The sequence below is a fragment of the Cupressus sempervirens genome, chromosome 6 (assembly GCF_028749045.1).
Source record: "Cupressus sempervirens isolate cs-2001-9-10 chromosome 6, ASM2874904v1, whole genome shotgun sequence".
Taxonomy (NCBI): Eukaryota; Viridiplantae; Streptophyta; class Pinopsida; order Cupressales; family Cupressaceae; genus Cupressus; species Cupressus sempervirens.
In genome coordinates, this window is record NC_143123.1 from 10,773,599 (window position 1) to 10,845,687 (window position 72,089).

The 72,089-nt window shown below is 35.3% G+C and overlaps 1 protein-coding gene across 5 annotated transcripts; it reads left to right on the forward strand.

Moving 5' to 3' along the window:
• The first annotated feature begins 9,832 nt into the window (after window positions 1-9,832).
• LOC149550759 (uncharacterized) lies at window positions 9,833-54,813 on the forward strand. 5 transcript variants are annotated; one of them, XM_089786314.1, is made up of 9 exons: window positions 9,904-10,003; window positions 14,061-14,098; window positions 50,967-51,115; window positions 51,272-51,405; window positions 52,549-52,756; window positions 52,864-52,914; window positions 53,028-53,570; window positions 54,027-54,206; window positions 54,305-54,813. In XM_089786314.1, exons 3-9 carry the CDS (start codon window positions 50,993-50,995, stop codon window positions 54,488-54,490), a joined length of 1,425 nt encoding a protein of 474 aa, XP_089642440.1. In that variant the 5' UTR covers window positions 9,904-10,003; window positions 14,061-14,098; window positions 50,967-50,992; the 3' UTR covers window positions 54,491-54,813. The 5 variants fall into 5 exon arrangements, with proteins under 5 accessions (XP_089642439.1, XP_089642443.1, XP_089642438.1 ...); XM_089786313.1 differs by lacking the exon at window positions 14,061-14,098 and having other exon boundaries at window positions 9,833-10,003; window positions 53,037-53,570; XM_089786317.1 differs by lacking the exon at window positions 14,061-14,098 and having other exon boundaries at window positions 9,833-10,003; window positions 52,675-52,756.
• Window positions 54,814-72,089: the final 17,276 nt, after the last annotated feature.

Here is a 72,089-nt window from a genome sequence, read left to right on the forward strand (position 1 = left end):
CCTATTTAGTAACTAATGCAATAAAACTAACTAATAAGGGGATGATGAGATTGACCCTATTCCTAGTACATCCCTTGTCAATTGATTTCAAATTCGAAGGCCTTCAATGTTCATAGGAAAGTGATAAACTAATAAGCTAAGAATATGATTATCCTAACCCCTAAGATGCCACCAATAAACGAAAAAACTTACTTAGTCCTAAAATCATGTGATGATTACCCCCTCTTTATCATACACCAAATCTATAATTATGAGTAAAAATAGATTTATTATAAGACATGTCATTTTATGGGGTTCTCAATTTGAACAAACAACCTTACATGTGTGAGGAGACCACTCTTAATCAGTAATTGGTACCATTATAATGATTGAAATTGTGTTTGACTACCAACACTCCACTCACACATCAAGAGGAGTACAAAATTCAAGTAGTCATTCGTTCACAATGATGTGAGGGAGATTTAAAAAATCTATGACGTTGGTAACAAAGTACTCCCTTAATCTTTAATGATTATGCTCATGCTATTTAAAGAGCCTTATATAGAAGATCAAAGCATCATTTTGTGTTCATTTGTTAAACTTAGAGTGTCATATTGAGTCTAGTTGGTAGGACCTTTTCAGAGTAAGCTAGAGCATTGATTGTTCTTTGAGCTTCTAATTATTGATACTTCCATTAGAATGAGGTCTAGCAATAGAGAAATATCCTTTTGGGGAGAGATTACGGATCTCAAAACTAGAAAGATGGTAAAAAACCAATAATAGCTTGGTTTATGGGGCAATCGGGGTCATTGTGGGGCAAGAATTCTCAGACCTAGGAAAATAGATAATTTGAATATAGTTTCCATGTTTGACACCACCATAATGCATGTGGATAGGGATAAGCTAGCTATCAGGAACCTTTCTAGGGCTATTTTTAAGAAACCCATAATCAAGGAATCAAAATCTATCTTGGAAAACATAGATGAGGACTTATGTATCCCAAAGAGGAGTGAGTATAATGTTCAAGACAACCCGGTCCAAGTCTTTCTGATCCTAATAATCAAGAACTAGAGGGATTTCATGTAGAGGGTGGAGTAGATTATGTGTAAATAGATGTATTTATTGGCCGCAACAAACACTTGCATCTACGTTGACTAGAGCATTATGGAGTGGTATCTTCGTAAGGAAGGTATACATTGAAAGATCAACTCTAGGAGGATAAACTTTATTGGACTTTAGGGCCTATTTTTTTGGTCTTTGTTGTTGATATCACTATGATTCAGTAAATACATTATATAACAAAAGTTAATACAATGTTAAAAGAGTAATGAACAATCTTTGAATCCAGAAATGGGTATTTTCTACAAGAAGCCACTTTTAGGGCTTCCTCCTATTTTGTTCAGGTTTGCGTCTATATAAATGGGGAAAATATTCCTATGCTTAGTATTTTAGTATGTTTATATATGATGCTTGTGTTAGGTTTCTTTAGGTCCAGTATTATTTCTCCCATTCATACCAGATCAGACAACCAAATTGTACATTTTGGATATGATAAATACAAATATAGATAAAGGTTTAATCTTAGCACCTTTGGTATCATGATTAAGTAATATGGATTCAATCATTATTTACACTCAATTTTTTTTTTTTTCCTGTAACATGTTCTTGTTCCTCATCCTGCATGGTCAACCTCATATGTAAATGATTGGACTCATAAATTGGTATCAACTTTATAAATACCCATTAGATAAGATATTGAACTCATATCCGAGGAAGTAATGAAGGGATATGAAAGGAATTAAGAAAAAGGACAATCTATCAAAATAATTGAAAGCAAGAACAATGGGTGAATTATATAGACCAGTAAGGGATTTTACCCTCTACATGGTATATCATGTTTTTAGTTTATTAAATAACAGAATATTGAAGTAGTTTAAAGTATAAATAGTATTATCCTTTTATTCTAAAGAAAAATTTGTAACTTCTTATATAGGGTTTTAAATCTTACTCAAAATCTAATAATCCTAGCTAAAGGTAAAGAAACTGGGAAGTCACCTACATCTCTAACTGAAATACTAAAATATCTATACTACAACAAGGCTAATCACTCCTAATTATGTCTCTCACAAATCTAGTCTATTTGGGATCCTCTACGATAAATCAAGAAAGTTAAAGAATCAAATACAAACACTAATTAGATTTATGTTTAATTAATATCACATTAAACTAACACATGTTCTTTTGTTTGGACGTATATGATGAAAAAAATTAGCCACCTAGATTCCAATTATACTAAGATTAGTTTGAAAGACCTGCATATCTCATCATTATTGAAAGTGTAATCATAAATTATAGAATGAACTTTAAAAAAAAATCAATAGAAGGAAAATATTTTTAACATATCAATTTCTTATTATTGATCTAACAAAATATTAGAATTCTCTAGAGTGGATTAAACTCTCAAATTGAGAATGACCTACTAGTTTTTAAGACTAACACTTTCACATAAGAATGAAATTTTATTGAAGCTACAAAATATGAAAAAGAAGCATAGAAGTTCATCTAAAATAGGAAAAATATGACATCTTAGATTGGAAAGATACAATATTTAAATTTTGGGCTAAATACATAGTTCTAAGGATTCTTAGACAAGTACATAATTGTCAACTATTTAAACATAAATGTAAAGGAAGGAATGCCTTCCTAAGACCCCAACTGAATGTGGGACACCTGTTAAATAACTTCCTCAAAAGAAAATTTGGAAAATGTAATTATTTTCAGAGGGTATGCCCTTCTCGCAAGCTTTAAAACTGAGGTATGCCCCTTTTAATTTATAATTTGAATAGGACCTCAGTCTCGGGCAAGACTGCAGGTTTTCTTTCCTACTAGTGTCTGTTTGAACGAAGACTTTGTAAGTTTTTCATTTTTTAATAATATAATCTACAGGGCTTCAACATTTTATCGATAAAAATAAAATAAATCCTTACTAGATAAAGAAGTCAAGTTACTTATGTTATATGGATCCTAGTTAGCAATCCTTACTGGACATATATGTCATATTTATTCCTTGTTATTGTACATTCCATGCTCGTGAAACCTACAATGATCATGTTTCTCCTTTTATATTGATATTTTAGACAAATAAGATTCTATATTTCTGTTTGTGAAGCTCTATTTAAATAACCCTTAATTCTCCATTAGAAAAAATCGTGAAAGGGACCAACCTTGACATAATATTTCTCTATTTGTATTATCAATCTTATAAATGTTGTATACATATTATATTGTAAATGTGTTCTTTTTGTGAATGCATTTTGTGTTATTTGCATGAGAATGATACAAAGTGTCAATATCCTTTTAGTCTCTTCTATGTTGGCCCAAAAAGTCTTTGTTGTTAATCTTATGTGTACTTGTTTCATTTTTATTATAGTTCCACTTGAGGGATAAGGTAAAGTAGATATAATCATACTTAATATACATGATTTATTTTATTTTCATATGAACCCTAAATAGTAAATCCCTCAATTGACCTTTTATGTCTTATGACCACCACTTCTAAGTTGTATATGTTTTGGGATGCACATGTATTTTTGATGTATGTATGCTACCTCAACATAATTTATCTTATGAAGGAATAAAAAATTTCTTTAACATAGGGGCATACACTATGCTATGTGTTATAGTTTGTGTAAGCACAAAATTTGGTTTTGTACATTTTGACCATACATAAAAATGTGCTTGATGCCACTACAACACCAATTTTGAAGTTTCATAACAAATTTATGTTTGGTGCATATTACAACACCAATTTTATAGTTGTATTTTTAGAATAATTAGAAATTAGATTTTTTGTTTTATAATATTTGTATTTGGTACACACATTGTCACCCCCATTTGGTAGTCACATTTTTAACATTGTCTAGAAAATTGAGGTTTCATTCTATAATCTTTTGCAAGAGCCAACATACATAATGCACCATTATATACTTGCTTGACACATTTTTTTCTCTCTTGAATATGACTCCTATTAATAAACACTTACTAGATAAAGAGGTCACATTACTTATGTTATATGGATACCTGTAAGCAATCCTTACTAGAAATATATGCCATGCTTCTTCTTTGTTCTTGTACATTCCATGCTTGCAAAACCTACAACGATCATGCTTCTCCTTTTATATTGATAGTTTAGACAAATAAGATACTATGTACCATGTTGTAGATGTGATCTTATCTCTTAGTAAGAGTATTTTTATACTATCATATGCTTTATGAAGAGTATGAATGTATTGTCATATTCGCACTATAATAGGTGCTATATATAGTGTTATAAATTATATCCTTATACAACTTCACACTTATTTGGGGATTAATTTGGTGATATTCTATAAAGTCCCACTAAATGACTAATTATGGTTTTTTTAATAGCTAAATATGGAAGGCCAACACACTGACGAGTAGACAAACCAAATGCATACTAAAATAGTAGGACTATGGTGCTAGGCACTAGTGTCCTTACGGATAATGATCCTATATGACCATGTCCTTGTGGAATATAGAGCTAAGTGTTGGTTTGTAGTAACTAATCAAACAAATAATGTACACTCACCATGTATTGTGTGGTTTGGGCCATCAGCCTTTTTTTTTGTTAACTTGAGAAACCTTCTTGTTGAACTATTGAGCATTTCTTAGGTTCACCTGCTGAGCATATTTTAGGGCTAATTTGTTAATCAACATTGGTAAACTACCTAAAAGGCCTACAATTAAGTTGACAATGTAAAGTGAAAAGAAGACAAACTATAATTTTCTCTTTATTGGATTTGAAAATAAGTGGACGATTATTTCTTTGGTGGATGTAGCCCATATTGGGTAGCCACTTTATATATTTGTGTTATTTGTTTTCTATCTTCTCTATTTTCTACATTAACTTAATATTGTTTATTAATTTTATTTATCTAAATCCTAACACTAGGCACCAATGCTCAACCATTCTCATCTCAAATTCAAAATAATGATGGTCATAGTTTTGTTGAGTAGAAAAGGATTTGTGATGTTGACCTTCTTTAAAATTTCCATGTTTCATGGGGTAGGGTATAAATGCAAACCTCATTGCCTCATATGTACATTAAGTATGTCTCTCATTAAGCGTTCAAGAAATCAATAAAACATATTCAACACAATGAGCCAAAGGTTAAATATTAAAGCTTTTAAACATTCAAGTTTGATATGTGCTTTGGAGTTCTACCTTGTAAAGTCAACCTTTCGCAAAGCATCGAGGCAAGAAGATCATATCAGTTCTATAAGTCGTCAATTTAATGTTTATATATATTTGTTAGACTTTACCTAATCAAAGGATATTATCTAGGGATCGACATAGGAAAGCAATGTCTTCTCTCTATCTCTCTTTATCTCTCTAGTGTAGATTTTAGATATGTCAAAAAAAGATTGAAAATTCACAAAGAGAAGATTGTGAAAAATAATTATGTACTTTAAAGAGAAAAAAATACCACTCCCTATTAATATGGTCCAATGATTGACACGTTTTTAGCAATTTTTTTAGAAGGAAGAATTGTAGGGCATCTTGGTTTAGAATTTTTCTCATTAAAAACGTGTCAAACATCTCTAGGCTGGTGGTAATATTGACATAGAAAGTCAACATTGACTTTGTGAATCCTATTTCCATACTTGTACTATCTTAAAATGGATGCACTTTCCTTGTAAGACCTTTTAGTAGCCTTTCCATAATGCCCTCTTCGAACCATGGATATACTTATGCTCAACACCCTTTTCTCCTATCTTCTTCCACTTTCCACCCTATTTCTTTTGGTATCTACCTCTTCTTTATGTGACATCCAAGATCTGATCTCTAGGACTAGGTCAACTTAGGTCGACCTCAAGTCAACCTAATCCAGGACTAGGTTGACCCAGGTCAACCTAGTTCCCAATGATTTCAAGGTTTAGGGCTTGAAAGGCCTTGAGGGTTTAATTAGTTTTATTACACTTCTTGGTCAACTTGTATTATTTTCCCACCTAAAAACTTGTATATAAGGAGACTTGGAGGTTTAATTTCCATAACATAAGACCATACTCTCAAGTTCATTCTTTCAAGTAAACATTTCTACTTTTTGTATTCAAGGACTTCAAGCATTTTAAGGCAATCAAGCATTTTCAAGTATTCTAGAAAGGAGAATTCCATCTAGCACTGAAGGATCTAGCTTATTGTTGGTCATCAAGAGAGGAGATCTACATTGAAACATTCATTATCTTCTTCACTGATGCACACTTGTGTCCATGGCATCATGATGGGATTATGATGTAGTTTTTGCAAATAGTGGAGATACCTTACATTCTTAATTAAAGGTTTACAACACATTTACATACAAAATCCTTATTGACAAGGGTTTCAATCAAGGTGAATCTTAGCATTTATCTTGTTGTTTAGTCATTGACATTTATATTTCTCAGTTACGATCAATTCCTTAGCCCGGGGATTGACCAAGGCAAGCCCTCATCCAACCCAACCACAAAAAGCTCTTCTTTTATGTGCATGGAAACTTACTATTAGTTTGGAGCTTATAGATTTGGAACCTACTCCTAAGGAGATTTCTAGAGAATTTTTTTGTAGCATCACTGGAGTATGTCAACTATTTCATAAGACATCCTTCCAACATGTTGACCTAGTCCTTTTTGCCTTCTTATTGAATGGTTTATGGATTTTGTTCCTTTCATCATTTTATTTTGGGACTCGTAATCAGATATTTAGGAAAAGGTTCAAATCTATGACTTTTAGAGCTACAATACATCTTGCTCTACATATTTCAAGGTCAGTCTTTCATATTTTATTTCCTTTCATATCTTTAGGTACCTTAGATATACATCTTAATTGGGCTAATTGTATACACATATCATCTAAATTTATATTATTTAGGTAATTGGTTCAATTTTACATACACATTATCCTATAAGGGCCAAAAAGTACATTTCCTTGTATTGCATTCCCTTTATAGTTCAAATTTGGTATTAACACCCTTCTTCCATTGGGTTCTAGCTAATCTAATTTGGATTATCAGTGGAATCATATTTAAAAATTCCCCTCTTTCCCTCACATACACATTTGAATGGCTCAGTAACCCATATGAGTAGAGACCTACAACCCTATCAAAGTGTCTCCCTTTCCCCACTAAACAATACCTATATTCAAAATTTATATATTTGGTTAGTAGCATATTGTTTATGTTAATTTGGTTGAATTTATAACATTCTCCAAGTTCTCGCATCATTTATGCTCATAATCATAATCTATTATATCAAAACCTCAAAAAGAGGACAATCTCCCACCCATGCTCAACTTGCTTAAGGGATTGAATTTGGACTTGAGTGGTTGTCCCCTAATGAAATTGAACGGAAAATAAATGGTTCATGGAGTAGTTTTCATGTTTATGTTAATAATAAATCCATCTATTTACATTTTAGGTTGTATGGTCTTTTTTGAGTTTTGAAGAGGGTGCCTATAAGCTTGAGTTATGAGTAAGTAGTAGAGTGCATAATGTATTCCATGTGTGAAGGCTAGATAAGGCTGTGAAGCATAAATCTAGTTCCCTCATTAGTGTTGCAACTATAAGATGAGGTAGGGGAGTTAAGTATATTTCCAAAAGTCATTACATACTATAAAGAACACATTTTATGGAAGATATTTATTGAGGAATATTTGGTCAAATGGAAGAATTGCAACTAGTGGATACAACATGGAAGAATGAATGTATTTTGTAGCATCTTAAGTTTAGGTTGCTTGAGGGCAAGCAACTTTGGGAAGAGAAATTTGTAAAATCCACCTCCTAGTTAATTTTGTGTGGTGGATCACTAACCTATTCAATAGGTTCTTATAGGCTAATGAGCTAGAGTTAGGAAACTATTGGTGACAATTTATCCAACAATCTTGCAATGATAAGTATTTGTACGAGCTCTTGTGATTATGTTGTGCATAACAACCTTTACTTGAGGTATTTTGGTGGAGTTTCAAATGCTTACTATTTTCTAGTAAGTTAGCCTTGGGTATAAATTGAGTTAGTTTTTAGTGTTACTATTCTGGATATGTTGGTGGAAGAAGTTAATATTGATATCTCAATATTTGATGTAGTTAGAGACTTTTCTTCTAAGTGATGAAATTACAAAGTTAAATTCGATATTTATCTATATTGTAATCTTAGTTTATTTAATTATGGACTATATAGGCACCCAAGTTTTAAAGTGGAGTATAAATGTTTAATGAAAAGAGCCATTGAGAATTACCACCCAGTTTTTTTAATCTCTTGACAGGTAACCGACCGAAGCCAAGATTATTTATTATTCAGTTATTAATATTGTTAAGATCAATTATTATTGTCAAGATTAATTATTAGTACGTGTTAATCTCAAGTAGATTCAAACCCAAGACCTCCTTGATGAGAGACTCACAAGTTACCAATACAGTGTGGGCTTTTGCCTAAATTGCCCCCCACTTTTTACATGGGACACAATAATACACACAGACACACACACATTGATGCATATATATAGACACACAAACACACATGTGTATGTGTATATATACATGTATGTATGTATTGATACACACATATATGTGTATATACACATGTGTGTGCATATATATATGTATATACATATACACATATACATATAGATATAAACACACATACATACATACATACATACATACATACATACATACATACATACATACATACATACATATATATATATATATATATATATATATATATATATATATATACACACACACACACACACACAGAGTTTGTTGTGGGAATTGGAGAGCTATTTAAGTATTTAGGAGGTTATTTTTCATATGCATCTTGAGTTGATATTTTAGTATTCTTTCTTGTTAAGTGAACTTGTTCTCTTGGAGGGTCTGGAAGGACAAATTCTTTTATAGAAAACATCATTGACATTGATGGGAGATCCAATCCAAATAATTCATTAGTGGTTTTATACGAGAATCACAATTTAGTTTATTTGTGGTTTTTCATATTCAATTTTGACAAAGGTTATAACATACAAAACTTGTAAAGGATGATTGAAGGGGTTTTTGAGAGATTGTTTCATCTTTTGAATCTTTCTAGGCTAGGTATACCATCCTTACAACTAATTGTACCATTCAAAATGTGGTGTCGATTTTCTTTAGCTTTCAATTGGGGTTTTGCATTAATTATTTGACTTGAGAGTGACAACCATTTAGTCTTATTAGCAAAATAAACTACTTCTTGTTGCAATGTTTTCAATGAATTTGTAGGAGTTGGTTAGTAGTACAAAAAAATGTCAAAGTCATACAAGGAATTTTTAATGCTTCTGCACTACAATTTTCAAGAGACACTATATCTATGATTTTATAATTAATATAAGTTATTGTAAAATGTTGGAACACTATAATTTTGTGTGTTATTTTGTTACTATATCAATATTGTCAAACATATATTTGCACATCTTTTCATTGAATTTTGTTTCAAAAAAAGAGAGGTATATATTAAATCATAAGAGAGCCTAATTATTAGGCAAGAGCCTACAACACAACGGTAAATTGTAAGCCTCTTATGAGAGAGGTCTTGGGTTCAACTCTATAAAAGCTTAATAAATAATAATAAATCACATAATAATAATGAATCTTGGCTTCGGCCTCTTACCGATCAAAAAAAAAGAAAAAGAGCCTAATTATTCTTTTGATTTAAAGATTTATGTTCAATCATGTTTGGATTCCACAAATAGATACATAATTGATTTAAAACTATCAGCTATCTAATAAAACATACATTACACAAATATCATACATTACACATTTCCTAAACCATGACCTCGTCTAGCAACGAATAAGATATTTAAGCGCCTTTTTGAATTCAAATTCAAAAGACAGGAAGGACGGCTATTCCAAATCGTAAGGCAGGTTTCGCCATCGTTTGCAGCATGAAGAACAGAGATTTGCACCTTCTTAATCAAGATGACTTTGGCTCAGGTATGGATCCCGTCAAATGCGACTTTAACCCTAGTTGTTTGCATTGAACTTTTATTTCATAAATTTAGTTGAATTCGTTATACGAGCTCAAACCCACGTGAATCTAGTTTTGAAATTTGTTGATATGCTTCAACAATCGTAATATATTTTTTACGAAAACCTTATCACTGTGCTGTAGAATAGTCGATTGATAAACTTACTCTCTAATTGTGCAAAATTTGCATCGCTCTTTCGAAACAACATAAATTAAGTTTAAATAAAATCCCTAGGATTCGACGTCCAGCTTAGATTGTGTAAAGTTTTTATGTTGCTTTAATCAGGAGGGAAGAAGATTATGAACGGCTTAGTAAGTTGAGACAGTCTTTTTTTCTTAATAATTTTATTGTGGATAGGGACATTCGTAGTGACAAGCTTAAACAGAAATGCCAGAAATACTCCAAAATACAGTTAGGCACAGACATTAATACACATGGCGGATCTGATAGCCAGTCAAAGCACATTCTGTAGACCTCTCATCAGTTTTTTTTCCGTGGCATTCCAAATGCCCATTTGATTAACTTTCAAGCAAAGGACAGCAAGAGAAGGCACAGGAGCCTGCAACGGTGAAAGGAATAGATTCAGATGCAATGCAATGTTGGACAGAAAGCAATGTGCTTAGTTCAACGGGAAGCAGCAAAGGCAGCAGCAAGAGCACGGGAAGCAACAAGGTTGCCTTACAACATAGTTTCGATTACAGACAACAGAGATTCGAATAGTGGTAGAAACAGGTCGGATCTGCAAACCCCATCTTTCTGGTTTTCCTTTCTTTATACTGTATTTTGTCTATCCGCTGTTTGGAACCCAAAAACAGAATTTTTCTTTACTTTCACAACAAAGCAAGAACTCAACATAAACACACAGCGAATACAAACACACGACGGGGGATACCATATCTAAGGTTATCAGACAGAGATAGAGCAGTGGTCTAGAGTAGCAGAGGGAAGCTGGCCAGAGCTCGAACTCTCTGCCGTTAGGGCCTGGGGTTCGTAGGAGGGGCTGGGAAACCAGGAAGCTGGGACCTTGGGGTCTGTTCGACCTCTCGTTCCTCTAGAAGCAATGCAGAATATAGTGAGGTTAAGAATAGGGGGTCCTTCATCGAAAACCCAGGAGCATGACAGGCAACAACAATATGGGAACTGTTAGATGGTGTTTTGAAACCCCAATTTTGAACTCGGAATTTTGGTCTTCCTAATGATTCTTCTCTGATTTATGTTGAAGATGCTGTGTAAAGTCATTTTGTGAAAGGCAGGTTTCAGATGAAATTTCATGACAGTGCAAAATATTCAAGCCCAAGGTCCAAGGCTTTCCTTTGTAATTTTGGAACCATGTTGAGCCAAGTTCAAAGTGGTTCTGAAATGTCTCGTACTCATTGAACAAGGTTCAGCGGTTCAGAGGTTCAGTGTTTCAAAGGTTCACAAGTTCAGATTGATTCCATAAGATTCATAGTTCAGAGACGAAGCTTCAAATGCAAATATGGGTTCAGAACAGATGCAGATTCGCTGGTTCAAAACAAGTTCAGACTCAAACACTGGGTTCAAAGGACTCAATCATAAATACAATTGCATGATTTGTGTTTTACCTGATTTCAAGGTTCTAATGTTTTAAATACAAAACCAGTGGTTCAAGTTGAAGGGAATAATTCATCGCTTCAAAGATGCAAAGGTTCGGATTTCAAGGTGCAAATATAGGATGTTTCAAAGTTTATCTCTATGGTTTAAATTTACATGTTTGAAGATGCAAACTCAAGGCACATACTCCCCAACCCCAAGAAATGTTGTCACAGTTGATATCACTATGAGCATAGTTCAAAGGGTCTAAATCCAAAGGAGATTCCATGCCAATCCGGTGGTCTTAGTCTAATTGCATTGGTCCAAATGGATATCAGGATGAGCTCGTTAGAATTGAAACAAAGTGAGCCATTTATCAAATCAATACAAGTGCCTGCATAGGGCTGCCACAGGACTAAAATTTCTCATCATCAAGTGGGATTGGGTGATTGCGTATCCTTACAATGAAATAGTGTCCCTTCTTGCAAAGTCAATAAGTCTATGTATGCGAAGCTTTTGGTTGAGTTGCTTTGAATGTTGGATGTAGAAAGAGGCACACTCACTTAAAAAGATCAAGGCTAAGAAAGGGATGCCTCGAGTTCATATAATGTCCGATAAGGAGGTGTCTCATAATGAGTGACCGGTTGTTATGAAGCACACAAGACCCAATCATAGGTAGCCATTAGAGAGTTCATGATACCAAATAAAAGCAATGATGTCAAAGAAAAGGCAAAATGTGCATCATGGATGCTTGATCAAACCTAATGATCAAGATGAAGATTCATAGGGCACGAACTGATGTAAATAATCAAATACCGTGGAGGCATCAAGAAAGTATGCAAACTATTTGATTAAAAGTCAATATGGTCACAACTTGTGCAAATAGGCGCCAAGATTGGGCTTCTTGTAAACATGAATTCTTCCACCGTCAAGTGCAGAGGTAATAGACAAAATGTCTTTATTATCAAATGAAGCTGACTGCCGCCAATGCATGGACATAATCTATGGTTAGAAAGGATCAAATGAGTAAAAATGAGATTGGGATCTCATAATTCCCCTCACTCTTTGATACCACTCTCAAATTCTGCTAAGGCACTCTCATTGTGATGTATGATGTTCACATAGAATGAAGAATGTAGCATGCAGATCATGGATATGGAGAAAATATATGCAAACTATTTGTCAAAATGTTGTTAACATGCAATGCCATCATCATCCCTCATTCCAAGTCCGAGTTGATAGGCAACTTAAGAATTGAAGCCCACATCACAATAGAAGCTATAGTGTCATCATTCAAGGTTTTTATGTTCATCATCGGGCACATGTGAACCCACACAGATAACTCAAAATACTGATGCCATCAATGAAATTGAGCAAAGGTTTTGAACGCAGTTCACTTTGTCAGATAAGGGACAAATGCCGGTAGCTATGAGGTATCGAAAATTTGATGCAGAGGACTTCCAAAGGGATACCTGCGGGGTCCATATCCAAAATTGACGCCTTGACTGTTGAGACCATGACTCTAGCAAGCAACATATAAATACTCGGGTGCTAGACTACAAAATCACCATTGAAACATTGGGTTTCCAATGAATCCAATCAAGTGACTTTGGATCGGCGCCGATGCAATGCAAGGGTGAACTTGACTCTTGAGAGAAGTTGTGTTGTGAGATTTTCACACCATCGCCCCAAAACTTTGGGGACCCCCTTTCTTTTGATCGCCTTGGCAATAAATAGTTTTGAGGTTGTCCAAAATATTTTGAGTTTTGAAAATTTTTACATCTTGGACACCTCCGGGCCCAGAGGGAGAAATGATGGATTTATTTTCACCTGGTTTCAACTTGATTTTCTAGAATGACCAATTTCATCCTTGGGCCAAACAAATTTCAAAGAGCAACACTTGGCAGGATAAAATTGTAAATTTTGTACTAAGACGTTTTTTTTGAAAATTTGGATATAATCGTATAAATTTGAATATTTTTCAAAAAAATAAATTTTTGTTAGATTTAAGTTTTTTGGAAAATCTTGAATTTTTTCGGTGAAAAATTTAATTTTGTGATAGTGAAATCAAATAGCAAAATCGATTTTAGACTCTAGAAGCATGATTTATTTTTTGTCAATAAAAAATTAAAATGACTTAGCAAAATCGATTTGGATTATATTGCAAAAACTAGCTTTAAATGGATTAAATTTGCTTTGAAATTTTTAAGTCTTTAATGAAATTAGTAATTTAATATTGAAAAAATGGCTTTTGGCTTGCCAAATCCGATTTTTAATGATATATTAATTGCTAAATCATCATTAAATGGAAACATTTAACAACTCCAAAGCATTATTTATTTTAATTTTTGCAATCTTGGTCTAATTGGCAATTTAAAAAGTAAATTTCATCTTGGCAAAATTAATTTTGGGCAAAGCATTTAATTGGGGGCCAGCTTTGTGTTCTAATTAATGTTTGTTTTTGCTCCCAGGGTCCCAGTCAGCCAGCTAGGAAGGATCAGCAAGTGAGGTATAAGAGGAAGCTCTTTCCCCTTATTTCTTCATTCCTCATTCCTCCTCTTCATGGTGTTGGCGATTTTTGACTTGGAGCAGCCCTATATGCTTTGGCGAATTCTCTTGGAAGAGTAGATTATCATTGCCAGGCGATTTTGCTTGCAATTGTGGACATTTTCAGGCCTTGGCGATTTTCCATGATTAAGGGCAAATTTGCACTATTGGCGATTTTTTAGGATTAAAGGCAAATTTCCCATGATTGGAAATTTTCTCTAAAGCAGATCAGACTTCTCACTTTTGGCAATTTGTTTTGGCAAAGGAGAACATTTTTAGAATTGCAAAGTTGGAGGGCAGATTTGTTACTGTTCAAGTCTGATTTTATATTTGCTAGAGGGCTGTGATTTTTGAGGTCTGATCTTACATCTTCTAGAGGCTGCGATTTCTCCCAATGCTGGACGATTTGTGGTTGGAGAAGAAAACAAGGAGTAAAGTCTGATTTTTGTGGCATATGCTCGGGCAATTTTAAGAGCACCAAATTCTGATTTTTCCAGCTAAGACATCAAGATTTGCAAGGGATTTGAAAATCTTAAGTCTAATCCTAAATTCCAAAAGAAGACCCGACCATTGGTAAAGGTAATTTCAAATCATTTAGAGTTGAAAGGGGTCCTTAAGTGGATTTCTCTCTTTCGTTCTTGTCTAGATTTGTTTCCCTTGGTTCTTCTTGCATTCATCATCCACCACTTCATCATCCCATCATAGGTTGAAGTTTGGAGATTGATAAGTGTAAAATCCATGATAGGACATTTGAAGAGGCAGAAATAAGCTAGACCACCGTAGGAATGAAGTTGGAAAATATAAGTGTAGTCCATCCTAAGGTAACGGAGAGACAGAGATAAGTGGTAGTCCCACTCCTAGGTTGAAGTTTGGAGATTGATAAGTGTAGTGATAGGACTTGGCGAGACAGAAATAAGTGTCGAATCCATTGATAGAAAGAAGATTGGAGATCGATAAGGGTAGTCCATATTACTTAGAATGAAGGAGTAGAAAGAAGTGTTTAAGATGGTAGATGTTGGTGCAAGCAAGAACCCTAAGGGAACAAATACTAAGAAAGACAAAGAGAATATGATGCCCAAAACAACTTTCTTCTAAAAAATGAGGCGAATAACCGATACCAATGTCGGTACAGTAAATATGATATAGGTAAAGGACAGACTAAAGGAAGGACAATCCCCCTTGGCAAATAAGATCTACAAAAGCGGAATTGTACACACAACAACTTTTCCTCCTACCTTGTTTTCTCTAGAATTGGTTATGGAGTGCGCATCCAAGTTTGATCTGATCAGTAAATCCATCATTTTTGATGAAGGGAAGAGGGTGTTGGCCAACATTGGCGGACAGGCGATCAAAGAAGCATTTAACATTCCCTAGTACAGGGGCATGATAGTGGTAATGATGGATCAGGTAGCCAAATCATTTCAAGATAACTAGGAGGCTTATTTCATGCATCTAAAATAGGATTGGTTGGACGAAGGAAAGAAGGGAGTTACTAGATCATCGAGGCTCACAGTGGAAAATTTCAAATCAGAATATGGTGATCTCATTGTGCTTCTCAGCTGGATCATGGGCCTAGCTCAAGGTATGCAATTCGAAAATTGGATGTACTTCTTTATTGATGAAATTGAAAAAGGAAAAAGAAGATTTGATTGGGCTAGGATCATAAGCAAGAATCTAGAGTTGCAACTTAGAACTGTACAAAACCAAAAACAATTCTACATGGGATCCTATCTGTTTTAACTAATTGCTAGATTGTATAAAAGTCCGGGACTTAGGGCCTTAGGAGAAGTTGGCAATGGGCCGGGGCAATATTTGGTGCATGAATGCTATCCGCAACTCCATTTGTACAACAACAAGGATTACAAAATGTTTTGTGATGCCTTTGCCATGAAGACAGTAAGGGTATTACAAGGGACACCTGCTAAGAGACTTTCATTGGAAGCATAAGCAAAGATAAAGAAATATGGAAGTTGGTTTATTCAATTTCCGCAATTCACCTACATTAGAGTAGCAAGAAGCACAATTTGTCCCAAATGGCTTTCAAGATACCCACCCGACAAGGTAGTTTTGATAGAATTGGCTAGGCAACTTAAGCATTATGACAGAATAATGAGACTCGAAGGTAAGACAGGGATTACCTTCTCATTCGGGATTGGCAATGATAGTTGCCCCAATCGGGTCGCCTTTGCAGTTGCGTGGAAGGAATTGGAATGGTATCATCTAGGATGGTACAGAGCAAGGCAAGGATTCGATCCTAATGGTCTTATCAAGGTATCTCATGGAAATGTGTTTAAACATGTTCCCATTATAGAAAACTTTTGGGCCAATGCTAAGGATGACTTTCATGTGAGAAAGCTAGCTTTCTCAAGATTGTCGGTGAACATGACGAGAGATATTAGATGGAGAGGCCTTGATATTCTTGATCAACTAGAAGATGATGGAAATGTGTTGAGAGAAGATTATGATAGAGTAGAAGGAACAAAGTTGAATCCAGTAGATTGGGATGATCATCAGGATCCTTCCTTGGAGGTAGTCATAAGAGCAGTTGATTTGCACACTGAGTTGTGGTATAATGAAAGATTAAGGAAGTTACAAAGTCAAAGGATTCCCCTTACCTATGAGAAGATGAAGCCAAAAGAAGGCCCAACAGAATTAGTAGGACAGAAGGGTGAATGAAGTAGCCGACAACAGGAAATAGTTAGAGGCAAGAAGAGAGCTTTGGGGGTTGAAAAAAGAAAAGAACATTCGGAACCTCCAGCCAAGAGACAATATGCAACACATCAAGGGAAATCATAATTGAGGCTAGAAGCCAAGAGGTTAATTCAAGTGATAAAGGGGTTGCGGTAGAGGTGACATCTGATTTAGAATCAAGTGGTTACAGTGAAAGCACCAAGTACTCTCCTCTCTCAAAAAAACCAACAAGGAGATGACATGGCAGTTACTGGTGGAGAAGAAGATGGGCCGATTGATATCGAGGCAATAAGTCAAGCGCCTGAGGCTGTTGGTGATGCTTTGTTAGTTGAACCAAATCCAGATTTGGGGAGATGCATCGCACCACTATGGTTAAGGCAAATGCTTATGCCAAGAGATGAGGTAGTAAATGCCTGAACAGCGAAAGACATCCAAGGATTAATAGAAAAGGATGATAGTGAGAACCAAAAACAAATGGCGAAGACGGTGGTAAAGGTAATCAAGAGTGATAATGATGGTTACCGAAAGGTTCAGATTGCTATACCAACAGTCAACAAGGCATTGGATGAAATTGCGGCCCAAGAATATGAGATAGTGGAACATAATTTGGGAAGGAACACAGATGATATGGAATGTGAAGAGATCGAGGAGGGTATAGCTTCAATCAGAGAAAGGTTGAGGAAGGCAAATTAAAGAATCATAAAGTTGGAGGCCAAGAACAAATATTGGAGAGATTGCCAGCCTATCCAATAGTTGCACCAGATAGCCCTTCCTTAAGATAGCGAGAGCAACCTAGAAGAAATATCAACTCAGCTACATGAAGTTAGGGATTGGATCCATGATACAATCCAAGATGGGCGAAATTTCTTGCCTTCCTTTATCTCGACATTCCGATCATTAGTGACTATTAGAGACAAATTTAGAATATTTGAAGAGGAGTGGAAGGAGTTCCTTCCAGTCAAAGGTCTAGCCATTCCTAGGCTATAGGCGTTCATTGGACTGCCAAAGGCATATTTGGAAAGGGCCAAGTTGGTTGATGAAAGAGGATTGAGTACGGTTGATTCTTGGGTTGTTGCCTTGACTACTAGATTGAGAATACTCGAGGAGATACAGAATGCAGTTGCACAACACAACCCAAGCATTGACACTTCCATTTCAACCATGATGAGCGACGTTGGGATGTCACTTGATTTTGAAAACATCAGAGAAGAGGACATCAATGAGACAAGCCTTGGATCAAGATTGGACGAGTTAGGAAAGGTTGCTATCGAGAAGAAACATTTGAACACCTTTCCTCTCTCAGTGGATTTATCGGATTTGCAAAAGAGTATGAGAAGGACCATGAGAAGACACTACAAGCAGCAAGTAGCATGATGAAATCGATTGAGCTCAAGATAAAGCATACACCTTGCCCTCCATGGAGGAAGTCAACGAAAGGCTAGCTAGGTTCATTGCCTTAGCTAAAAGAATGAAAGAAAGGGAGATTTATATTAGAAGATCATTTGATGTAAGCCCAAGTGGCAATTTCTCTTTCTTCTAGGGTAGGACAAGTGTCTAATTTTGATTGGCCACCATTTTGGTGCCTTCTTATTGGTTGCTACTTTTCCACTTTTTTCATTGGTCCATTGATGAGGTGGCGTCTTCTCATTGTCCGATGGGGTGGCAACCCTAATTAGGGTTTTTAGGATTCAATCTGGATCGTCGGTTTTGCCTCTTTATCTCTATTGTCGGTTGTACATTTTGGCCTCTATATAAGGCCATTTGCTCTCATTTGTAACGGTCGGAGAAAATTGTTGCATAAGATAATTCCAAAGATCGCTATTTCTTTCTTATTGTTGTAACTTGCATGGTGATTAAGAGCTTTTGGTGTTGTTGCATGGTTTCTACTTCCACTAGTTAGAATAAGATTTTTATTTTAAAATTGCTAAAATAAATTTCATTTCAAATTGCTAAGTAAGATTAAGAGTAGATGGATAGTTGCATGATAGCATTAATAGATGTTTGATAGGGATCAATAACTAGGCCACTAGCATCCTAGCGCCTTTTTGGGAAGCCTTATGTGGTAAACTAGTTTATTTTCCTTTGAATCATTGCATCTATAGAGGTGGAACCGCTGGTTAACTTTCATTAGATTCGATCCCCGTCCATTTACTAATCTTTCCATTCATAGGAGTAGGAGTAGAATAGCAAGTAGTTAGGAGTTGGAGGTTTGAAGAGGAAAGTTAGAAAGGTGTAAGTCGTAAGAACATGCACCCTCCATCACCATCACCTTCTCCATCAACACCATCTAGCATACACACCAAATCACCATCTCCATCATTCCATCAAAGTTCAAGTCGTCCTCAAACAAACAACATAAGGCCGCCTACGTGATTACCATCAAATCACGTCGATATATTGAGTTAGTATCCACAGGTGTAAGGAACATTGGAGTTATTCTCATGTCCCATGAGTATTAACTTTTCAAGAGAGGAATTGTGTGTTTGATACTTCGTATCAAATATGCAATTGCTAATATGTTATGTGGTACAAAAAATGACATCAACAAGTTGCAGGTGTGAATATACAAAAGGTGGATCACAAGGATGACACGCAAATCATCCACACCAGCATAGTCAATAATCACTGCAATGAATCATCAAGCATTAATAACTAGCCCGATTCATGTAGATGAAAGTGAAGGTGTACACTCTAAGCAATCTGCAGAACAAGGGACACATTTTGTGCTTTTCAAAGCCTCATTAATCGGGTCATGAAGTCCAGGGGCAGTTATGAAGATATGGTTTGGATGTTTGGCAATACCTACAGATGACACATTTTAGAGATATATGACAAGGGTGCCCGGTAATTCCATTGTCTAAAACAAATACAAATCCAAGTGGCAATTACCTTATACCAAAGGCCTCATTTTGACATATTGCAAATGGTTATAACAATAAGTTAGTTCCACGTGCCGAGTGCATCTATGCCTCTGAAAAGCTCAGATTAGACATCAAGGGGATATTCTCATAACCAAACATGAGGAAGTTTCTTGGAAAGACATAATTCAAAAGAATCAGTTATGGTGGTTACAGAAACATTACCAAAACGGCTAGGTGTTAAATAAACAACAAAATAACTAGTAAGGGTTCCAGCTTTCGGGCTTCTTTTTTTGAGATTGTGCTGTAGAAGAGGGGTTTCACTATTTTGAGCAGACTGTGTGCTACATGAGAAGGGAAATGTAGAATGTACAGGGATAAGTAGTTTTTGATTGTGATCAAAATTGTTAGTTTTGTTTTAGATGTCTTTTTCTTTTTTCTGTAAGTATTTTGATTGCCAGTAATTTTCAGATCTTGGATAATTTTTGATTGAATAAGAATTCCATGATTTCAAAGATTATATGCTTTGAAAAGCTTTCTTCCTTGATTAATGTGTAAGTTGTGGCGAGTAGTGGGGTTATGTTCTATTACTGAATTCATTTATTGCAGATGTTGTTCTTGTTTGTTTAATCTCTCTCTTTCTCTCAAAGTGCATGTACGGGTGGAAGGACTGTGTATTTCCATTGTGGTATGTGGAAGTTGTTTTATTTTATTTATGTTGTAATCATTTACCCCCTATCCAAGAATAGTGAGGGCGGCCTTCACTTTCAGGTTAAAAGCATTTCTTAATTCCATTCTTTGCATATCCAACCGAGTAGTTGTACCCTGTAAAATTTAGAGGGCGCTTGCATAATTTTATTGCAATGTGACCCAACTGTTGGTGTTGTTTTCTCTTCAAGTTTGGGCGTTTTTGAGTCATTTTGCAAGCTTTTTGTATGAAGATGAATATGTTTACCAACAAGAACCTAAACCAATTTTTGAACAACCTGAGGATGGCACAATGGTCACTTTGCAACTCTCAAATGAGGCCACAACCACGGGCTATCGTAGACTGATAGTACAACACACCAGAGACGCAGTAGGAGGAACATCACAATGTAAACACCAAATTCATTTTTGTCAATGAAAAACAATACCTAGGGATACTTAAACGAAGGTAGATTCGAAAGAAGAAAAAACAACTGTAGAAGAGGAAACTTATCGTGATTCTACCAAGGACAACTAACAATCACTTGGTAACTGATCCAAACGACCAAACAACAGATGGTTCACCAATACAAGGGGAAATTTAGGAGCCTATGAAAGAAAGTCCTAAAATTAAAGATGGGTCATACAAAGGAACTTGCGAGGGGGGCTTCCTACAAGAATCTTATAGTGTGTCCTTCTCTCCTTTGCTTTGGTCTTTGGAACTGTATGTGAATGACCTTATGGACATGAAAAGAAGGATAGAGGCCTTGGAGGAAAAAGGACAGCAGGAGAGTGAAAAGCTGCAGGAGGTCACAATAACCAACTGGAAACTTGAAAGAGAGAACAAATGGTTGAAAAAGCAAGTCTTGAGCCTTCAAGATAATATCGAGAGAGGTCAGCAAGAAATAATCTCTAAAAAAAGCTTTGAATGAAGGGAAAGTTACAATAGAAAACTTGGAAAAAATGACTAAATCACATACCACAACAAAAATTAGGGAAGTTCAAGCAATATTAGCAGGCATCGTGTTAAGAGAAAACGAACTAAAAGAGCAAATAAAAGAGGCCAAATCATGGGCACAAGTGGTCAAAGAACATTCCACGGAACAAAAGGAAGTCATTCAAAAACAAGTTAGGAGACAAATCAGAGAGGAGAAAGAAATACAAGAAAAGGTTGTAAACATCATTATCAAAGGCTTAAAAGACTATGGGCTATGTGTAAAAACAAAGATTTTGAAACATGACTTCCTTAGGGATAAACTAAACTGGACAGGTAAAATCCGGCATGCAAACAAAATTGGGAGAAGTATGGGAATATGGAAAAACAAACATGTGAGAGTTGCTTTAAGCTGTATAGAAGACGAGCACAATCTTGAAGAACAAGGGACTACTCAAAGACACCCAAATATATCTAGGCGAGTATTTGACCATTAGCCAACAAAAGGAAAGAGGAAGGAGTGGGAGAAAGTAAAATTAGCAAGGGTTTCCGGCAAATGGGCTTGGATGAAAAACAGTAAAGCACAAATTGCCGAAAAATCAGCAAATCAGAAATAGGAACTTAGGGCCCCACGAGAGTATCTAAACATAATGAGTTGGAATTGTAGATGTTATCTATGGAGAAGAGGACTGGGGTTGGGGCCCATAGCTGAAGGGCAAGACATTATCTGCCTCATAGAAACACATGAACATGAAGGGTGTAGGTTTCCAAATTTCGAAGGGTACAATAAATTCTCTGTGTGGAATGAAGAAACAAAGACAGGTAAAGGCCATGGAGGGATTACAATCTTGATAAAAGATACGTGGAAAAAAAACATAAAATTGGAGAAAGAGGACCCAAATAAACAATTTATATGGTTGAAGATTGAGGATGACGAGGAGATCACATGGCTGGCAGGGTGCTATTTCACACCAAAAAGCTTTAAATTCTACAAAAAGAGAAATGTAGACAAAGAAGATCCATTTGCAGCTCTAAAGAAAGATGTGCTTTCTTTTAATCATATTGGTAACACAATCCTTATAGGAGATTTTAATGCTAGGGCTGCAAGTAATCAATCCATTTAGCTAGGCAATGACTTAACGGAGGACAACAACCCCTTGTGGCTAAAAGAAGATTGAAATGTCCCCTTTTCTGATTTGATATGGTATTTCACACCTCTAATCAGATTTTCAAAATCAAACAACTGATATCACAAAGATCCACCAATTTCTCAATGAAACCCCAAATCGGGTATGCTGAAAATAGTGCTAAAAGCTTCACAACTTCACAAATTATTAATAAATCTGAAAATAAAAATTTTTACAGAACTTTCAGCAGCATAACAGCCTACAAATTGACATTTTCAGATCCGTATAGCCTTTACACAATAGCTCAAAAATATAGGACAAAAACTATGCTCATCGGGCTCCCGAAATTAACACAAAAATGCCCGGAAACACCACAAAAACACTAATAAACTATCTCAGAAGTTTAATCACGTCCCAATACATATATTCAGCTCTATTTTAACAGCTTAAAGTCTGAAATACAGCAGCAACCAAAACTGATATGAAATGCTCAACTGAAAACACCAAACTCATGCAAAAAAACACACCCACAAACCCACAAATCTACACTGTTCAGCACAAAGGCAAACTCTGTATGAGCATGCACATGGAATGGCTTCAAACTCCCGTCCTTAGCCTTCCTGGAAACCTGCAAACTCCCGTTCTTGGGTCTCCCTGGAAACCTGCAAACTCCCGTTCTTGGGTCTCCTTCTCCACAGGTTTGGCAGCCTCTGAAGAATAACAAAGAATAAGCGAAAATCAAGTTCTGGAATCAGCCCAAAATGCCTCCAAACCCCTTAAAAGAGGGCATAACTGTAACTCACGTCCAAGAGAGGTTAATGAAACATATTTTAATAATAATTTTCATTTATTAGTCCAACGGTTTCCAAAGATTAACCCCCTTTTTCCGAAACTTCACTTTCTTGGGCCTGCCTGGCTTAGCAAAGATTATTATTTTTTAATTATTTGAAAAGGGGACATGACAAAGATGATGCCAGTATCAGTAAAAGGACCTCATAGGACGAAAAAGGTGGTGTGTCTCACTTTGGGGCCGAACTTTTAGGGCTATGTAGCCTCCATGGTTTGGTTGTTTGTAATGGTATGAAGAGGTGGCCAACATCAAACAAAATCACTTGTAAAACATATAACGGATAAAGTGTGGTGGACTACATGATATGCTCGCAATCAACCATCACCAAGGTAGCTGATTTCATAAAGGAACAATGTCCAATGGAGCTAAATTTAGACCATATGCCCCTCTATATTAAATACAATATGAAAGTCAAGAGGCTGAAAAGTGATCAGGTCTTAGATGACAATACAAAAGGACATAAAGAGGGCAAGATTCTTATAAACAATGAAAATAAAAAGGTATTTTGCACTGCTCTTGAACAATGAATCCAAATGCACCATGACATCACGAATCTCAATGAAAACAATGATAAGCAAGACCACATCAGCAACAGCTCATTGATCCCACTAATTTAGAAAGCACTAAAGGGTTGTAAGAGGTCAAGGATAAAGAAGAGCATCTCAAACACCTTTTCGACTAACCCATGGTATGACGAGGAATGCAAGGCCGCAAAAAGAAACCTCAAAGGGAGAAAGGGAAACAAAACAATCTTAAGAGAATACAAACAACTGATCAAATCCAATAAAAAGAATATGTGATTAACCAAAGGAAGGAGCTAATCATTTTAGGAAAGCAAAATCCTAAAGGTTTTTGGAGGAAGTTACAACAAGCTAGAAAACATGTTGAAAATAAAATTACAGACTCCCAATGGCTAAAATATGCAAAAACTCTTTACAAGACACCAGAGGGCAAAGTTTCACTCCCCACAATCAATAGCTCAGCTGAACTATTTTCTGATGAAGACATTACCCTAGGGATAAGAGGATTAGCGAGTGGAAAAGCTTAGGATATTGAGGGGCTGCTAGCTGAATTTGTTAAGTGGGGGACGGATTTGTTGAATCTGCACATCAAGAACATTTTTAAAAAGGTTACGCAAGGCTGCTTTCCCACGAAATGGACCACCAACATAGTTATTCCTCTTTATAAAAGTGGGGATGTCAACAATCCTTCCAACTACTGCACCATAATGGTGAACACCCTATTAAGAAAGCTCTACAGATGGGCAGAAAAAGAAGGAAAAGGAGCTATAGGTCAGGCAAATTTCAGGCCAAAACAATCCACCATTGAGCACTACATTACCCTAAGATATCTCATCGAGAAAGCGAGGAATAAACAGGGAGAAGAGGCTTTTTGCTGCTTTGTTGACTTTAAGAAAGCTTTCAACACCGTTCCAGAGATAAACTATGGAATATGATGGAGGAATTGGAGGTTCCAATAGGGTATAGGGCTGCTGTTTATAAGCTTTATGAACTGGTTAAAGCGAAAATCAGAACTAAAGAGGGCTTGTTAGAATGTTTGGGAAGCGACATAGGGATCAAACAGGGCTGCCCGTTATCTCCTACCTTGTTTGGCCTCTACATTGACAAGTTCGAGGAATGACTAAACAAAGCCAATGGAGAGGGAATTCGACTGGCTGAATATGTGATTAGATTACTTCTTTATGCTGATGACCTTATTCTCATGGCTAAAACAACATAGGGGCTGAGGGAACATTTGAGTAACTTAGAAACCTTTTGCACAGAGGTAGGAATGGAGGTCAACACATCTAAGACCAAGATCATGATCTTTTCCTTGAGGAAAAGAAAACAACAACACACTTTTATATTTAATAGTAAAGCTCTAGAGATGGTAGAAGAATACAAGTATCTGGGGATCAATTTTCATTACAGACTAAGTTGGGAAACATACAGATCAAAAACGATACAAGGGGGATGAAAGGCATCTTATCTTCTTCAGAACAGGTGCAGAACAATGGAGTTATGGGATTGGAAGACTAAGAAAATCCTTTTTGGGTTGTTGGTGATCTCAATTATTTTTTATGACAATGAGGTATGGGGGAGCAGCGTGTCAAACCATAAATGGCGGCAAATTGAAAGAATTCAAAAGCACTTCATTACAACTAATCTCAAAATCAAACCAACAGCTCTTTACGAGATTAGTTTGGCAGAGATAGGCATGCTCACGGTGGAGGCCTCGACAATTGTTAGATTGTTGAGCTATCTAAGAAAGTGGGTAAAATGGATGCACATTGCTGGCCTAGTAAGGTAGTTGACGGAGAGCTGGTTCATTGGAAGAAGACATGGAAAAAACAAAATGATAAATGGTTCAACAAGTGGAACATTGACTACCAAGAGTGCTCGGAAAACAATTTAGAAATAAAAAAATGGGTGGTAGAAAAAATCAGATCTGCCATGTGGGCAAATCAGTTACGTAGAAAAAAAATTTATGTCAAAGGATTTAATCCCACATGCAAGCATGGCGACAAAGAGTATTTAGGAGCCAAGATCAAAGAAAAGGCAAAAATCTTAATTGCCCAACTGAGATCTGGATCACATCGTTTGAGATGTGAAACTGGCAGATGGAAGGTCCTTAGGGAAGAGTGGGAGGACATAATTTGTAGATTTTGCAAAGAGGAGTTGTGGAAATAGAGTGACACTATGTGAAGGATTGCACCGCATATGTGGACATTCACAACCAGCACAAAGAAACTTTAAAGGTGAACAGCATAAAAGACCTTTTCGAAGGACCAAGACTTCTCAAGGGGGTCATCTTACTTATGCAGATCTACAACAAAAGGGACAGCCTGGAGAAATTGCATCAGTTTGAATAAGGAATTTTATGTTGGTCCCTTAGGCTTATGGCCTCGTGGACGTCATTAAATATCTTTCAATTCATTCTAACTACATAATTTAAATTTAGTTAAAAAGGATCCGCGGGGTTCGATGTCTTGGACACTGAAAACTACTAGGTTTCTTGTTCACCATCGCATATTCATGGATTGAGCTACCAATCAGAATAACTATCAGTAATTTGATTACATAATGTATGAGAACTTTTATTTGCTACCAACTAAACATTTGCTTTTGAATAAATTTCTTGCAATCTGATGCTGTGATTAACCTTAAAAGTGTCATTTCTTTATTAGTTTGTTCTGATTGAGGCATATTTTACAGTTTATAATTTCCTGTTGGAAAAAAATATAGCTTGTAATGTGTGAAGTTCAATCTGACGACTAAATATAAGTTCAGTCCTAACAAGTTGTTGTAATTTCATGCTGTGAATTCTTTTGCAAGCCCTAGGTCTTTTTCTTGACAAGGCAAATCCAACGTTGTGAATTTTCATGTTTGAAAAGTCTATGAAATTTACATGTCCCCACCATACAATCAGGGCATTACGGTTCGGATGTTTGTTCATAGCATATCAAGAGCTTTCCCGTACTCAGGTATTGACAATTGAACAACAAAGGCAATGTTGCGTGGTTGATTTTAAAATTTCTTTTCTCCTTTTCATTCACATTTTGTGGTTTTGCAATTTCGGTTCATGCTATGGGTGGCCTTGAATGTAGTGGAACGTATAGCCACATTTATGCTAACACTCGTCAATCTGGAATTGTAGTCTTTGTAGTGTTAGAGTAAATAATTAATTTACTAATTATTTATTCTATTACTTAAGCTTACTTAGGTAAATGCATTTCATTTATTAATTAATTGTAATCTAGGAGTTTGTTATAAGTTGTTGACAATACGGGAGTTTGTTCTCTCCTAAGTCATACTTATCCTCTCACATTGTTCGAGGACTTTCCACCTTATGTGGATGTATGCTTAGTTGTCACACTTATCTCCTAGCATTTTCTAGCTCGTTTTAGGAGATTCCTGGAGCTCTTTATATTCGGGCTCCCTCCTTGTATTTTCATAACAATATCTCATTCTTATTGTAAATACATATTTTCTTGTGTTTGCTTACTACTTGTCTCTCATGTCCGTTTAGGGTTTTTCCCTTGCTCCTCACTCTTCCTTCCTTGGCTTCTCTTTGATAGGTTTTCGCATGCAGGTGATCTTGGGCGTCTTCAGAGTTGGATTTCATCAACTCCAACATGGTATCCAAGCCTCCTTACTGTTGCTTTGTTGAAGAATTTTTGAAGCCATGATTTGGAGTCACAAACCTTAGTTTGTTTGTGCATTTTTTCTTCAAATCGAGGGAACAACAATTTTTCAGAGCACTTTCAGCCCAAACGGACGTTGCCATTGGATTTAGAAGGTGCTTTTCATTTAGGATCCATATAAAATTTGTTGATTTTGGAGACAGGGCTCCGAGAGACAAAATTTTTTTGGTTTCAGCCCTTCCGTATGGACTGTACGGACGATTTATCAAAAAAATAAAAAAAGAAAAAGTTTTTGGGCCACACCATCGTCCAGCGGCCACCGTGGGGCCGCTCGAGCGCAGCTCGTGCCCCGCCACAGTCCGGCTGCTCCCCCAGAGCAGCATCGAAGCGCCACCCGGACTGCTCTGCTAGGGAGCCACCAGTCCTCCGCTCCAGACAGGGGGCACCCCCCTCTATGCCGGCTCCTCCGGCAGAAACTTCTTGCGCTCCACCATTCCGCTGCCCCTGAGGGCCACCTCTAACGTCAGTCGCCGCTTTGTAGTGACAGCCCTGCCCCGTCAGCAGGTCGTGCCTAGTTGACTGCTTTGTTAGCAGTGACAGCGTATTTTCAGCACAGTCAGTAGTTGTGGGGGTGACATGTGGCATGGGTGCCACATGGATTTGCCACGTCACCTGCCACATTATTAGCTTGCCACGTGGCATTCTTTTTTGCGTCAATGACTGACAGGCCATCAATTTTAGACACGTAAAATGCTGACGTCATCATGACGTTAACACTGCATCATCAAGCCTTCTTCTTGCACATCTCCTAGGTCATTTTGGACCTACTCTCGATTTTTTGGCCATAACTTGAGCATACGGAGGTATTTTTCCGATCCAAAAGAAGCGCCGGAAAGCTGGTTCCGAGACAGAGACATTGGTGTAGGTATTTTTAGGTTTTGATGCATCTGTTTTGCCCCTTTTTTTAGTTGAAGTCCGAAGTTTTGTTTTTGACTCCGGCTTGCATATCTTTTGCGTCCCATGCCCGTTTTTTGAAAACTTTATATTTCTGGAAAGCTGGTTCTGTGTACTTTTCAAAAATGTGGTCCTTTTTCTTAGATTTTGGCCCATGCTCTTTCTATCATGCTTTTAGCCTTTTTGCTATATGGTGGATATCTTGAGTGTTTTAGGCCCGAGGATCGTTTTCCTGGCATGGTTTCCTTTGTTTTAGGCTGTACTATGTTTTGTTGCAGCTTGTTTTCAGTTTTGATCATTGTAGCTATCATTTTGAAGCACTTTTATGTATCGCACTAAGATAAAGTGCCACTTTTGCATTTCGGGATCATGAATGTTGTTTTTGAGTTAGTTGTACATGCACTATTTTTATAAAGCACCATGGGGGGATAGTTGTTTGTTGTTTTAGGCATTCTCGCTTTGTCAAGTGAGTGTCCCTTCCACAACATTAGTCCCATGTAGCGTCAGTGTGACCATGTCTTTATGGGTGTTTGTAGCTCTTTCCCTCTCTCGTCGTTCTTGGTTCGTCTGCAGGAGACTTTGGCCCACTTTCTCAGTTGCCTGTCATCTCATCCCGTCTGCATTAAGGGGGGGTTATGCTGTTGTTCTAATGCATTCGTGGTTCGATGGTTCGATAGTGTGAACTATGTATTCAATGGTTGATCTTATGTACAAGGCAATTGCAGTGGTTGGCTACCTATGCATTTCGGTGAGATGGATCATCTATCATATAGACACGTTCAGTTCATGCCTTCTTCCATGGAGGTTCTTCAGATCAGCAGTTTGGCAGATTTGCGGCTTCTTCATGCTTCAGTGATGCTTCTTCATGATCACTCCTTGTTCTTGTTTTAGGGGACATTTCTCTAGTTGGAGGCTTCTTGAGTTCTTCACTAGGTTCTTACCTCTTTTTGGGGGAGGGTTTTTCCCACATGGTTTTCTTTCTTTCCCCGTTTTCAAAGGTTGCATCTTTTGCATTTGTACATGGGTACCTAACATGGCCTTGTTGCCGGGACCCATTCTGCATTTCTTAGTTTTGTGAGCTTAAGACATTTCCCTAAGTTGCACTTTAGGGGGGGTGTTAGAGTAAATAATTAATTTACTAATTATTTATTCTATTACATAAGCTTACTTAGGTAAATGCATTTCATTTATTAATTAATTGTAGTCTAGGAGTTTGTTATAAGTTGTTGACAATAATGAAGTTTGTTCTCTCCTAAGTCATACTTATCCTCTCACATTGTTCAAGGACTTTCCACCTTATGTGGATGTATGCTTAGTTGTCACACTTATCTCCTAGCATAATCTAGCTCGTTTTAGGAGATTCCTGGAGCTCTTTATATTCGGGCTCCCTCATTGTATTTTCATAACAACATCTCATTCTTATTGTAAATACATATTTTCTTGTGTTTGCATACTTGTTGTCTCTCATGTTCATTTAGGGTTTTTCCCTTGCTCCTCGCTCTTCCTTCCTTGGCTTCTCTTTGACAGGTTTTCCCATGTAGGTGATCTTGGGCATCTTCGGAGTTGGATTTCATCAACTCCAACATGTAGTTTAGAAACCAAAGGATGTAGTGTAAGTCTAGCTGAATTCAAGTATAGCTTATATTATATGATTTTGCATTTAGTAATAGGAAAGTCATGAAATTTGGAGGGGTTGAGCACCCTAGCCACCCTAGGTTTCTATTTTCTAAGGATTACAGACATTTAGGATTTATCCCATTGGTCGCTACAAATCAATGATTTATTAATAGTGGAAAGAGAAGTAGCTAGACCTTTTCTTACACCTAGGAAGTCATAGAAAAGGCTATAAGGTGGCTAAAAAAATCATTTAGTGGTTGAATGATTTTGTTTTTAACTTTGGTTTGAATAAAGGTCATGTGATGGGTTTTAACTACCAGAGGTTAATTATCGTTACATCTACATCAATGTATTTGCTAAACCACATGTATTAAAAACCAGGATTTATGTTGCAATTGTAGTCAATTTTTGGTAGTTTTCCTAAAATGTATCTTATTACTTGAGTAAAATAAAATTCATATTGAAATTCATTTAAAAACTATCCAGGGTATTTAGACCTGTGAATAACTGTAGTAAACCTAAGTCCATATTTGTCAAGGGTACAATCATTTTTAGAGTGGGTACAATTATTTTAGAGTGATCCATAAAGATCTAGGTTGATAGCCCTAGATTTGCATCAACAATGGATGTCTCAAATTAGCATGTTTTAACCACTCTTAGTAATATCCTCAAATGAGTTAAATTTATTTATGGTGGTATTAAATGTTCAAAAACAATAAGGAAATAGAAATAAATAGTAGTCATACAATGAACAAAATACACAACACAACTTTTCTTTGGATAATATCCAAATGGAGGAAAACCTTAGGAATTGTATTCTATATATCATCCCATTCACAATTTCAGTGCTAGTACATAAAGTTTAGTTGATTACAGCCTTCTCTATTCTCTACAATACTCCTGACAACTTGCAGGAACCTTGTCCACTCTTTCTCTTCTGAGTTAGCAATCTCAAAGTCCTTTTCTTTTATCCAATCATTATTTATCTACCTTTAATCCCTTTCTAACTGTCTCTATAAAAGGAATACCCATCATTTTGCATATCTCTCTATTGGGAATTTGGATGGTTGCCATTGCAACAAATTTTTTTGTATATGCTAAGAACTGTTTTGTAGAGTATGACACCCACATGATTTGAGCCAACTACTAGACAACCACCCATCACTATAACAGCCTGTCAACATGGTAGAAGAATTGGGCTTTAGAATAGGATAAAAAACTGCTGCCAACAAGACAAAGTAGTTTGCCACTAGGAAATTTGGCACTACCCTGGTTGATCACTCTTACCATGAAGAATCATTACATGGGACCATGACAGTCACAATGTCATACAACAAAAAACAAAGTTGCCTTTCCTACACTTCTAGTGTTCTCTCATGTGGTAGCTAATTCCACTAGTGCAACTACTAGGTCCTTATGTAGCGTCTAAGATGTGCAACAATGAGGATCTTTCACACAACTACAATCTTCTTGCTAGTAATTAAAAACTCTAGTAGTTAACATGTTTAGCAACTAATCTAACACTTGTAGTAGCTATCGTGTTTGAAGTGCAATTCCAATTTTGAGAAATCTAAGAAAATTCACCCCAAGGATTGCAATCATGGGGTGCCCAAGATTATATTGACGTCTAATTTTACAACATGAAATTCTTCTTGGATGGGATGATTTTCGAGCGCTATCTTTTGTTGTAGAATTTTTTTGGTACATTGAGCAGCAAATCCATGAGCAATGGCTACTCTAAAGCCTTTAAAATCCTTTGTTTCTATCTTCCTTCCGGTCACCAATGATTTGCCAATGAAATCATGAGTTGTCCTTCTATCCACAAGGGTGATCACCTTTTGTTGTTTTATGGTGTTTCAGACTCGAAAGGTTCGATGGTTGGAATTTGGATACTCTTAACGCATCGGCTATAATTCCTTTTTCTTCTTTATTGCACTTTCTTCATTTATTAAGGTTCTTGTTTTCTTCCCATGCTTCCTTGTCAGAAGGTGCCACTATGTTCTGTGCTTGGCTTGCTTCCCCACATACATGGCTTGTTTCCCAATTCTCTTTGCACTTGTAACACAATTTTTTTTCTTCTTTTAAGGCCTCTTTATTTACAATTATGTCTGGATGTCAATGGATCTTTGCACTTGAAACACAACTTTTTCGCTTGGTTTCTTTTTTACTTACATACATGTCCAGGCTTCATCCTCTCTCGCAATCAAAGCATACGTTTTTCCTTTGAAGTACTAATTAAGCATCTCTAGAAATATATGGTCTTTTATGTTCATCGTTTCGATACAAGTGTTTATCTTGTGGTGGTACTTTCATGGAGTAGCACCGTTCCTTTGTTTGATGGCATCATAGTTCTTTTAAGGTTGTGTCTTCAAAGATAGTAGGATCAAAGGCACTTACTAGGTGTTAAATTTGCTACCAAAAGTATACATAAATGCAATAACTGAAATATAAATAACCAACACCAACAAAGAACACCAAAAATATCCTGGGAAAAACCCTCCTCAACGAGGGAAACTTTTAGGATTAAAGTGATAGAAATTGATCAAGGAGTTGCAATAGCTACTGGTGGTGGTTCTGGTAACTGATCTCTGGTTTGGGTTTCTTAGTTGGTTTTTCTTCCTTTTGTTTAAACTCTAGGTTCCAGGTCCTTGTAAAACCTGGTTTTGTTTTCTGGTCCTTTTTTGTGGTTTCAGGTCCCTGTAAAACTTGGTTTTGCTACTTTCATACTGCAGGTTTCAGGTCCTTGTAAAACCTGGTTGTGCTTATTTGAACATCTTTTGTTTTTTTGTTAAGGGTTTTGGGTCCCTTCAAAACCTGTTTTTATCTTAATCTAAAACAATTACATGCAAATATAACCAATATCACAAAGGAATAAAGCACACATAAGTTAATAATAGACACAAAGATTTATCATGGTTCACCCAATCCTTGGACTACGTCCACCAAACAATGGGTTCGATATTTTTATACAAGACTTATGCTGCTTACAAAATTAGGGCTAGAATATGTCATCCAATAGAAAAACTAAATCCAGATGACTTTTACAATAGTAAATTCATTTTTTGGCCTCAGGGGCACTACCCCTTGATCCCACCTTGTAGCACGATCCTAGGACTTCGCCTTGGGTGCTGCCCCTTGAAACCTATCATGGGGGTGTTGCACCCAAACCCCCCTAGAAGAAATGTGGGGGCAACCTGTGTCGAAGGAAGTGGGAAAAATTAACCTCTAAGTCTGATTAGGCTCCACATAAGAAAAATATCCCACTTGGAGATTGATCAAACTCCACAACAATTATTAGAAAGTAAAGTCCACCAAGATAATTGAGAGGGGGGATGAATTGGTTATCGAATTAAAGCAACTCTCAATATCTTTTTTAATTTTGAAATACGTAAACAATAGATGCAACAACCATAGAAAGATAACCATACACAATAACACCAGATATGTTAACTAGGGAAACCCTTGATTAGAGGGAAAACTTCGGTAGGATGGTACTCAGAAAATGATGTACTAATATAAATGTTTCTTGTGAAAGGATGGAGCCTGTTAGGAGTCAATGAAATACAATCAATACATATGAGTCCCTATTAGGAGACTTTGAATCCCCGTTAGGAGATTCCAACCCTGTTAAGAGTTGAAAGGAAGATACATGGACCCATTGTCCAAATAGCTTTAGTACTATCCTAACAACTTTAGTACCATCCTCATTGAATAATACAAGTGGATATCAACAACTATCCAACAACAACTTATCTTGGCAAATATAGTTCCTTGTAAGCTCACTGTGCCTCAACTATACCAATCTCTTCTTTGATCCAAAAGATATTCACATTCAAGCTCACATGGTACATAACATGGATATGACCGCATATAACATCTTACATCCAAGGAAATGACTTTTCCTTTATACCAAGTCTTAGAATGAATTATTGAATCGGTCCTGAAGCTTTCCCAATCTACAATAATAATATAGGACCAACTTAAGGTATTACAATATATGTTTCATTACAATATTACATCTTTTCACAATTACAAGTAATTTGTTGGCTCACAATCTTCACAACTTCATACTTGTTGATCATCTGATTATGCAAATTTAACCAAAGCATCTTCAAAATGTCCTCAATCTCTGTCTCAGGCCGCTCAACTAGATTCCATCTTTGTTAGGAGATAAAATCTAAACATTAGTACCTGCTTTCCAAAAAAATTGTTTGAAAGGTGCTTTCACCAAATCCTTCAAAACTTTGCATAGACTTTATATTTCCGTATGCACTCTTAGTTGTAGCATCTAGACATACTCCAAAAGATAATTCTAAAGTGCGCATAAGATGATCTTTAATCCTCGAACCGTGTGTAACCAATCTCTCTTTGTTGCTCTGCGAGTCTTCACAAAATAACCAATATGTTGACATCAATGACAAACTCTGTCATGAATGCGACACATAACAACTGAATCATGTCTCCAACATTGCTAGGATACTCCCTCATAGGAATACCATCAACATTCATGCTAACAACAATAACCTCTCGCTTAGAGATTGATCATAGCACAGGTAAACCTGTAGCTCCCACTGGAATGTAAAACTAACTTGGATTCTATTGTTCTATATTATTGCTTCCAGTTTAGAAGACCAATTGAAGTTGAATAGGAGTTCAACTTCTCCCTTGGCACCGCCTTTGTAAACATATTTGTTGGATTGTCATTTGTATGTATCTTTTCTAGCTTTAATTGTCCATCATAAAAAATTGATCAAACGAAATGTATCATAGTTGTATGTGTTTTGTCGTGGATTGTAAAACAAAATTCTTTACAAGATGAATGACACTTTGGCTATCTATATACATACAATTCTCTATCTATGGATGTCCCAACTCTTCCATGAAAAATTGAAGCCATATTATCTCGTTGGGTCCCTCTATAGCAACAACATACTTTACCTCTGTAGTGGATAAAACATTCACGTTTTGTAATCAAGAAATCCAACTCATTGTTGTCCCACAAAGAGTAAATACAAATCTTGTAGTACTCTTGTTGGTATTTATATCCCTTGCCAAATTTGAGTCAACATAGCCTTGTAAATAAGTAATAGAGCTCTCAAAATGTAAACATTTATTGGATGTACCTCTCAAGTATTTGAGAATCCATATCAAATTCCCATGCTTCATCTAGGATGACTCATATACCTGCTAATGACTCCTATAACTTATGCAATATTGGATCTAGTACACACTATGACATACATTAAACTACCTACAATTAATGCATAAGGTGCCTTGCACATTTTATCCTCTTCTAGTATCTTTGGACACATCTCCTTTGTCAATTTCAAATAACTAGGCAAAGGTGTGACAACAACTTTACCATTCTCCATATGGAAACACTGCAACACCTTCTCAATATAATTTGCTTGAGATAATGCCAATTTTCTATTTTTCCTATCTTTGCAAATCTTCATACCAAGGATTTGTTTTGCTGCTCTCAAATCTTTCATAGAAAATGAATGTGTTAACTGTTGCTTTAATCCCATGATGTGATCCATGTTAGACCCAACTAAAAGTATATCATCAACATATAAACATAAAATAATGTAGTTGTCACCATCCAACCTCTAAAAATATACTCAATGATTTGAATGACAGCGAGTGTATCCATTCTCATTCATAAAACTATCAAATTTGAGATCCCATTGCCAAGGTGTTTGCTTCAAGCCATATAAACTTTTCTTCAAATTACACACTAAATATTCCTTACCTTTGATCTCAAATTCTTGTGGCTATTCTATATATATTTGTTCATTCAAATCACCATAAAGAAAAGTTGTTTTAACATCAAGTTGCACCAAATGCAAATCTTCAATAACTACAGTATTTAGAGCAATGCGAATAAAAATCATTTTAACAATTGGAAAAATATCTCATCAAAATCAATGCCTTTTTTTTGTGCAAATCCTTTTACAAGTAATCTAGCTTTAAATCTTTTATTACCTTTATCCTCTTCTTTTAGCCTGTAAACATATTGGCTAAATATTTTGTAAGTCACTAAAACTACAACTTACAAAATAGTGATTTTAGGCAACGGTATAGTGAGATAAATCTCTCGTTTCAGCAATAGTGGAGACTCCCTTCTTACTATAGGTGGCTCCAATAGGATCTTAATTGAAATCACACAAGGGGTGGTTCTCTCAATCTTTTCCTCTTTTTCCATGAAAGATGCATAAGTAACAACTTACAATTATACAAAAATCTCCTATTACTACAATAATATTGGTGGCTTGGTGGTGGACGTAAGGACAAGTCCTAAGACAACAATTTACTAATGATGACTTGGGTGAATTAACAACCAAAATTCAAATCCTTTGATGATTACTTCAAGCAATGATTTAGTAACAAAGAAACTAAGTAAGACAGGATAGTATAGCTTGAAATCTATTACAGAACTTCTTATAAACTAACAAACTACAACCACTTTAAGATTCATTCTTTAATCAAGAACTTAGCTAAATTGCTCTACATATTTGTATAACAAGCTATAAGCTAAAACAAGGATGAACCAATCAATGCAACATAAGAATACACCAATTAACTCTAAGAATCACAACACCAAGTTTGATAACTCTTGGTTCCTTTTATTCAATGTAGAAAGTTTGCACCAAGAAACACAAAGTTTTCAAGGCACAAGAAATTCCAGCATAGTCTTTCTTACACAAAGCCAAAGATGATTATTTACAATGAGCTCTCTCCTTTATATGGGAAACTAGGAGATAGAAAAGTGGAGGGAAAAGGGGAAATCCTCAACCATCTTGACTTATTCTCTAACAAACTTATACCTAACTAATTTGACTTCTTCAAAATTGCATGCCTAATGCAGGTGCGACTTGATTACATGTTACAACTTTGCACGTGATACTAGTGCATGCAATTACATATTGCTTTTCCATTACATGTAATATGTCAATTACAAATGCATGATCCTTTTTCTGTCTTCTTGCTACTATAGGATGCTCAATGGTTGACGTGCTCAGGTTTGGTGGAAGCTCTTGATTTGGAACATGAACTTGCATTCTTACTTGATCTGTAGTATAATGGTGGTTGTCTCTTGAAAAACACATTTGTTTCTTTTCATCTCCATCTTGAAAACATTTTATGCATCCAATCATTCTCTTATCTCATTGTAGACTCCATTATGTAATCATTCTTTCTTTGCATGTTGTTATTGAGTTTCCAAAAAAAAACATAATATGTTCTTTCAAGCATAGATGGGTCCATTGCTCGCTTTTGAAGTACAAGTATGGATTTGGGGATTTTGACATATTGAGTATGGCTGGAAACTTTTGGAACAACGAATGGATATATTCGTTTAAGCTCAAAATATATGTTTATATGGTGAAAAAACCCAAACATGGGCTTTTGGTTGTCAAAAGCACATGTGCACAACAAGCTTTATGCGTGGAAAATGCATGGAAATAAATCGAAATATTTTTGTTTATGATGAGACTTTGAATTTCGTCATAAGCAAATGTGTTTGTGCATGAAATGATTCACTATTATGGGTTTTTGAAAAACATCACAATGGTATGCAAGATGTGAAAGGAGCATATGTGAGCATGGAAACGAGGCTTTTTTGCAAGAAAAGCATGTGGTGAGTGTGTTTTTTTATGAGAGTTATTTTTAAGAACAGTTTTTTCAATCTCGATTGCGTGCAAGCAATACAAAGTGCTTGCATATGCAACTTGAAGAATGTAGATGGAAAATAGGAGCACATCATATATACATGCGAATCTAAAAATCGAAATGAAGAGACTTGCATAAACAAGACAAAAAAATATATACAAGAAAAACTTTATGGAAAAAAAAAAAAAGGAATCATACTTTTCCTCAAGAGGCAAGAGAAGAAATTTTTTTTAAACCCTTGTGAAAAATCTGAAAATGCAATCAAAGAGATTTTTTGGGTTTAGAAAGATTGTAAAATGAAGTGTTAAATAGACTTCGAATCTTGGCTCAATCCTTGTAGAAGAGATGAGTCAAAATTCGTAGCTTGCCAAGTGTCGGAAGTTAGAGCAAAATATTGCATCATTTTAGCAACCGTTTTGACCAAGCAATGTGCGATATGCAAAGAATTTGGCAAATGGCGTCCAAAGCACATCAACGAATTTAAAAGACTTGAATGTACGCTTGGAAGGATAGGAAATGATTTCAAACTTAGTTTGATCCAAACAATTGCTATTTTGATGGTGCAAATCGCTCAATACTAGCACGTTATTGAACAAAAATGTGCCCTAGATGGGTTGAGAAATGAAGAAAACACACAACAAACTACCTTTTTGAGTAGCCCAATATGTTCTTTGGGTGATTTTAGACCAAAATGACCTATAGATCATAAAAAACGACCAAGTAATGCTTAACATATGAGCATTTGAAGGCTGCAAAACCCGTTTTTGATAAAAACACCCAAGAGAGTTAAGTTTTAAGAGCCAAAAACATGTGTTTTTGGGCCAAAAATCACCACTTTTGGGTCTTTGATAAAAAAAAGTCTTAGATAATGAGTAGAGACACTTTTTGGCTGCACAAACATGTGCTTTTGGACAAAAAATCACCACTTCACTCAAAGCTTTGTATTTTTCATTGAAGATGAACTTTTCAAAGCCAAAGCATGTGCTTTACAATGGCAAAAGCATGTGCTTCAGGCATAAAAATCTCCACTCTTATGCATTTTAACACTAGCATGAGAAATGATGTGTTTTTTGAATTGAAAAGCATGTGTTTTGGAGTTTAAAAATCCCACCATATGCAAAAAGGCATGTAAAACCCCCTCATAAAGAAGTAAAGACATGTTTTTGAGGAAGGGAAACACATGTTTTGGCAATTTCTTGTGTTTTTGGGTTGAAACTCACCACTTATGTGTTTTTCATTCCCAACTCAAGTTAATAAATTTGAAAAACACAATAATGCATGCTTTTGGGTTAAAATTCCCCACCTTTAATGATTTAAATGATTAAATAATGTGTTTTTGTGCTTAAAAGGCCCATTTATATGCATTTAAGACTTTAATTTGTTGACAAAGGTGTTTTAATAAGTGTTTAGCATGTTGATATATGCTTTGAGTGATACAAACCCCACCTTTATGCTTTTGTTAAGTCTCATGTAATTAAATTTAATCAAATGACTATAGTTTTCAATAAAGTAACATGAAAACTAAGTTACTAATTTGGATGCGGATTGGGAAGTATATACAAGACGTGAGATTTTTTTAATTTTTGGATATGGATGTGTTTGGAAATGTATATAAATATATACATATACATACATCCATATATATTTATATATATGCAAAGAATTTAAGAAACTTATAAATACAAGAACTTAGACTTAGATATATACAAACATACATCGTTTGATAGTATCATAATACTTATGATACTTCACCATTGATCAAGATTTAAGATATTTCATATGTCAATATAATAGTTCAAACTTCAAATCAAAGTAACGAGAATCGAAAACGTATTGGAATCGGCACGGCCGAATCGAATCGTGAATCGGGGGTCAATCGCCGATGAATCGGTGATGAATCGGAAAATTTGAAAAACCCTTTAAATGTAGAGATTTTAACAATTTAAGACGTATTTCATGCACCTTTTATTGAATATAACTTAAACACGCTATAACATCATCAAATAGAAGTTAAAACTTAACATACATAAACATGAAACATAAAATCCATCACATACGTAACTATATTATCATTATGTACTAAAATGTAAATTGTAGGCTAGCTGAAGTAAATAAAAATCAAATGATCAAAATGATTCAAATCATAGAATGTATGCAAGATGGAATCATGAAGATCTATAAGACATCAAATCATATATGTATGTATAAATCTAAGATGAAGATCCATGAAAGTTTGAAACGTATGTCTATCAGTGATTCAGTATCACTATCAATATCTATACACTGTAAACAAAATATAAAAACAAGGCTCCAGCTCAAGCCTCTTCTTCTCTCTCACTTTTCCTCTTTCCTTCTCATGCTTAACAAATAGAAGGCCCCTTAACAAATAGAAGGCCCTTTAGGGTTATAACAAAGAGAATAGGTCAAAAAGAAAGTAAAAAAAAGCAATTATTTTTTTAAAATTTACAACTCCATACTTTTTTGGCCACAGGCGATTTCTTGCCGATTTTTTCATCCGATTCATGCGATTTTTTTGATGAATCGCCGATACTGGCGATTCATCCAAAAAAATCGGGTGTGGCGATTTCCGACTCCAAAAAAATCGCCCACCTTGAATCTTATCGCTGAATCACCGATTCACACGATTTTCGAGCGATTCTCGTTACTATGCTTCAAATTAAAACTTCGTAGACACAAATATCCATGTTCTAGACTCCATGCCCAAACTACAAAATCAAAAACAAAGTTCATGATTCAATGTCATTGTTCACTAATCAGAATCATAAGGATTTTCAAAAAATCTGGATCCTCCTCATCTCCATCTGTTGCAAGGTTAATATCATTTGAACCAAGATGTGAAAGGAGCATATGTGAGCATGGAAATGGGGCTTTTTTGCAAGAAAAGCATATGGTGAATGTGTTTTTTACGAGAGTTACTTTTAAGAACAGTTTTTCAATCTTGTTTGCATGTGCAAGCAATACAAAGTGCTTGCATATGCAACTTGAAGAACATAGATGGAAATAGGAGCACATCATATATATACACGCAAATCTAAAAATCGAAATGAAGAGACTTGCATAAACAAGACAAAATATATATACACGAAAAACCTTATGAAAAAAAAGGAGGAATCATAGCTTTTTCTCAAGAGGCAAGAGAAGAAATCATTTTAAACACTAGTGAAAAATCTGAAAATGCAATCAAAGAGATTTTTTGGGTTTAGAAAGATTGCAAGATGAAGTGTTAAATAGACTTCGAATCTTGGCTCAATCCTTGTAGACTCAAAATTCATAGCTTGCCAAGTGTTGGAAGCTAGAGTGAAAAATTGCATCATTTTAGCAACCGTTTTGACCAAGCAATGTGCGATATGCAAAGAATTTGGAAAATGGCGTCCAAAGCATGTCAAATGATTTAAAAGACTTGAATGTACGCTTGGAAGGATAGGAAATGCTTTCAAACCTACTTTAATCCAAACAATTGCTATTTTGATGGTGCAAATCACTCTATGCTGGAACGTTTTTGAGCAAAAATGTGTCCTAGACGTGTTGAGAAATGAAGAAAACACACAACAAACTCCCTTTTTGTGTAGCCCAATGTCTTCTTTGGGTGATTTTAGACCAAAATGACCTATAGATCATAAAAAACAACCAAGTAATGCTTAACATATTAGCATTTGAAGGCAGCAAAACCTGTTTTTGATGAAAAATACCCAAGAGAGTTAAGTTTGAAGAGCCAAAAATCACCACTTTTGGGTCTTTGATAAAAAAGCCTCAGATAATGAGTAAAGACACACTTTTTGGCTGCACAAACATGTGCTTTTGGATAAAAAATCACAACTTTACTCAAAGCTTTGTATTTTTCATTAAAGATGAACTTTTCAAAGCCAAAAGCAGGTGCTTTACAATGGCAAAAGCATGTGCTTTAGGCATAAAAATCTCCACTCATGCATTTTAACACCAACATGAGAAGTGACGTATTTTTTGAATTGAGAAGCATGTGTTTTGGAGTTTAAAAATCCCACCATATGCAAAAAGACATGTAAAAACCCCTCATAAAGAAGTAAAGATGTGTTTTTGAGGAATAAAAACACATGTTTTGGCAATTGCATGTGTTTTTGGGTTGAAATTCCCCACTTATGTGCTTTTTATTCCCAACTCAAGTTAATAAACATATTAATAAACTTTAAAAACACGATAACACATGCTTTTGGGTTTAAATTCCCCACCTTTAATGATTTAAATGATTAAATAACGTGTTTTTGTGCTTAAAAAACCCATTTATATGCACTTAAGACTTTAATTTGTTGACAAAGGTGTTTTAATAAGTATTTAGCATGTTGATATATGCTTATAGTGATACAAACCCCGCCTTTATGCTTTTGTTAAGTCTCATGTAATTAAATTTTGGAGGGTTTTTTAATCGGGACATACTTTTTGCCTTAAAAACCCCACCTTTTCCTTCATAACTTGAGTTAGGAAACTTTGTTTGAGGCCTAAGCTAGCTCGAACTGAGCAAGTTTGCAAGGGCTATTAACATACGACAAAAACAAGGCTGAAAATTATTTACAACAAGAAGGAAAACAAACAAAAGATGTTAACAAAAAATCAAGTGTTTGCAATTAGAGAAGACAAACTATTTTTTGCAATCTTTAGGGATTAAACTTGGTAGTAACTTCTAAAAAGAAATGCATTAACAAAGCTACATGGAGTACAATTTGGGGATAATGAATTTGGCTTATTGACACCTTAGTAATATATTAAAATGAAGAGACTAAACCTATGAATTCATGAGAAAATTGTGTAGGGTTGCCTCAATTTTGTGATCTCAAAATTGAGGACAACAAAACTCAATTATTTTGTAAAGCCCTTTTACTTGTAGACAACTTGAATAAATCTCAATTCTTTTTTTTTCAGCATGTAGTCCATTTCTTCTATCATTGCAAACTCCACTTGCTTTGTATCCACTTGCACAACTTCTATCATATCCTTTTGATTCATCAACGCATGTTAATAAAATAGAGTATAAAGAGGGAGAAAATCTTTCTGGAGGTCTGCTTACTCTTGTTGACTGTCTAACATTAATTGGGTTTTGTGGCATTTGTTGTTGCAGAGCATGAGGAACTACTAGAACATCATCCTTTTGAGTAGCATCGAGTACTACATAATCATTTTTTTTCTTCTCATGTTGCTGCAACAGATCTTTATACAACACTTTCTCATTGAATATGACAATCCTGCTTCTTACAATTTTTATAATTTTCAAAATCCCAAAGTCTAGAGCCAAATTCATCACTGCCATATCCAACAAATATAGATATCTTTTATTCAAGTTCTAGCTTGGTTCTATTTTTAGAATCTACACATTCAAATGCTTCACAATTAAAGGTTCTGAGATAAGAATAACTCACTTTCTTACTTGTCCATGTAATGACCCTCCTCAAATTTGCTCTCAAAAATGCTGATGAAAGCTCAAGGAATTTCATCAAACAATTCACATGCAAGGGACGTATGACTGATATAGTATTTTAGCTGGCTTTAAATGATTCTTTCTTCAATTTGCATCAATGAGAATCTTGTGCTAGAAGACTCCAAATGGACTACACAATGACCTAACATGAGTGTGCTACTAATTTTGACAATATTCAGTGCATATATATGATCTAAGCATGAGAAATGAATACCTACAGCCAACTGGCATTTTTACAAACAGTTGGTATGCAAACTAACTAGCTGATAAATAATGATATTGAATTGCTTAAATGACACGAGCAACTATTATCTTCTTAATTGCAATGAAATTTCTAATACAATGCTCATGAAATATGGCCAAGACTTTTGGCATTTACATGGATTACAAAATGATAATGCTGGTATAATGCACACTTATAGCTGAAACTTATAATGCCCTAAAACCAATACTAACAAGGGAACCTGGTTGTAGATGGCTGTAATAATTTCCTTCAATCCTGCCCCTTCTGCTTTGCTTTTCCGATTTGCTTTTCCGAACTGCTTTTTCGGATCTGCTTTTTGAATTGCTTTTACGGACTGTTTTTTTCAGCCTGCTTTTTCGGTTCCACTTTTTCAGACTGCTTTTGTGGACTGCTTTTTCAGCTTGCTTTTTCGGTTCCGCTTTTTCGGATTGCTTTTTTGTATCTGCTTTGTCAGATTGCTACCATGTTAAATCTCAAGACCATATCTTTCAATGGCGTCAAGATTTCCAGCTTGAAGGGATTTTGTCCTTCAAACTATTGAGACATAATCTCCAAAAAATTTCTCAATTTTTTTGATATTTCCAAGCATACTAAAAAAAAGCTCTTCCATTTCTTTTATAGTGTTCTCACAAGAGCTCAATCCTTCATTTTCTCCATGTGGGATAAAACATCACTCCCTTTATGTAACTTATGTCTCCAATGTGTTATAAAATAAAGGGGACTCTTTTAATTTAAATATTTTCCACAAACTATAGTCTATGCATTAATAAAGTTAAATATTTAAATTTAACTTTATAAAATAGCTTTATCAATGCATAACAAATCTTATCAATGATAAACAAGTCTTCTTGTCGATTTTAAACAATTACCATCGACATATCGCTGCCACTGGATGTCCGACGATATCCAAGATGACTTACTTTAAATAGTAAGTATGCCCAAAGTTGCCTCAAAACCCCTCAGAAATACCTGCAACTGAAACTATCTAGGCCAAATGGCCTCTAAGTCCCTTTAATGTCCTGGTTAGCCTACGGGACCATGGGGAAATAGGCTAATGACAACATCATGCTATGAATGCTAAAAAAGGGGATATTACAGTCCATGTTTCTTCTAGAATGCCACAACCTGAAGGAGTAGAGGGACCTCTATTGATTAAATATACAACAACATTAACAACCTCTACCTCATACTCCTTGCACACTCCACTATTGTCTCGTTCATGCGTTCAACCACTCCATTTTCTTGTGTAGTCTTTGGAATAGTCTTCTACCTACAAATACCTTTAGAGGAAAAATATTCTTTAAAATATATGCTGCAATACTCACTTTAATTATCAAATCAAAGAAATTTTAGTCTTTTACTAGTCTCATTCTCATCTAAACTTTTCCTTTTCTTAGAAGTTTCAAATACATTAGATTTTTGTCTTAGGAAATAAATCCATGCTTTCCTAGTTGCATCATCAATGAATGTAACATAATATAAATATCCACCAAGGAAAGATTCCTGAGATGGTCCCCATACATTTGTATGTCCAAGCTCTAATCTTTCATTTTTCTTTCCCTTCACAGTCTTCACAATACTCACTCTCATTTGTTTTCCATACACACATCTTTCACAAACATTCATATTGACACATTTTAGACCTGCTAAAATTTTCTTTGAATGAAGTAATTTCATACCTTTTTCACTCATGTGCCCAAGTCTATTGTGCCATAGTGATGTTTCAGAATCATCAAGAACTGTTTGACATACTTCCTACTCAATTGCAACAACTATTCCTAAACACTAATTCTTCTCTAAAACAATTAAAGTAGAATGGACAATATAACCTATGCAAATATATAAGGTGCCTACTTTCCCAACTTTTGCTACTACTAACTAACCTTTCAAAACCTTCCATTTTTATCACTAAAAGTGACTGTGCAACCCTCATCACCTAGTTGTCCTTCTGAAATTAAAGTTCTACTCAGCCTTGCAACATATCTTACCTCTTGTAGTAGCCAATGGGTCTTATTCTACAACTCAATCTTAATTCTTCCATTTCCAACAATCTGTAGGGTTGATTGTCTCTCAAATTAAATTTGCCCAAAATCCCCTTGTACATAATCAAGAAAATAACTTTTGTGGTGTAGCTTTAGATTAAGCCCCTAAATCTAAAACCCATGCTAAGGAAAGAAGCAAAACATCGTCTTCGAATTTATTACTTACCACATTTGTCTCCTTGTTTCCTATATGTTTGTCTCCTTCGTTGTTATTTCGGAACCAACAATCTCTCTTCTTATGTCCCAGTTTCCCACAATATCAACAATCTCTTGTTCCTCTTGATTGATACCTCTTTCCCTTTTATTTTCTTTTTGATTTCCCACGATTTCCATAATTGTTTCCTCTCTCATTCGTTTTGCCTCTACTTGGTTCATTCAAGACACTTCCTAATGTAAATCCACGATTTCCATAATTGTTTCTCCACTAGAATAACATCAATAACATCATCAAACTTTAGGGTAGTTACTCAAAGAACACATAATCAAGAGAGCCCTAATTTCTTGATCAAAATTGATATTTATAGAAGATAACTGACTAGTAATTGTATTAAACTCATTTAAATGACCAACAACAGGCCCACCTTCTACCATCTTTATATTAAATTAAACGCTTCATGAGAAATACTCTGTTTGAAACGAAAGGCTTTTCATACAACTTTCATAGGGTTTCCATCAACTCTCCTATTGTCTTTACTTTCTTAATATTAAATGTCACCAATTGTGCCAAGCATAAATGAATACTTCCTAGTGCCTTCTTGTCCAGAATGTCTTATAGTTCTCATCTGACATTTTTACTTCTTTCTTGGATTAAACTATGTTAAGTGACATATTAGTCCTCAACCTTTAGCTTAACTCGTCTGCCATTGCTCCCACTCATCCAAGAGACTTTCTACGTAGAGGATAAATGAAACAATCTTGCTCTATTACCACTAAGTTCCACCCAACATTAAAGCACAATCCTACCCTATGCCTGATTTATGTGCTCAAATGACATGATTCATTAGAAATCCAAGCCTTAACTCAATATGTTTAAGTGGAGGACAAGTCTAAAGGCAAAAAAAAAGATTTATCAACTTTAAAACATCACAATTAGATCCAAAACCAAGGGAAGGGTGAAAGGATAAGGTGTTAGAGCTGATCATGGACATGTAAGTGTAAAAATATGGAAGAATAATCCTAAGAGGGGATCAGAATTCAATCGCCTCTTGGGATACTTAGTCTAAAGAAGGGGTAAAATTACACCCCATAACGCTAGTAAAATCCTAGCTTGTGATTTCCACGATGGATTGGATGAAATTTGAGATGCCTCCTAGATCTCTCAAATCACATAAGGGGGATGAAAACCAAGGAAAGGGCAAATGGTAATGGTGTTTTGGAGAATACAGATGAAATAATGACACAAATTAGAGCAAAAACCTGATTAATTTGGCTTCAAAAAATCTTAAATCGATGGGTTTCAAGTTTCAATCAACAAATTGAGAGTGGATGCGATGAAATGAAGCAAAGAAGCAAGTGGAAATTTGAATTCAAAAACTAATACTGAATTTATCCGAACTAAGGGGAGGAACTCCTCCCCTAGTTAGGGTTTGGCTAATAAGAACCCCCTAATCTCTGCTTAGACTTAATCTCCAACAAAATCAGATCAGTGGGAGATTGGAAAGGAGGCACTTCACACATCACTTCAAGATAAAAACACGTCTTTTCATCTTGAGTGAGGTTGACCTTGATGATTGAACATATGTCTAAATCTAAATGATTTTTATTGGCTAATAAGGGGCAAGTCAACCCAAATCAAGGCATGCCTATTCATCTTTTGAATCGCCTATATAAGAAGGATGGAGGCAATTCTTTTTATCATCAATACTATGCAAGAGCTCTTGGGCAGCAAATTGGCTAAAAGTATCTTACAGTTCCTCTTCAATGTCAATGAATTCACTCTAAGGGCATCAATTTCTCTTTGGCACACTCAAAATGCTTTTGGGGAGAGTTTTGAAGTGAGAACATCACTGATTCTTCCATAAAATCAGACATATAATGTGTTGAAAGGGAAGAAATCTAGGTAATGAATTCATGATAAAAGTGCCTTTTGCCTTTTTATTTTGATGTGAACTCTCGGTTAACTTGATTTGGCAAATGAAAAGATTGTTTTAAAGCAAATATAGATGCGATTGCATTTCATGAAAACCTTAAAATTTCTTTCATTTTGTTTATTTCTTATCATTTTGGGAGTTTGACGAAAATTTCCCTTTGTTTTTCCAAAGGGGAATGTTTGAAATGGAAGAAGCTTAGAGAGCATGGAGATGATGACAAAGCCAATTTCAAGACTTCAAACAAAGAGAGAACAAATGGGTGCTACAAGAACAAGTTCGAGAATTCAAGGCAAGATCAAGATGGAGTTCAAGAAAGCAAAGAGCAAGTAGAAGGAAAAATCTGAATTTACAAGTGAAAGAATTGTCAAAACTTGAATTTCCCCTGGAGATTAGAGTCCACCTTGAAAGGATCCAATAATTTTTTTTATAAGATACACGCGAGGTCGATATCTTGGCAATGAGAAAATTTCCAAGAACGAAGATGAAGAAAACTAGAGAAGATGAAACAATTTGGGAATATTCCATCACTATTGAAATGCTGAGGTGACACCCACTTGCCTTTAACCAATCAAAGGGTTTCAGTTGCACACTCAATTATATTATGCAAGCTATACAAGTTTCCTGTTGACTTTTAAAAGCATTGTAATTTTCTTTTTGGTCTACAGAGTTGTGCTTTAATGTAATTGGGCAATAGTGTGGCAACCCTAATCAGGGTTTGTATTGGGTAAATCTAGGCCCTTGATCATTAATTGATTTTGGACCTTTATTGTAATTGAGCAACTATAAAAGGCCAAGACCTTCTCATTTGTAACTCATTAAGATTACGAGATTAGAGCAGAGTAGAAGACTTGTTGAAATTGTTGCCATAATATTATCAAAGTAATATTTGATTCATTGTTGGTCGTCATGGTGTATCACTTGTGTTGCTTTGAGGTGTTGCACGATTTCTTCAATTCCTCATTTACGATTTGATTAAATGTTTAGTAGAAGCAGAAATAGATGAATAGAAGATATTGTTGAATGGTGATTAATGGCAGAGCTAGTGTTCATTCCTTTTGGTACTTGCTGATTGTAAGTAATAGTGCAAGGTTAGTTTGTGCCTAAATTGCAAGTGTTTGACTTTTATTAGAAATGTTCATTTAGCTTGTGCCTTTGTAGGGTATTTGAATGAATATTGACAATGTGAAAACCATTCTCGCATCTATAGAAGATAGCACCTTCCTATGCCTAGTTCACATGGTGTAGCAAGGATTAGTTAGAGGCTTACCCCCATCATCAACATTATCTTACATTTTTAGAGTCATAAATTCTAAACTTTTATCTCTTTGTAAGTTGTTAAGTTGGAAGTAATTAAAGCAATTGATATCCATCAAATGAATAATCTAAGTTCCTTTTTGATAACCAACATATCCATGGTTACTTGAAGACTCGTCTCCCCCCTAAAAGACATGTCTCGGAGACGGAGATGCATCTCGGAGACTTCTTGTGTCTCTGGAGACCTAAAAATAGGTTGGAGACTTCATTACGAAGTCTCCTAATCTAAAAAGTGAAGTCTCCCATTATTAAATTATTTTATGTATTTTAGCCCTCATTTTAATATTTTTTAATACAAAAATTAAGACCAATGACAATTTAAATGATTTTGAGAGCATGATAGTTGAAGACTTTGAGATGGATGATCACAACCTTGTGGAGTAGATGACAGTACCATCAACATACTAGTAGTAGATAGATTTCTAGTTTGTTTACTGTACTAAGTTTGTTCATTTTTGTTTGCATATTGGCAATTTAGCATCAAAATATACTTTTTTAAAATTTAGAATTTGAATGTGTAATGATAATCTCAGCGATTATCAATCTGATATGATCATGATCATATGCAATATTTGGGAAACAAGTATCACTATGATGTGAGTTTTGAAATATTTGACTCTATATTAATGTGACATTACTATTATTATTTACCTTAGTCTTTTGGTTTTACAGTATTACTGTTTTGTATTTAGTATTAGACTCTTTAAACTATTAAAAATAATTTGCTGTCTCCAAGTACCCCCGTCTCCTATTTTTCAAAAATTGTCGTATTGGTACCAGTACCCATACCAAAGACCTCCAAGTCTCCCTGTCTCTTGGTGGCCTTGAACATATCACATCATTATAACCAGCATACTGCAGTCTTAGCATAAGAAGTATCTCTATTCAAGAGAGGATTGGATATTTGATGTTTTACCTTGAAACCTTTAGTATTTGATTTTGTATGTTGTAGAGGAACAAAACTCACATCAAGAAAGCCCACATACCAATTATCCATAGGAAGTTTGGTATTCTAGAAGAAGTAAGACCCTCCCCTAAAGACAACATTTCTATATAATTAATTAGCGAAAATGGTGAATTGGGCCCACTTCAAGCATACCCAAATTTCTTTTAGAGGGAAGATTCTTTTGTTTTCTTTTGGAAAGAGAAGAATGCCATTATATTTTCTTATAGCTCTATTGACAATTGTGTTTCAATTTTTTACCTGAAGCTTTTTATGTGTAACAATGTTATGCTTCAGATCAAGGTCCAACCTAACAAAGTGGCTTTTGAAGTTGGCCCATCTCGAGAAGCTTCTTGATCGCTAGGGTAATGCCGTGCACTTCGGCTAGGTTCCCATTAAATAACTCTACTTCGCATGGTTGGTCCCACCTCGTAGTCATCCGTGTGGCTGAAGTTCTTTAGCTGTTTTCTTTCTTTTTGGGCATTGTCCATGTGACTTTGAGGAGTGACCTCACGTCCTATCTTTTTTTTTGTGAATGTGTATATAATTATAAATTATTAGAAATTGACACACATATTCATCATTCAAGATGGTGATGACATCTTCCTCAACACCAGGATTTAGTTCATGTTCCCTTTTAGTTTTTGAATTCTCTCAAGCCATGAAGTACAGATCCTGTCACCATGTAACTGAACATGAGTGAGCCAGAGTGGGTGACCGGAAGGGCGAATCCCCCCCACATGAAATCATAGAATAAATCCAGAGAAAAAGAGGCTCTAAAAAACCAGAAAGCTCAATGCAAACACAATAGAATCAGAGCAAACTACAAATGCTAGTAGAACTCATTTTACCTTCTACAGACTTCGAAATAAATTCATAAATGCTTTCTTTATTCCATAGTAGGAAAAATTATATTTAGTTCTTTATAGTCAAGTATTTTCACTTTGGTTTTGAAACATGTCAAGAGTTTTTAAATTTTAGATTCTCATCTTGCAGTGATGTCATTCATTGTTTATTGATATAGTTTGATGCTTCTTTCAGGCTTTGGAGCTCCTCCACATTTGTACTTGCTATTATAACTTGATGTTGACCTGTTGATCACTTGTTGATATTAACGAACTGTTTTGTTCTTGTTTAATATGTGAGGATGAATAGTGCCTCAAACCGTGTGTTTCTCACACATTTGGTAACTTTCAGGGAGCAGCGACAGGTATATTCCTGGCATGGAAACTGTAATTGTCACTACTAGTGGTTACAGAGGGGAAGAAAAAGCCAACCTCATTGAATTAATTATTAAAACTGGTGCAACATACACTGGTAGCCTCACTAAGAGCAACACACATGTGGTATGATGTTGATTTTTGCAAGCAAACATAGATCTCTGGATTAAATTTTTCTACTAGAAATTGTTGGATTTTCTTAAGTTCTAGGACATCTATGGAGATTTTTGAACTTGTTACATATGTCAAAACTTTTCCATGCAAACAAACTTTGTTTTACAGGTTTGCAGGAAATTTCAAGGGCCCAGATTTGAACTGGCAAAAAAACTCAGGCTAACCATAGTTAACCATAGATGGTTTGAAGAATGTTTACAGGCAGGAAGGCATCTGAGTGAGAATCCTTACATCATGTGCTGGTAAATATGATATTTTAAAATTCTAGGTTAAATTATTTTATCTTAAAGTGAGAGCATCCACGGTCTACATTCTATGAGCAAATTAAAGTTTGAAATTTCCTGTTTTTGCATCATTGCTACAATCCAAAATGTTAACATGTGTCATTTCTAATCTTCATAGCATATCCATATTTTTATTGTTGATTTGTTCTATCCCTGATTCCAGGTTGAAGGTTTCTTATTTGTGTACTGTGAAATCTGGGAATTTGGTCTTTGAATCTACTTATAGAGGATATACTCTGTTCTGATGAAATACTTTGTCTTTACTCTTATGCTTTTTCTAACAGTTGAAAACTTGAATCCTGTCTACGTTGCATCCCCCTTCTGTGGGTGTGAGTACCATACTTTATGGTTTCAAACATGGAGAAGCCCTTCTGCACTTTCTAAAGCTCTCTGTCACTTTGTAGCTGTCAAATTATATATCCTCAATGAATAAGGAAGTTTTATTCAGCTAGAAAATTTAATGCGAGTCTTGCTTGGGCTTGCAACCTTGGCTTTTTGAGTGGGGTTAAGTGATGAAAGTTCTGTAGACCACAGGACAAGAAGGAATCTTGTAAATAATTCTTTAAATCTATAAAAGTAAATATTTAGTAAATTGAAGAGTTTTCCGACAACGTGAAACATTCTAATCTATAGGAGTCAGGTTTAACAGCCAAAATATGGTTAAATTTCAGAAATACTCAGTGAAATATTGAGAGTGTTGCTCATTGAGATGTTATCTTTCTTTTCTGTTTGTGGATCATCTTTAACTTGTTTTTGTCATGTGTTTGGCTTGAAGGAATATTCACAGAAAGAATGGTGCTTGCTTATGTTTCTGAATAGAAACATCAATGTCATCTGATTTTAATTAGCTAATCCACATGTTTCAAGACCAAACATTCATGGTCTCTGATCTAAGATACTTACTCGTAACAACGGAACTTTGTGCAAACAAAATGTTAATTTCACTAGTTCATGTTGTAATATTCATATAAATTATTAGATTTGCTTACCCATTTCTTAACTTCATTTAAGTAAGATTCAGGTGGACTATCATGTTAAAAAGATGATTTTCACTTTATTTTATGAGGGATTCAAAATTTGAAAACTTTGGATAAATTGCAGTGGTCAAGAGGTAGGGCGTTTATCATGGAAACCTCCTGTACTTGCAGAAGTGACTAGACAAAAAAGACCTTTGTCTGATGACAAGGCATTTGTAAAATCTGATTCTTCAACATCAATTCTCTACAGGGAATCTCCATTAAAAGTTCAAGGAAACTGCTTTAAGAGTCCCAAAGTTGCAGCAAGATCATCACATAATAATAATGAAGAGGTATATTTTTTTCCATAGAGTTTTGAATATGCGCTATGAACAATACTAGTATATGATTGAAGGCCAAAGCTTTGATATTTGAATTTTTTCTGGGTATTATAACGCAGAATAATAGGACTATCTCGACAAGAAGAGATAATCAAGTTCATCATAAACAGGTAAGTACTTGACTTGATGCACATGAGAAACCTTTTCAATGTGTTTTTTGGAGGGACCACAGAGATTGAACACTGAACTGACAGTTTTCTTTGGTGATTGTTTCTGTAACTAGCGGTTACAGGACTTGACCAGCAAATTGCATAATCAGAAGTCTCAAACTGACGACAGCAATTGTTCAACTTCAAAGCAAAATATGGAGAAACAACGAAGAAAAACACGTCGTCTAGTGAAAAAATCAGACTATGGTAGCATTTTGAATTATATCACACCTTTTCCGGATGACACAGGAGAACCAATTGGTGCTTGTAATATTGTTGAGGATAAGGAAAATAGTGGTTTGAAGAAATTACAGAGTGTATCTGAATCAGGTCATGGGTTTTCCTCTCCAAAAGTTGGTATTGAAGTTATCCACTGTACATCTACAGGAAGTAGGAAAAAATCAATTAAGAGGCAGACTTATGAATCTACTGTTGACACAGATATAGATATCGAACACGTTGGGAAACCTTTGTTTCCAAGCCCTTCATCAGATCATAATTTTTCTTACGTGGTAGCATGTCCAATCTGTTTGACTGAGGCCAGTGAATCAAGGGGAATTCTGCCATGTGGACATCATTTCTGCTTAGATTGCATCATCAAATGGGCTAAAGTAGAGGTAAGCCATATTATTGGCCATCCTATGTTTTAAGCCATACTCTCATTGTGATGATTATATTTTTGAGGCTGCCTCTCTATGTACTGGTTGCTTAGTTAACTTTTCCTCATGGAGATGAGCCTTTAGTTTGAAACTCTTTAGCTAAGGGTCAAGGGCTATGGAGTATCCATTCCACACGGTCCTGGCTTCATTATTTTTACATGGCAGAGCATTGCACTCAGCAAGACTTGTTCTCTAGTGGGCTCATCGAGAACCCTTCAACCTCACCATTTGACCTAGGGCCAATTGATAGTTAAATTTTGATCCACAATCTTTTTCATGTTTGCTTGTTGGACGTGTTACAAACTTATCATACTTCATAATATATTTCAATTGATCAAAATTCTTTTTATAAAAACAGAATATACAGTAAAGAGTAAATTTCTAAGCTCATTTTATGTCTTGGTTGTTTTACAGGTCTCCCAGAAAAAGAAACCCCGTTGCCCCGTATGTAAGGAAATCTTTGAATTTATTTTTAAGAACCACGCCGATTGTGATGATCAGAAAACCTATTCTCAGACTCTCCCAGAGTTTACACATAATAATATATATATAGTTGGTGAGAATGGTCTGGAAGAGAATCTGCAACTCCCAAGGGTAAATTTTCTCCTTAGTTCAGTAGTCAAATGCTGCTAAACAATTAATCTTTCAGTCAAATGGTAAGAATTAACTATAGATGTGTTGTTTGCATTTAGGAGAATTTACATTGCAATATATGTGGGAGTGGGGATACAGAGGAACTTCTTCTGAAATGCCATCGTTGTTCAAGGAGAGCTGCACATACATTTTGTCTGGATCCACCTTTGCCTCCAGTTTCTGATGTGCCATGGACATGTGCTCTTTGTATTTCCGGAAGAAGGCTGGTTTATGAATTTTCTTAGATACAGCAGTTCAAGAAATAATTCTACTTATCCCTATATTAATATATGATATATGATACTATCTAGATATTATATCACAGTCTTGTTACTCAAGGAAAACAGTAGAAGATCCGGCAATGAGAACAGCATGGCGATTGCTTGGTGATGCTATTCTTAGGGCAGTTTGACTGCTCAATCTCATCATTAAAATCATTCATTTTATTTCATTGTTAATTCTATGTAGGATATAATCTTTAAAGACACGTGCCATGCCTATAGTACTTAACGCAATGTCAATGAAGCAGATATTGATGAAAGTTCAAAAGCTTGAAGTTGTGGAGGAATGTCTTTTTCACACAAGTCGATTTGCCTTGGCATGCTTGACGTATTAAAAGTAACGATTTTTTCTCATTTTATTGCAAGAAACTGTATGACACGTGTTTGTAATTTTATATTTGAAAGCGTAAAAAATCAGAGCTATCGAAAATTCGAAAGGGAATTATTTAAGAAACTGTAGACACGTGTTTGTAATTATATATTTGAAAACATAAACAATCAGAGCTATATAAAATTCGAAAGGAAATTATTTAAAATTCTAATAATTTTTAGAATTTTTTTAAAACAAAGAAAGCATATATGTAAATTCCTAAAATACATTTCTATTATATTTTTATGCTATTTATTTCAGGATTATTGAGTATACTTAAAGTAAAATTGTATCAATTCAAGAAAAGATTAAAGAAAAGATTTAAGAAGTTAACTAAAGATGATTAAATCTTATAAAATTTTGATTTATTTATAATTTGTCTTGCTTACCATAAATCTGTATATATTTGTAACTGATTTGCATTATTAGAAGAATTCGCATCTATTTACAAATAATTTGTAAACTAGAATGAATATTCCATATTATAGCTTTTCAATAATAGATTTGAGATGAAATTTGATAGATTTTAATCAAGGCTAAGGTTCAGTAACCTTCTTGTCAATTATCTTCAATACAAATACTATCTAGGCTTCTCTGGAATACAAGCAAAAAAATGTTTTGTGCTCTTATCCTTGTATTATGTGTTAATTTTGTAGCTTTAGTTGGATTCAATTGACATAGAGATATTTCTTCTTTGGTTTTTGGTTAGTCATCAATTAGACAAATCCTCATATATATATATATATATATATATATATATATATGATTTATATAACAATCACATCTGTATTTGGGAGACGTTTCTTGTTTTTAGGAGGTAGTTCCTATTGTTTAGGAGGTATGATCTTGCCCAGGGTTGGGTCTCCATGAGATTACTCTTTGGGTTCAGTTTCAGAGGGATAGGGCTTGTTTCCTAAATTTTAGGAGCATCCCTAGATTTTAGGGATGAGATTGCCAGTGGATCTTTGATTTCCAACTTCAATCACAGAAAGGTGACAGGATGATTTTATGGTTTGTGATGTTAGTTGGGCATTTTGTGGCTATTTGGGTCATATTTTTAATATTTCCTAAGTTAGCGTTTAATAATTAAATAAGGCTAAGTCATAGCCATTTTGGAGTAATAAGAGGTTTTTGGCCTCATTTGGATTGCTTATCCCTTGGTGTAATAGCTCGTTGGAAAGGTCTTGAACTTTTCTAAATATTTCTCTTTTGACTCAGAGCATTTCGGTGAACAAATTTCTTTCTATTGGGAAAAATGTCATTTTTTGGATACTTGACCATTTTAAAAATAAGAAATATATTATTTCATAACCCAACGCCACATGGAGACACTTTTAGGGTTTGAGCTAAGTTTGGTGGGTTATAAGGAGATGAAGACAAAGTTTGAAGGTATTATTGACATATTACATTTTGGATTTGAGTTTTTGGCTCTGATTGAGCTTTTAGCATTTGGGACGCCAAACCCTCTTGCTTTGCCTGTTTGGGACGTAGCCCCCAAAACAGTGGTTTGGATTGTTAGCAGTCAGAAGCATCTTGGAGATTATGCATTGTTTCTTCAGGGGAATGTAGTATTGAGTTAGAGTTTTACTTGGGGTTTGGACATTTTATCCACGTGTGGATACTTTGCAGTTGTATGGCCGTGCCTGGCAGCCATATTCTTTCCCACGTGCAGCACTTGAAGAGCTAGAATTTGGCCGTAACTTCTTTCTGGGCTCATATTTCTCATTTATGCCTTCAGGTTGGCTTTGACCTTGGTTGTATTCATTTGGATATGATTATAAATCTTCATCTGGTTACTTATTAGGCATATATTCAGAAAAATCTGCTTGAAGCAACTTTGTTTTAAATATATTCGGAATATATTTTCAGAATTGGTTCATGTTATTGTACTTCTGTTATTACTTATTGAAAATCACAAAAAATACAAAACAATCAAACCCTTTTGCAACTTATGTCTAGCTCTGCAAGAAAATTTTAATAAACAGGGAAAACAAATTTAAAAATATAAATTTACAGCAAATTAGCAGAAGAGATCCATCAGGAATCTTTCAGGAACACACAGAAATAATCAGAAGTGTTATTACATTTCTAGAGATCCTTTTCTTAATATGGTATCAGAAAGGCTACATAAGAAAGTGATTAAAACAGGATAGATGGATTCAAATTTCAAGAGACTTAGCAGATAATAACCAAACTAATGATATAATAACCAGACTAAGTGAATCATTAATAGTGCTGCTGTGAAAGGCAGTTGGAAGGCAGGCTCCTATTTGCCGGTATGCCTCAAACTACATACTTTGTGCAATTTTCATTCAACACATATACTATTAGATAAACACTCTATTTATGAAGGCTATGTATTTTTTATGAACAAATGTGAGGCGAGAGGAAATAACAAAATCGTATACAAACTTATGGTAGCCTTGCCACTTAATAGATACAACATTTTAGTTTGAAAAGGTATCCAAGCTTGTCTCAAACAAGCAAAGGCATAATTAGTTGTCTCTAAGGTTCATAGTTGATAAGCTTAATTCATTCTAGCCGAAAGGTTCCATTTGTCTACTGGCAACGAAAGTTATTTTGGTTATCAGTGTGCATCTTACATCGTTGAAGCTTGTTGGTGAGGTGGAGCAAGCACATTTGATTCTAGACTGAAATTCATATTACTCCGTCGACACTTATCATTTGGGAGCAAGATGGATCCATGGTCTAGGTTGGATTTTTTTGTTAAAATGGTGGTTTTTGTGCACAGATTAATAAACCTTAGAAACAATGCCACCATTAACTTGAAGGACTTCGAGATCAAAGAAGCTTAGTTTTCTTCCCAATCATTTGGGAAGAATGTTAGATGTACAAGAGATGTTATACACAAAATGTACTGCATTCTGTTGCCCCAACTTTACAAATAGAGGATAATAGATTCTCATTCTCTACCCTATTTTGACTGTACAAGTGATCATTCCTCAATAATGTTGCGAAATAATTGCAGTTTACCTTTTTCAGATGTCAGCAGTGGGAAAATTCTACCATCACTTGAATGCTAGGATGAATGTTTAAGGTTATGAAATCTTAGATTGGTGCAAAGACCTATAATGCAAAAATCAATTGGTTTAGGTGAAGTTTGGAAGCTTAAATTCCATCCTTCTATCGACTATTGAAAACTTGGTTATGGCTGCATGTATGTACAACGAGTTTGCAGTTGTTACACTTGTAAATGATGGTATGAAAATTGTTGAATAAGAACAACGTGCATGCCACCGATTGACGGGATAGGAATTTCGAAAAGAGAGTGATCACTAAGCAGGTAACGGCACAGTGGGACCAGGACATCACACTGGAGCATCACAGTGGGACCAGGCAACAGACACAATATCAGACAGGCTCAGATTCTAGACAGGCTTGTTTCCAAGGGAAAAACAATGACTGGGCCCAGCCCACAGCAAGATAGGGGTAGGCTTTTAAGCTATGGGTTTCAAGGTGCACTTTTCGACTTTTTCTGTTTTATATATTTGCTCTTGTTAGTTTTGTTTCGTCCTTTTTTCCTTTGATCAATGGAAAAACAAATTGTGGATACACAAACAATGGGAAAACGAACGGTGGATATGCAAGCTATGAGAAAACAAACCATATCATTGGTAAAAAATGGTCAAGAAATTCTGGTGCACTTTGAAACTAACCATTTAGGTCAAGTCAAAATGGCATCACTCGGCAAGACAGGGAAATATATTTGGGTCAACGTTAAATAGTTCAAGGGCATTTTAAAACGTAGACTTGCTTGCTTGAAAGGGTCACATGAAAAGCAGAAACACAGGTAGAGATTACATAAACTAGAGAAGAAACAAAAAGATGTTGTCAAAATGTACCCTCCTCCACACTTAGATGGTGACAGTCATTTGTGTGGTAGCAGCAACTTTGTTGATTCTGTCACTTACAACCCTACCTCCACACCTCTCGCTTGGTGCCTAGATCTTTATGTGCAAGAACTATTGAGGGCCAAGAGGACGTTGGAACTCCTAGAGGCTAAGGAACAAGAAAGTTATCGTAATATGCAGGTGTTAATTGCAGCAAATAAAACTCTTGCAAATAATAACAACATTTTAAAAGCTCAAATCTCAACGCTGCAAGAAACACTTTTAGCAGGGAAGCTTGAATGGCAGAACATGAAGGATGAATGGAAAAACTTGAATGCTACATTGGAAACAAACAAGGTCACAACAAATACCGAGTCATCTCATTATAAGGAGAGACCGATTCTTCACACTAATTCGTTGGGAAAGGCAGGGGTTGAAGAGGAGAGGAGAAGTTTTTCAGAAATCACCAAAACTTGGGACAAAAACAAAAAACACCTTTATATGGCAAGAGAAGAGGCAAAGATTCGTGTGAACACACAAGACAGAGAGGTCAAGGAAAGGCAGTGTAGGGCATCCAATATAATTATCAAAGGGATAAAAGATTATGGGGAAGGCGAACACACCCTCGACTTAACGAGGGATTTCCTACAAGATGTGTTGTTGTGGCAAGGACAAATCTGTCAAGCTTGGAGGGTTGGCAAACCACACGCTGAGAGAAATAGGCCAATCAAGGTAGTCATGCCCAACATTAGCGACAAACAAAATCTACTTAACAAAAAATAGCTCTTGAGGGGTTCTCGCTTCGTTATAGAGGAGGATTTAACCATGAGACAGCAAGTAGAAAGAAGAATGGAAATGGAAAAAATTAGAACAACTAGAAATGAAGGCAAAAGAGCTTGGATGTTCAAGGGAAAAGCAATTATTGCTCATTTTGGCCACTGCTCCAATGAAGGGCAGCAAGAAGGCAACAAAGGTGTGACAACAAACACATTAGCATGCAACGATACAACAAGATCAGCAATCACGCTTAGCGATAATAACTCAACTTTGAGTCTTTCACATCAAAACAAATAGCAATCAAGCTTAACCCAGGCGTCCTTAAGTTTAGTTTGTTGGAATTGTAGAGGTTATCCATGGAGACGTGGGCCTGGGTTAGGACCTATTGCGGAAGGCAAAGACATTATTTGTCTCATAGAGACACATGAGCATGAGGGATGTAAGACCCCATTGTTTGAAGGCTACTGGAAGATGGCAATGTGGAGTGAGGTAGCGGGAAACGGTAAAGGTCATGGAGGTATAATGGTTCTAGTAAAAGAAAGGGAAGGTCGTGCCATTCAGTTGGAAAAAACTGATTCTAATAAACAATTTATATGGCTCAAAATTGTGGAAAATAACACTCTTATCAGGATTGCAGCCTATTACTTTGCTCCACAAGTATCTAAAACTTTTAAAAAGTGCGGCTTAGATCACAATGACCCTTATGCTGCGTTAAAGAAAGATGTTGCTATTTTTCGCAGCGTGGGGATGTTCTTCTTGTTGGAGATTTCAATGCTAGGACAACAAATTGGCAAGCAAGTATTTTCAGCTCCAAAGTAAATGATAACCCTATTTGGCTCACAGAAGAAAGAAATCATCAATGGGAAAGAATATCCGAAGATGCTAAAGGTTGCAATCATTTTGGGGAAGAATTGATCACTCTATGAGGCACATTTGACCTCATAATTTGTAATGGTTTGGCTAGATGGGCTAAGTCAGGCACTTTCACTTGCAACACATACAACGGGGCAAGTGTGGTAGATTATGTAATTTGTTCGCAGAATTTGTATCAAAATATTGAAGAAGTTGAAATTGGAGAGCACATTTGGGATCTCAAATCAGATCATAGACCGTTGTATGTAAATTTGTATTGGGTAAAGGATAGGCGGATTGGAGCAAAAACCCAAGGCCCTCAATACCCCCCTTCTTAGGGCAGAATTTTGTTAACTTCAGAAAACAGTAACACTTTCAGAGCTACTCTTGAGGAACTTTGTATGGGACACCCTATGTATAAACATGGTGTTAACAGTTATGATTTATCAAATCTGATTCATGAGGCTCTTTCAAAATGCAAGAGAGCAAAAAATAGAAAATCTGAAACTAATTGTTTTCCAGCCAATGCTTGGTTTGATAAGGAATGCAAGAGGGCTAGGAGAAACCTAAGGGAGTCAAATAAAACTAACCTTGACATTAAGGCCTACAAACAGATCCTAAAGAAGAAAAAAACTGATTTTATGTTCACAAGGAGAGAGGAGCTAATTTTCTTGGGCAGAAATAACCCCAAACGTTTTTGGAAAGAACTCCAACCAAGGAGAAAACAAACTGAAAATAATAATATTACTGCCACCCAATGGTTTGAATATGCTAAGAAACTTTATGAACAAGAGGGTGGAGTGGGACAACCACCTTTGATCAATGATGATACAAATTTTTTCACTGTGCAAGAGATAGAGGCAGGGATTAAGAAGATAGGTGGAGGTAAAGCAAAAGACCTTGTTGCGCTCCAAGCAGAATATCTGAAGTGGGGTATGAAAACTCTTGCACCGCACATCACTGAAATTTTCAACAAAATTTGCCAAGAAGGGTTTCCGAAAGATTGGACAATCAGCCTTGCAATACCACTTTTTAAGATTGGTGATGTTAACAATCCCTCCAACTATAAGACTATAATGATCAATCCCCTCTGTGCTAAACTTTTTGGCAGCATAATAGAAACTAGGATCAGCAAATGGGCAGAAGAAAACCATAAACGTGCTAAAGGGCAAGTTGGTTTTAGGCCAAAGCACTCGACAGTGGATCACTGTGTCACTTTGAGACACATTATTGAAAAAGAATGGGAGAAAAAGGAAGAGGTATTTTGTTGCTTTGTCGACTTTAAAAAGGCTTTTGACACCGTCCCAAGAGACAAGCTTTGGTTTAGAATGGAAGAATTGAGGATTCCTATGCATCTCAGAGCTGCTATTCATAGGATGTACGAAGAGGTGAAAGTTAAAATCAGAACTTTAGATGGCATTTCAGAATTTTTTAGGAGCGATATTGGGGTCAAACAGGGTTGCGCTTTATCTCCTACTTTGTTTGGTTTATATATTGACAAACTGGAAGAGCGGTTAAACATGCAAAAGGGTGAAGGCATTCAGCGAGGTGAATTTGTTATAAAGTTGTTCCTATATGCGGACGATCTCATTTTAATTGCCAAATCTGCCTATGGTTTGCAAGATCATCTATCTTCTCTTGAGCGCTTTTGCGGAATGGTGGGGATGCAAGTCAATATCAGCAAGACTAAGGTTATGATTTTCTCTAATAATAAAAAACAACACCAACATGAATTTTATTACAATGGAAGTGTTCTTGAAGAAGTTGCGGAGTATAAATACCTTGGCATCGATTTCAACACAAAACTAAGTTGGTCTAGCTGCAGGTATAAAAGGATATTAGGTGAGTGGAAGGCTTTTTATGCTCTTCAGAATAGGTGTCATGAAGCAGAGCTGTGGGATTGAAAAAGTATTCAAATCTTGTTCGATCTTCTTGTGCTACCAATTGTTCTTTACGGGTGTGAATTATGGGCCAGCAACACTACTATAGCACAATGGAAACAAATCGAAGGAATCCAAAAGCGCTTGATCACAAGCAAGTTTAAAATCAAAAGCACTATTCCATATGATATCATGCTAAGTGAAATGGGGGCTGCTCCTATTGAGGCACTTGCTATGGTTCACCTTCTAAGCTATCTAAAAAGAATCGAAAAAATGGAAGAGGATAGATGGCCTAAAGTGGTCTTTAGTGACACACTATGTAAGCGAAAAAAGACATGGATGCAACAAAACATCAAATGGATGAGTAAATGGAATATTCAATTCAATATGTGCCCCACAAATAATAAAGAAATAATGGTCTTTTTCATGGAGAAATTGGGGAAGCAAGATTGGAAGGAAGAAATTATATTATATAAATGAGTTCAACCTCGCTTGTGATCAACTCCAAAAAGCATATATAAGAGCCAAAATTTCTTGGAGGGCTAAAATTCTTATTGCTCAGCTAAGAACCAACTCTCACCAACTTCGTTGTGAGACCGAACGTTGGAAGAGGCCAAAGGAGGCTTGGGAAGAGAGAATTTGCAGATTCTGCAATTCTGGGAAAGTGGAAACTAAATAGCACTTTATTTTAGAATGTGAAGCCTACAAGAGTAGTAGAGATAAATTTGCGGACACTATATGTGACAGTTCTTGGCATAACCTATTCAACGAAGAGTACATTGAGCAATTGGGTGGACTCATCATCATCCTGCACAAGCAATGAACATTACTACTTAAGTCTGCTTGAGTTGTCTTGATGTCCCATAGGCTATTTTTAGCCTCGTGGACATTAAAATTTTATCTATCTATCTTAATGGAGAATTCAATAACGGTAATACAGATTTGGTTGTCGTACGATTGGAAACTACTTAGAACCAACAATGGATTTATACAAATTATGTTTTTGTTGCTAAGTGTGAGGAGATAATACACTAATTCCTATCCCAACAAATTTCCATGCCAAAAGACTATTGATATTCGTTGTAATTATAGCTTGCTAAATTTTGAATTTGAGGTGGAACATATATGATGGAAAGTAAATAGAGCATCAACATCACGATCTAAAAGACTCAAAATGGTATAGGAATTATCCAGAATAATAAAGTGTAACAGTTAAACAATAGCAAGGAGTCATTAGCAATTACTCTTTTTTCTCATGTGAGTACATGATCTTTGGGTCTAAGAATTCTTCGTGCCAATCACACCTTATTCATCAATAGTTGTCGATGATCAGTGCTGAAGAAGAAAAGGAAAAGAAAATGACAAGTGAAATCAAATATATGTTCATAACATTTGATTTACTTCACTTGTGGAGCTTGTATTAGATTGAGAGTAATGAATATCAACCCCATTGTATTTCTATGACATGCTTATCCAATGAATTGGTGGATATAGTATAGAAACCATTTATAATTTATTGAAGATAAAGTCACACAAGACATAATACAGAGACCAAAACTAGGGTTGCTTGAGATACTTGTCATTGAGGAATCATTAAAGTAGAGAGTTTATTCTTACGATATAAGCGAGATGTCTTCTATTATTGTTTAGTGCTTTGGTACATAAACACTAATTATCATCAATATCATTTTGTTTAATATGGAGTTGGAAGAATACTATCTCTTGATGGAAAATGTGGTGACACCAATGAAGGATAGTAGTAATAATCATACATAACCACTACTCCTGTTAAATGTAGCTGCAAAAATGAGTGAAAATTGATTGATAGTCTCTCATTGGACTTGATAGTGACTGAATAAGTACTCTATAAAATGGAGTAAGTGGGATTTTTTGATTGCGGGGGATAATAACAATGCCCCATTCCCTTTGTTCAACAAATGCTTATATGGAGTCAATTTCTTATTTGATGCATATAGACCTTCCCTGAAGCAACTTGTATCAAGGATGTTGATGCGCAAATAAGTATTCATTACCTTTGAGAATTACATTTATCTACTCACTGCATTCTCTCTTCGTTGTATTTTCATATGTACTATAAGAGTTATTTGCCTTGATCTTTTCCTCTATGTCTGGAGATGTTCTTGTACAAAAAGAAGGTTGGTACTTTATACATGCTACCAAGTATTGTGTAGACTCAATCTTATGATAGTAGCTCATTGTGATTTGGAATTCATTAGTCAACGAATGTTCAAGCTAGATTAAATGAGGCTCTTGAAGCAAATATCCTTGATGATTGAGGTGATGAGTATCCTTCTATATAAAGAGGGAGTCTGACACTTCATCAGAGGCAACCTTGTCGAGGTGGTCAAAAGGTTGATATTAGATTCAAAGGGAGGCTAACACTCCATCAGAAGCAAATCAACAGATTGAGAGGGAGAATTTTGAGGTGAAATTCCTTGTAATACATTCTTCTCTGTCTTTTGTTATCATTTGACTTGGTTTATAGTGGATACTATCTGAGTTACTACATGATTCTGTTGGAAAACATCATGGGAGGTGACAATCTTTCATTGATGTATTCATGAGGTTCCTATTGTAAGGTGACGATCTTAACAATGGCTTGACCTATTATCATGATGGACTATATTAATTTTTTGTCCTAGAATGTATCAGAGATCATGATACTACATATGTTGTTCTTGAGTTCTTGATCTATTATCATGATAGGCTTCATTAACTTGTTGACCTAGAATGTGTTGGAGATCATGATAATGAACATATCATGATAGACTATATTAAGTTGTTGTCCGAGAGATCATGATACTTGTCATGATGGATTGTAAATTAAGTTGTTATCCTTGAGATCATGACTGTTATCTAATAGACTACATTCAATTGTTGTCCCGGAGTGTGTCAGAGATCAAATAACACATATTCTTTCTAGGATATTACATATTATTTTGGTAGGTGTCATGAACATGATGCTAATGCAAACACCAAGATAATATGAGTATTATGAATATCATATGATTGATATCTCTTGTTGAATCATACTTCGAATGATATCAAAAGATAACATCTAAATTTAGGGATATATGTTGATATCCTTAAATATGTCATTCCAAGAATATCATATTGAGATGATATCTCTCTATATACTTGAGAGCATAATGTGTTTGATAACAATCCTCCCTAGCTAAGAGGGAGTGCTAATGATGTAGCTTTTAGTCATATTGAATTGATCTAGAGATAATCCTTCTATTATTATTAGTTAATCATCAATTAGACAAACCCTCGTATATCTACTTATATATATTATATTAATGTTAATATTGTCTAATTGATGACTAATTTATAATTACCATAGAGACATGTCTCTCCTACATATCCTTATATAACAATTAGATTTGCATTTGGAACATAGAAATAATAAGGAGTTTTATTACATTTGTAGAGATCATTTCCTTAACAATATGATCTATTATATAATCATCAACATTTAATGAAATTTGTTATAACATTTTCATTTAATGTTACCTTGTAGGATATATCCTTTATTACTCATGTTAACTTTTCAAACTTATTGTCAATTGGAACTTTGTAATGGTTGTGACACTTCTGCATACAACCTCCTAATATATTTTATAGATGCTTGCATGTTCCTCTCAATAATGTAGCATCAAATTCTCTCACGATTTATGGACTTTGTCCAAGAAGTAAAATATAGTACAAGGATCATGGACTAATTTGGTTCACAACTCGGTAGTTCTTTCTTTATACTCATGGTGAACTTGTGAAAATCTTTACCTGCCTCATTTGTCCTTTCTTGTTGGTTGTAGGCTCGTGCATATCAAAATTGTGATCTATTCTATCTCCATAATGTATTTAACATCTCCCATGAATTGTTTTGAGATGGTATGGTCTTAGGATACCTTTATCCTTTCTATGAATAGTAAGGAAAGCTTTGTTTTCACTAATGGGGATGAGAAAATATGAATGCGCCTTGAGATTTAACAACATGGGTGCCTTTGCTATATCCACATTAGATGTTGATGTAGGAAGAAAAGACACTGCTAGAATCTATGTGACCTAAGGCAAGTCACAAGGTTTTCCATGTTGCACAAGTTTTCCTTGAGCCCTTGATGAAGAAGAGACATAAGACAAAGCACAATGAGTCTCATGAGAGGGACGAGTGAGGAAGGTGCTACAAATTTTAGATTCAGTTCTCCATTTTTATACTTGTAGTAAGGAACACTATTTCTTGTCAAGTTGGTAGAGGGCCTACCAAAAGTAGGCCAAAAATGGTTGAGAAAGAAGGTCCCATGAGATACCTAAGGGTAGTATCCAATATCCTAGATAGTATGAATGGTCGCCTTGTAAGGAAACTTGAAACATTTATGGATAACAAACAAGATGACTCCCATAGAGGTCAACCAAGGGATACCTAGTTTGACTTGAAGAAATTCAATTGAAATATCAACACGAATATTGAGAAAACTACTTTGGGTCCTACCTAGACTATCGAAGTGGTGGACCACAAAGGGGGAAGGAATAACCTATAATGCACTAATGGTGGTGGAGTACTCATCATACTTTCCTCAATTTAAATCATTGATAAAGATGACCTCCTGTCTGCTTATATCAATCCAATAAGTAGGGTCAACCAAGACACCTAATAGAGATGCTATTAATTGAGGTTGAGACTTAACAAGGAGAAGGAATTGTGTTGTACAATTCATCTACTTGTCTCAGGTACCCTCTAGATAAGTGGGCAAATCAAAGTGATAGTTACCATGTTTGTGACATGAAGTAGATAAAGAGATTGCTAGTTTATGTTGGGTTCAAAATGTGGAGAAGGAAAAAGGTGCACCAACCTAGAGATCTGTGAAAGTCTCAAGGGATGAACCTTCCTTCCACCAACTCACTTCAACTAGCATGTAGATCTGTGGGGATCAAATGGGTGGTTGAACAAAGGTTTAATTAATTTGAAGTAATTAAAATTCAGGTGATTTTGTTTAAACAAACACCGAAATGCAAATAAATGCTATTAATTGAAATTTTCCAGATGATAAAAATATTTAGACTACTAAAATCAAAAGAGCTAGAGATGACAAGTATCAAACTTTCTGAGCTCATTCTCCTTGACGCTAGCGTAGGTTACGAATGACGGTGTGAGTGTAGGACGATAATGTGATGCACTTGTGCCTTGTAGGAACAAAGTATACATATAATGAATGCAAGTAGATGAGACCAACATAAACTAAATAAATAAGTTGAATGTAAAAGAGGACATTAAAATAATAACAAAAACTACTATTATACTACGAGTATAATGATAAATGAAGGAGAGGGAAAGTGTAACACCAGATGTCGATGTTTGAGCTCCATGGACCTGTACACATAGAAATAATGAAAAATATTGGGATTAGTTGTTTGGAGATTTGCCTTAGTTGGGTCCTTGCTATGATTTGTCCACCTCTACGATAATCACATAGACACAATATAAACAATAATAGATAATCATATTTGATAATAAAATGGATAACAAATATGCTAGAAAGATATCAAGAAGATCATATGCCATCAAGTAAACAAGAAAGATGAAGTGAAGAGATTCCCCTAAAAGAGATGTAAGCCAAATGACAAAGATGGTGCGACCAAGTAATTTCCAACGTGATCATGAACTCTAGAACACAATAAAAGGCCTCTAAAAAGTGGAATGGGAAGGTTGTAAGTGTGGCGAAGAATATCCAGATTGCTAAGAGAGACCTCAAAATTGTGAGAGAGTCCTGAAAATATTCAAGAAGCCAAGAGGGAGAAAATAAAGGCTCAAAATGGGGTTATAATAGCTAAATAAATCCCTCCATCCATGGACAGTAAATTTGAGTGTTACATTCTATAGGGTGGTAGTTTGTGATACCTCAACAACATCATATACATCTGCAGATTCACATATGAGTGTGTGACATGCAAACATCTCTATAACATGCACACGTTCCACACCTGACAAACTGCCAAGTTATTAAAGTGAACAATGAGAAAGTATGTTGAGAAGATGTGGACAAATGACATTGATATTTTAATCTTAGGCTAAGGTGAGGGTAATGATAAGTGCTAATTTATACAAGGGTTCAAGTCCTAGCCATAACAATACAATTACTATTCTCCACTCACATTTAATTTGTTACTATTAGAATAGTGAGAGTTGTTGTTGCACCAAAGGATCGACCTATCAATGTCTGATATAACCAATAGTCTTAAAGAATCATAGGAGGCATCTAAGCCATGCCATGAACCCCACAATTGATATTGGACCACTACTAACAATCCTCCTCCCAACGTTAGTCATTGCAACCTATACAGATTCAAACTTGTGACCAAGCTTTGATACCACTTGTTAGAATGTTCAGGATTGTCATTGTGCCAAAAGATTGACCTATTAATGCTTGATACAAACATAGTCACATAGAACCAAATGAGGCAATTAAGTCATGTTGCAAACCCCACAAGGGACATTGGCCACTCCCAACAATTACACCATTTACTCACAACTAATGAAATGAGGCATTTATTATTAGTAATGTTTCTTTACGAATTTGATCAAAAGTGTTATAATTATGACACATTTGACTGTGATAAGTATTTACTAAAACTTCAATGTCATATGAAGACTAAATATATTTACATGTGAAGAGCCTTTATCTTCCTTTTCTAGAGTTAGATTGTATTTCATTTTTGGACATAATTCTTTACACTTATCTACACGATTACAATCCTTTTTGCATATGTGGAGCTTTTATCACTTTTACGATAGATGAAGTCTCTCATCCTTATCCATGTTCTTGGTTTGTTTGCAAAAAGAGATCCTTTGAGCAAGAGAGATTTCAATGTTATTATTATTATTACTATTAAATGTTTAGTAGATATTTTCAACGCATATTTTCTTCTATTATTTTATATGGTAGTACACAAATAAATTTAAAATGATTAACTATTTTATACAAATAATTGGTGCACAAATATAGTGTTTCTATAGTCATTGATTTCAAACTTGTTACCCCTCATGATTATTGTCTAGTTGAAAATATATTTTATAGCGGTAGATGATATTATTAGCTTTTTCCATTACATACTATGCCTTTTCTAGTATGAATGTGATGGACATGTTATAACTTGTATTTGGAAGATGGTTGTTATCTTTGGGAGTTTTATATGTAGTGTTTTTAGGGTAATATAATATATGCTATCATAATCATGCAAGGATTTTTTGGGGGATCTTATTTAAGGTGTATTTGATTTCTAAAGGTCCTTTTTGGATCTTTGGTGTTGGCTTCATTGTCTACACATGTAAAAATTTAAATTTGACTATTTCTGTAAGGAACTTGACAAATTATGTTTTGGGTTTTTGCTTCCCATTCTAACATATCAACTATAATAAGAAAATTTCCAGTTTTGTCTTGTTTAAAGATTTGTTTGTACACATGATCTATCAATTTTCAAAACCAAAGTGTGATCTAAATGAAGAATGATATGGAACTAACATCAATATTTTCTAACATTATGTTATTTTGGTATTTTCATCTTAGAGCTACAAGTGCACATCCAATGATAGAAGAGCCAATCACTACTCCAATGAACAAAATGAAATTGAAGTTCCATAAGCACTTAACTAATTTCATTCCTACTTTAGTGGCCTCAAATATGGATGAAATAAAAAACACATAAGTTGGGCATGTGGATATGTATGATTTCATCAAGAGGATAAAGGTTCCAAGTCCAAAAGATGAAATGCATAAAATTATAAAAAACCATATGCATTTTCTCTCAAATTTTCCTACGATAATATTGGAACCTAAATTTTTGATGGTTAATGCATCACACTTTAAAAAAGAGACTCAAACTATCAAAGATGCAAAGGGTAAGGTAATCCCATGGCTAGATGCAAAGGCTATCGACAAAATATTAAATGTTCCTTCTTCTCTGGTATATGTAGATATTTCTTATGAGGATGATCTAGAATATTACTCCAAAAATGAAGATGATTGCAAGAGGGAGATTAATACTTTGTGGTTTGTCAAACCAAGGCAGTCAATTTCAACTCGATGAGTGACAACATTGTATAGGACAAGATTTAAGGAAGATGTCAATGATACGATCTCTCTCTTTGGAAGAATGTGAGGTTTGAAGAAATCCAATGTTTTTGAATTTTGGATGTTTCTAGACATTGCCATTTTCAAGAATGGGAAACAAAAAATATGTTGGGTTGAGTTAATTAGTGACTCATTGTGTGAGTGGTTGGCATAGGTATATACTACTCATAAATTTTATATGAATTCATATCTTGTATATATTGCTACATATTTTCATACATTGCCATGGTTATCCTATGAAGGAGACAAAAGCAAGTTACCAATATGCATGTACTTCACTCAATTGTCCATGACCATAGGGAAACACCATTATTGTAGGCTTTAGGATGATTTATTTGGATTCTCTATGTGCCTGTTCAATTGAGAACATGAGGGTTTCAGAGGTGACATGGAGAAACATAAATGAGTATAAGTATATGCTTTTATAATTCTTGACTTTCACTTACATGAGAGTCGATTGCTTTTATGATCATCCTTACGTTGCCAAGATATCCAATTGATAAGATTGTCCTAATGGAATTAGGGACGTAGCTAATGCATGTGCACGCAAGACAGTCTGCATCTCATAAGACCGAGTTTGCAATCTCCACTCAACATCCCTTGGTAATTGGCAGGTATTCACTCGCTTCTTCTATAAAGGATAAGGGGATCAAACTTAAAAAACTTAAAATTGGAAGCGATTTTGACTATTGAGGCATGAATGACAAAATAAGGCAATCTTTCACTCATGTCCATCGTATTGAAGATCTCTAGATAGATCGTCATATAGATAAGGACATTAGACAAATGGACTATTAAAGATTATCCCTATAACATATCACTACTATGGATCTTGTTGACATTCTAATAGTAATGAAAGATGATAGAGACATACTAGATCCAAAGTATGAAGTGGCAAAAGTTGCATCTCAGGACCAACCCCCAATACAATGGTCATTAAAAGAAAATTGTTACATAACTAACAGGTCCCAATCAATCATGGCTAATATCCATGCTTAGCTTAAGTGTTATGGTATTAAGATGAGAAGGTCTAAATCAGGGACAAATGATGATACAATTGGACCTTTAGGCCAAAAATCAGAGGTAAGAGGTAAGAACAAAGATATTGTTTCCTCCCCTAGGAACATAGTAAAGTTGAAGTTCAAATAAAAGGAAAAGGGACAAGTGTTTATTCAGGAAATAGAAGATGATCAACAAGGATAGGAAGTATAGGTAATCTCAAAAATTCCAATCTCACGACTTACCCCTGTTGAAACTACACATGAATTTATTCTCTTGGGTGTATTTGGTTTCATGATTGACATTGATATTGACTCATTCTCAATAGTCCTGACTCCTACAACATCTCTTGAATCTTCTCAAGCTACCAAACCTATTCATGATATATGCCTTGTGAAAACTTGGCTAGTGTTTTGTCCTATGGTTCTCATTCATGTGTACCCACAATTCCTTTTGCGGAAGGCTATACTATGCTTAGTCATTTTTGACAAGTTCATGGAAGAATCAATATCTAATGTCACTATAAGGATTACCCCTACTACTGTCCAAACTAAAATACCAACTATTGTTTCTACCAAAGTATGTTCTCAACCCATCCCATCTGAAGCCATAGTTGAAGAGCCTATTGTTCCGCTATCCGAAGTATTGAGATTATGTGTGTTGCACACATTGCATAATATTATT

Bases quoted from the DNA above. Each gene is read 5' to 3' on its own strand.
- LOC149550759 (XM_089786312.1), top strand. From the start codon at position 9,955: ATGAAGAACAGAGATTTGCACCTTCTTAATCAAGATGACTTTGGCTCA. The intron at 51,406-52,548 runs GTAAATATGATA...GATAAATTGCAG, and splicing joins AATCCTTACATCATGTGCTG to TGGTCAAGAGGTAGGGCGTT. The intron at 52,757-52,863 runs GTATATTTTTTT...ATTATAACGCAG, and splicing joins CACATAATAATAATGAAGAG to AATAATAGGACTATCTCGAC.